The sequence below is a fragment of the Trachypithecus francoisi genome, unplaced genomic scaffold (genome assembly GCF_009764315.1).
Source record: "Trachypithecus francoisi isolate TF-2019V2 unplaced genomic scaffold, Tfra_2.0 Contig00292, whole genome shotgun sequence".
NCBI classification, from domain to species: Eukaryota; Metazoa; Chordata; class Mammalia; order Primates; family Cercopithecidae; genus Trachypithecus; species Trachypithecus francoisi.
Window position 1 is genome coordinate 6981 of NW_022680548.1, and position 71448 is coordinate 78428.

Here is a 71448-nt window from a genome sequence, read left to right on the forward strand (position 1 = left end):
TGTCTATTCCGCCTAAAGAGGAACGAAGGTCTAATACACTGCACGGCAGGACGTGGTGAACCCTGAAAACACGAAACCAAGTGCAAGGAGCCAGGCACAAAAGACCATTTCATTAATATGAAATGTCCACAGTAGGCAAATCCATCGGGACAGAAAGGAGATGAGCGGTTGCCAAGGGCTGAGGAGAGGGGATGGGGAGCTACTGCTGATGAGACGGGGTTTCTGTTTGGGATAAAAATGGTCTCAGATTAGTGGCCATGGCTGCACAACCTTGTGATGTGTTGTATACTTTAAAATGGCAAATTTGATGCTATACAAATTCTGTCTCAATTTTTTTTTCTTTTTTTTTTCTTTTTTTTTGAGATGGAGTCTTGCTCTGTCGCCCAGGCTGGAGTGCAGTGGCCAGATCTCAGCTCACTGCAAGCTCCGCCTCCCAGTTTTACATCATTCTCCTGCCTCAGCCTCCCTAGTAGCTGGGACTACAGGCACCCGTCACGTCGCCTGGCTAGGTTTTTGTATTTTTTTAGTAGAGACAGGATTTCACTGTGTTAGCCAGGATGGTCTCGATCTCCTGACCTCATGATCCGCTCATCTCAGCATCCCAAAGTGCTGGGATTACAGGCTTGAGCCACCGCGCCCAGCCTTTTTTTTTTTTTTTTTTTTTTTTTTTTTTTGAGACGGAGTCTCACTCTGTCACCAGGCTGGAGTGTAGTGGCGCGATCTCGGCTCACTGCAACCTTTGCCTCCCGGGTTCAAGAGATTCTCCTGCCTCAGCCTCCTGAGTAGCTGGGACTACAGGTGCCTGCCACCATGCCCAACTAATTTTTGTATTTTTAGTAGCGACGGGGTTTCACCATGTTGGCCGGGATGGTCTCGATCTCTTGACCTCGTGATCCACCCGCCTCAGCCTCCCAAAGTGCTGGGATTACAGGTATGAGCCACCGCGTCCAGCCTCAATTTTTTTTTTTTTTTTTTTTGAGACGGAGTCTCGCTCTGTCGCCCAGGCTGGAGTGCAGTGGCGCGATCTCGGCTCACTGCAAGCTCCGCCTCCTGGACTCCCGCCATTCTCCTGCCTCAGCCTCCCGAGTAGCTGGGACTACAGGCGCCCGCCATCTCGCCCTGCTAGTTTTTTGTATTTTTAGTAGAGACGGGGTTTCACCGTGTAGACCAGGATGGTCTTGATCTCCTGACCTCGTGATCCACCCTTCTCCGCCTCCCAAAGTGCTGGGATTACAGGCTTGAGCCACCGCGCCCGGCCGCCTCAATTTTTTTAATAGGAGTAGTTGTCCACCATCAGAGCGGGAGGATGAGGAGGGTGCTGTAGGGAAAGTGCCGGGCACAAAGTGGGACTCACTCTTCTCAACATGTCATCTTAAATCTGGCTCATCTGTCCTTCCACGCAGTGCCTAGAGGATGCCCAGCTCCAGGGACAGGGAAGAGCTTTTGGGATAAGGAGAACTTCCAAGGGGAGGGCTTTTCCCTGGGCTACGCCTGTCTCTGGCATCCAAACCTGGAGGCACAAGTCCTGAGTCACAGGGCGGCCAGGTGCCCTGATGCCCAAGGCCCACCTGGTGGCACCTGCAGTTCTGGGTCTCAGTGTGACGTCACCTGTCCTACTCTCAAACCACAGTGGGCCCTCTGTGTCATGTGCCCTATACCTGTGGATTCAACCAACAGCGTCTGTAAAATACTCAGAAAAGAAAGTGGAGAGTTGCATCTATACTGAACCTCAGCAGCCACTTTATCTTGTCATTATTCCCTAAACAATACAGTATAACACCCATCTACATGGCATCTATATTGTATTTGGTATTATAAGTAATCTAGAGATGACTCTAATTGTACAGGAGGATGTGCATAGGTTATATGCAAATGCGGGGCCATCTTATGTCAGATACTCGGACATCCGTGGATTTTGGTATCTGTGGGGGATCCTGGAACCAGTCCCCCATGGATACCAAGGGACGACTGTAAACGCTCACCCAGAAAGGCTTCTCCGTGGAGAAAGGGCCCAGTTCAGGATGCCCAGGGACATGCTCCCTGGGGCGCTGTCTGTTTATCTGTCCATTCACCCATCAGCCCATCTCCAGCGCTCTCCCAATTACAGCCCTAGCAAGTGGAGACAAGAAGGCCCAGCTCACATTTCCAGCTCCGAGGCCTTGGGAAGTTGCCGCCAGGATCGGGGGAGGGATCAACCTCCTCCAGGACCCAGAGAGCATCCCAGCAGCCTCAGGGTCAGGAAAGGAGCCTGAGAAGCCTGCAGCAGGGTGGGTTGGGGCCATGTGGATTGCTTGAGCCTAATGAGGGGAAGAGGAGAAGGCACTGCAGAGAGAGGGGTCTCACGCTGTCTTGCAGCTCTCCCGTGCTGAAGCTGAATGCGGATCAGCTGGCCCTGGTCTACAGCATGCTGGGGCTCTGCCTGTGTGCCATCCTCTGCTGCTTCCTGGCGGCAGTAGCCTGCTTCCTCAAGAAAAGGGGGGATTCCCTGCTCCTGCCAGCCCCCCACAAGGCCCTGTCAAAGTACAGCGAAGTCGTCCCAGGGTGAGTGCGTGAAACTGGGGTCCTCACCCTTCTCGATGCTTGAGTGACAAGCTTCAGGCCATCCCTCAGTCCTGTCACTGCCCCTGCTTCTAAATGTAGGGGCCCGGGGCTCATCCCTGTTATTCGCTGTAGCTTGATAAAATCAGTTTAAGATCCGGCCACTGCACTCCAGCCCGGGCGACAGAGCAAGACTCCGTCTCAAAAAAAAAAAAAAAAAAAAAAAAAAGACATCCTGGCAGGCAGATACCCAGGAGAGTGGCACCCGGGAAGGGTGGGTGTGGAGTGCCAGCCCTCAGGTTTGCCTGGGCCCAGGGTTCTCAGGATGCGGGGCCTTCAGGGCTAAGCCCAGGAGGAGGTGTCCCCTTCGGGGGTGTGGCAGGCTTGGTGCTGTACAGAAATGAGAGTCACAACCCAGGGTAGGGACCCACGGGAAGGTGGCAGGATGGCGGGGCTCAGGAGCCTTCCTGGGCAGCACTGACAGCCCAAAATACCAGGCAGGATGCGGGGCCCCGGAAACTCTCATCCATGGCTGGTGGGAATGTGACAGGGCACAGCCACTTTGTAAGTCAGATGGGCTGTGGCTCACAAAGCTCAGTGGCCTTGTACCACATGTCCCCAAAGTGTCACAGATATTGACCACACTGATTTGAAAATTGATGTGCAAATAAAACCCGCATGCCACATTCACTGCTTGATTGATTGTCACTCACCCCCGGAGGCTGCCCAGATGATCTTCAACATGGGAACTGGGGAGGAAGGGGGTTCCACTCTTCAGACAGAGACAACTCAGTGAGGAAAAGGAGCGAACCCCTGATGCCCGCAGGAACATGGGTGGATCTTAGATGTGTATTGCTGAGGGAACGAAGCCAGACCCAACAGGCTACCACCACAGGATTCCAATTCATCAGCCATTCTGGAAAAGGGCAAACCGTAGAGACAAGAGAACAGGTCAGGATGGCCAGGGGCTGACAGAGCCGGGAGACTGCAAAGGGGACATGTTGGGGATGAGGATGAAGGAGCCGCTCCAGGAGGGGCTGCAGTGGTGGATGGGAGGCTCTGCACATTAGTTAAGAACCGTGGAACTGCATGTCCTGAAGACTGGACTTCAATGTGTGCAAAGTGAGAAAAAGGGGAAGAAAAAAATCAACCAGAGTGAAAATAATCACTGATCCCCCTGCACCCCTGTGATATTTGCATTGCAAGGAATGTGGGTTTTACTGAAAAAACTCCTAAAAACTCAGGTGTCCTGAGGAACTCACAGATCATCTGAACCCAGAATTGTGTTCGTTGTCAGGGTTTGTAGACAAACTGAAACTGACAGCATCCACACAAAACAAAATCCCCTTTTCCCTCTTTTCTAGGCAGCAGGAATTATGTGACATCCTTGTGGCCTATTCTGCATACAACCCTGTGAGTATTCCCGGGCAGCGATATTCCTGGGCCACATGCCCATATTCACAGGCATGGGTGTCTCTCGGGGTGTCGACACTTCTTGAAAATTCAGTGTTCATGACCCACCAGCACGTAGTAGGCAGGACTCAAGCTCACTGCTGGCGTGGACACCCAAGCAAGGGCCGGCGCAGGGGGTCAAACTGAGATGGAAAGGGGTTGAGGCCCAGAATCCTGGTGTCACCTGCACCCGACCACCACATCTCAGACGAAGAAATGACCTTCCCCTCCTGGTGTTGCCCCGAAGCCAAGAGCTTGGCAGGGTCACATGCAGATGATCCTCACAGGAGACAGGTTTGACAAGTGGCTGAGGTGCCTGATAGGCCAGGCTCTTGTCATGAAATGAGTTTGCATCCTGAGGAAGCCTCTTCTTCACCAGAAACCTGGAAAGGATCCAATTTCCCCTTTGCCTGAACCCCATAGAAGCCCAGCAGACAGAGAGGCGATCACCCAGGTGGTTGCTCCTGCTCAGCTCCCACTTTCCAGACCATTCCAGGCAGGAAGAGCCACTAAGCTGACTCCATGGGCTGCCCACATTTGTTGTGTACCAGCAGGCAGCCCCTGGGCCATCACAGGACCCTTTGTGTGGTGGTCAGCACCCTGCCACCTGCCCTCATGGTGGGTGTAGTCCACAGGTGCTACTCCAGGCCTACGACAGTGACCTCCTCGGCCTGGCCCAGGATAGGGGGCATGAGCAATCCTTGTCTGTGCCCTTTTGGGCCATGTGAGCTTGGGCGCTCACTGCAGGAATCCCTCCAGGCTCCTTGTCAACTGAGTCATGTGTGACCTGTTCAGTCCTCATTCTGAGTGCCAGGGGAGAGGTGCAGTCTCTGCACCCCAAATCCCGGGGGCCTGTGGCAGGTGTCCCCGAGGACCTCAGCCATCTCTGGTGACGTGAGTCCTCCCAGGTGGCCTCAGCCCTCCCAGGTGACATCCTTCCATGGTGACTCTGGCTTTTGCAGGAGGTGGGCTACCACAGGCACTTGAGCCACATCACTGCCATCCTCCTCCTGTATCTGCTGGAGGAAGATGGTGTCTGGGTGTTGGACAGCTGCTGGACAGTCAGAGGCACTCCCTGCAGGGTAGGTGGATAGCTGCCCCCAGGCCTCTCACAGCAAGGCCAGGGGACGGTCACCCTGGCTGGTGATCCCAACTTCCAGGCAAGGTGCTTTCCTTGCATCCCAGCTTGTTTGGAGCCTCCAGGACATCCCTACTGAGGGTCCCACAGGAGCCTGGGTCTGGACAGGGACCCTCTCACTGCAAGTCAGACGCCTTTCATCCCCAACAGCAGAGGGACCGATACCTCCCCCAGCCACCCTCTGTCGCCCAAAGCCAGCCCCGACTTTGTGCAGGCACCACTCACCTCCCTGAGGGTCCTCCTGCCTCCCAGCTGGCTGCGCTCCCAGCCACCCTCCCTGCACATGAATGGGCCGACGAAGCCCAGATAGCAATGTCTGCCCATCCCATGTCCCCTAGCCTGACCCTGCATCCAGCACCCCAGCACCCACCCCCTTCTCCCTGCTGGCACCCACCTGCCTCAGCCCTACCTCATGGTGTCAGAGGCAGGCCTGTCCTCCTGGCACCTCGACCCAGGAAGCCACTGGGCTGCGCTTCCAGCCAGGGCCCTCCTCCTCAGGGCTGAGGCTGTGTGCTGGGGTCACTGGATGGTAGACAGGGAGGCCTTGGGACCCGGGGTCCCCTGCCACTACCCAGCAATTCCAGCTGACGCCTCCACATCTTGGGCGTGGGCTCTGATGGGGTGAGGGGTCGGGGGCTTCTCAGTATTCTACAGCCCAAATATTGCCTGGCTCTGGAGGCACCTATCACACCAGGAGCAGGTGCTGCAAAGTCCTTCCCGGAGATCATGAGATGCCTGGTGAGTGAACCACACCTTGGGTCCCATGGGCCAGGGGAGACTCGAGCCCCTCATGGGGCTGGCAAGAGGCCAAGTCCCAGCCACAGCCTGACCTGGGATGGGGATTCTCCATGAATTCGAAGTTGGGTGTCCTTTTCCTGCCCCAGAGGATCCAGAGGCGCTGGGAGCAGGCAGGGCTGAGCTCTGGCTAAGCAGGGCTAAAGGAAATGCGTCCACCGGGCGTCGTGCATGGATGTGTTGGGAGACCCTTGGGTTTTGCCCCTTGAGGAAGGGTCTGCAGAGGGGCCTGGAAGGGAGGATTGCAGGGCAACTCAAGGGGCCCTGAGCACCTCTGCCCATCCCTTCAGGGCGAGGAAGGGCTGTGCGGTGATGGTTTCATGCTGCAGTGGCTCCTCCGGTGTTTCACTGATGGGGTAAGGAGGCACAGGGAGACCCCAGCCCATGAACATGGTGCCCAGCTGCCGCCGCCCAGGGGTCCAGCTCCACCAGGAGGACTCGGCTCACCCCCAGCCCGTAGGAGGCACAGGCAGGTCCCTGATGACACACAAACCAGGCCCTGCTTGAGAGGGGGCATCCCATGGCAGAGGCCAGGGCTTAGGCCCAGCCTTATGGGCAGACTGGACCAGGACCCGACTTGGGAGGACCCAAGGAAGCCCAAAGTCCTCAGGAAGCCCCTCCTTCCAGAAGCCACATCACTGCTGAGGTGTGTCCCCCATGAGGAGCTGCAGGACCTGGTCTGACCCAGCTTTATAGGGGGGTCTCATCCCATGGAGAGGGGTCCTCAGCACTCCAGGGGACTGAAACCCCAGGGGCCCTACTCAGGCCTCTGATCCCAGCCCAGAAAGACAGGTCCCCCCACACTTGCTGTCCTTACAAAATCCTTCGGGCTCACCCTGCAACTGTGGGATGTGCCGTCTTGAAGGGCAAGCGGGTACTGAGGGCCATGGCGCATGCATCATTCAAAATACACGGGTAAGTCCCGTGTGCCTGAGGGTGCCTTGGGGAGCATGAGGCACAGACCCCGGCTGGCCTGAGGGACGTGTCCTTACACTGTTCCTGTGACTCTCTGCTCTGTCTCAAGGAGGGGTCTGGCCTGGTGGGCTGGGCAAGGCATGATGACACTGAGTCCACCCTGCACATGACCCAGATGAAAGTCAGGAGTGTGGTGAGCACTTCCCTGCCCGGCCTCCCCTAGCTGTGGCCTCCTGGGCACAGCCGGACCCTGGGGTGGCCAAAAAGGACCTGGCACCACCCAGTGGAAGGTGGGCCTGGTGGAAACAGGGAGCCAACACCGATCCCCTGCAGGGAACCCTCCCAGCCTGATGCCCGCCCTGTCCCTAGAGCGCCTCATGAAGCTTTCCTGGAGCACCGTCTGGGAGTTTCAGGAGCGACTGTCTCAGAGCTGGGCCCTGGAGGACAACGCGGTCCTCAGGAACCTTCAAACCTCCATGAAGGAACTCACAAGGAAACACTGAGACCTGCCACCCCCAGGTGGGCTCCAGTACCAGGTCCCCTCCCGAGTCACCCTCTGGGACAGTCAGTGGTGGGGAGTGCTCTGGCCCCACCAGCCCTCCTACCTGGTCTTCCTCCTGCATCTCTTCCCCCTCTACTCTTTTTATTTGTTTGTTTTTCTGAGACAGAGTCTCGCTCTGTCACCAGGCTGGAGTGCAGTGAGTCGATCTTGGCTCACTGGAACCTCCGCCTCCCAGGTTCAAGCAATTCTCCTGCCTCAGCCTCCCGAGTAGCTGAGACTTCAGGTACACGCCACCACACCCAGCTAATTTTTGTATTTTTAGTAGAGATGGGGTTTCACCATGTTGGCCAGGCTGGTCTCGATCGCTTGACTTTGTGATCCGCCCGCCTCGGCCTCCCAAAGTGCTGGGATTACAGGTGTGAGCCACCGCACCAGCCTTCTTCCTCTACTCTAAGGAAGTAAAATGGGTCTGCCAGCCTGCAGGGCAGGCACTGAGTGCATGTGTCCTGGCCATGAGGTGCAGATAGGCGGGGGCTGTGGGCAGGACTCCCCAACTTCCCTCCCCCACTTTCCACATTGTCCCCATTGCCCTCTCAAAGGGCCCTGAAGGGCACTGGGGCAGTCAGATCCAGGTGTGGGAGCCCCAGCCCCCACCTCCAAGCAGCAGGAACCCCTCATTCTTGAGTGCCCCTCCAAGGGTGTCAGGACAACAAACCAGGTGGACAAGAGAATCAGTGTCCTGACCCAGAGAGGATTTGGGAAGAGGGCACGGGGGGAAGCCCTGACCGAGAGACACAACCAAGAGTTCAGCTGGGTGTGGGATCGGTCCAGCCCTGGCATGAGGTGGACGGCCTGGAGGAGAGAGGGAAACCCATACCCATTCACTTCTCACCCGCTGTGGAGACAGACCCCATGCGAGGTGGCAAGGGGGTGGGTGATAGTGAAGGTCCCTTTCACCTGAGTTCTGACTCAGGGCTGCTGAACAGCCCTGAGATGAGGGCGTGAGGCAGGAAGCCCCGAGCCAGCCTGTACCCTGGGGACCATTTCAGGAGCGACCTGAGGTTCCCTGAAAGCTCCCCCACCCCAGGCTGCACACAGCCCTCACCCTGGGATCAGCAGCCTGCAGGGGCATCCTCAGTGTCCGGCCAGGGGGTCGGTCACACGGGGACCCAGAGGACTCCAGAGGCCCAGGCCTGTGGGGCCCAGCCCTGGAGAGGCCCGATGGGCTCGGTGAAGATGCCGACCATGTCTGTTTTTTCCAGCAGAACTCAAGTGAGCGTCCTCGAGGGCGTCCCCTGGCATTGGGCCCCTATCTGAGGGGGACAGACTGGCTTTCCCCACCCCACCAGCTCAGCTCCAGGGACTCATGCCATCAGTCCCTCTGGGACAAAAGCCTTGTCCTTGGGAGGCCGAGAAGGGCGGATCACGAGGTCAGGAGATGGAGACCATCCTGGCTAACATGGTGAAACCCCGCCTCTACAAAAAAAATACAAAAAACTAGCCGGGCGACGTGGCGGGCGCCTGTAGTCCCAGCTACTCGGGAGGCTGAGGCAGGAGAATGGCGTAAACCCAGGAGGCAGAGCTTGCAGTGAGCTGAGATCCGGCCACTGCACTCCAGCCTGGGCGACAGAGCGAGACTCTGTCTCAAAAAAAACAAAACAAAACAAAAACAAAAAGCCTTGTCCTCCCCCAGCTTGGCCTGACTAGGCTGTCCTCAAGGCTGAGGCCGAGGCCCAGCAGCACAAGGAGGCTTCACCAGAACCCAGGGCAGCAAACCACTCTGTGAGGGGCCCAGAGGCTCAAGATGAGGCCAGCCTGTCACCCAGTGAGGTCAGGCCTTGTATATGAAAATGCCTGTGCTGGAAGTCCATGCCACAGTGCCCGACAGACCTGGATGTTGGGAGCCCATGGTTCCTCAACTACAATTTTGAACAGGGCTACTGTGCCTGTCACTTCCAACATCTTAACCTGGGCAGCTCTGGAACCACAGGCCAGGCCTGGTCCGGCAAGCCCACTGGGCCCTGACACCAGGCCCTGCCTGGGTCTATGACAGAGAGGACGCAGGTCGAGAGACCCCCCAGCAGCAAGGTGGCACCTGCCTGCAACCCCCCTCGGTAGAAGAACTTGGAATGGAAGGAGCCCAGACAGTACCCGCCCAGCTGCCTTACAGCCCCAGATGGCTCCTGGACCTTGGTTTTTATTGCTATTTTATTGTTTGGCCTTTGGGCCTTGGGAAATCCAATGTAGTGGGGAACTTGGTCCCATCAAGGCCTCTGGAGGGAAGGCTGAACATGGGGGTCCTGCAGCCCCAGCCAGCCAGCCTCAGGCCAGGGGGCCACACGGGGACCCTAGGACTCCAGAGGCCCAGGCCTGTGGAGCTCAGCCCTGGAGAGGCCCTTGGGGCCTCTGACTCCACCTGTGGGTCAGAGCCCATCCCCCAGGTCCTGAGTCCCAGGCCAAGGGGCCTGGCTTCAACTCGAGTCCTAGGAAGACAGCGGCACCGCGGGCCCCCAGGTGACCACGTAGGGGACCAGGGCACTGTAAGCCCTGATGCTGTAAGAATTCACATCAGGGAACCTAGGCAAGCCAGACCAGAGACGCTGAGTCCATGCAGTGATGAGGATGTGGGGGGCTGGCTCAAGGGGGTCAACAGTTGTGAACACTGCAGCCTCTTCCTGGCCTCATCGCTGCAGTGCAGGCAGGCTGCACCTCGGAGCCTGGCCCAACAGCGCCCCGAGTGCCCCAGCCTGCTATGCCGACATGGTTACCTGGAGGCTTCAAGGCCCTGCCTGCCACACCATCTCCCTCCTGGAAGCCTTGTCCTGCAGCCTAGCCCCTGCCACAGCCACAGCAGGCACCACTGCCAAGCGCCTTCCAGCCGGGCTTCCCAGAGGGCAGGGGCACCCTGCAATCATCGCCTCAGCAGCTCAGACTGAAACAGCTCAGTTTCATCCACATTCCCACCAAAGAGAATCCCTGCAGAGGATGCTCTTGATCCTGAGGTGGGGAAAACAGCATGCCAGGTGGATGGAGTCAGCTCCTTTCCCCAGCCACCACGATTGCTGGATGGGCCCACGGACAAAGTAGCTATCAGACAGGCATGGGAGGGAAGAGGTTCAGCACCCTGCTTGTGCCCTGACCAGGCCGACACCACTGCCGAGTGCCCCATCTGCTGATATGAGACTTGGTGTCGATCCCTGGGCTGGCACTGTTTCCCAGGAGGACCGGTTGGCCACCTGTGGGCAGGCTGCCCACACTGTGGAGAGGGCTGAGATCAGCCTTCACTGCAGGGAGCCCCTAATTGGACACAGACTCGCCGGCCCTGCCTGTTGCCATCACAGCAGCCCACAGGGCATTGCTTGCGACCAGGGTACCCCATTCACAGTGAGGGACACGCAGCCGTGGCCCCTGACCTGGGAACTAACTTCTCACTATGTCAGCCGCCACCCTTGGAAGCAACTGGGCTTACGATCGCGGGTTATGCTTAAGTGGTGAGGTTGTCTTACGAGATGAATTTTATGCTTTCTACTGGAAACCAGTGTATGGTGCTGACTCTCCCACAACCAGGTGTAGTTGTGAGAGTGAAGGTGTCAAAGTGGACGATGTTGAGTATTGCACCCAAATGTCTCCAAGTTTTCCTAGGCCTGTTCTGGAGAAATGGAGCTTTGCTGGTTGGAAGGTCTGAGGACCCAGGCAGAGTGAAGCTTCCCCCAGGGGACATAACAATGGCTCTATTTAACATGAGGAGACAGGACTAAGTCTGAAACCCGGAGTGTTCTCTGGTGTTCTTGTTGGTGTTTCCATGTAAAGAAAGTCAAATAACTTGCCATAAAGGTTGGCCACAGAAGCATCTGAAAAAGGAGGGGGCAGAACTATTCAGAACTCAGAGGCTTCAGAATTGAAGATGAGGCTGAGCAGGAGACTCCTGACCCGCTGAGGGCAGGGGAAGTATGTGGGGGCTGCTGGGAGAGGACGTCATCGAGGTCCACCATGGCCTCGTGACCTGTCACAGAACCATGCACTTGAACAGCTGTGCACATCTTCTCTCCACTGATGACAGTATTTCTATCCATTTGCTACTCTCCATGCAGGGAGCTTGCTACAAAATGCACATAACCACAGCCTGGGTCTTGCAATCCACGCCTGGCAAGGATTCCGCCTGTCAGGGGCTTCAGGTCTGAAGGTCCATGGCTGTCCGAAATCCTGGATGTCACATTCCTGCCCAAAAAAGGAGGGAAGAGGCTCAAGCAGCAGCAGGCCACTCTCAGAAAGGGACGAAACGTTGAGTGCGCTGCCTCCCTGACACCCAGACAAGTCTTGAGGCACAAAGCCAGGCTGCAGCTCTGGCCACTGACTCCGACTAGGGACGCCCCCATGCAGGCCGGTGTGCCCTGGCTGCTCTTCTCCCTCCTGCCACCCTCTCCTCGGCTGCTTGTGTCAATAAAAGGAAAACCCGCCAGTTTTCAGAGACAATGTAGCTTTATTATGACAGAAAAGAGACTACAAAGCATTAGGGGAGGAGGAGGAGTCACACAGCTCCTCAAAATGGGAGGGGAAAGGAAAGAGTAAACATCTTGGTAAATAAAGTCTCCAACCACAGCACAGTCAATTGGATTTTTTTTCTTAATTTTTATTTTCAAACTTACAGTAAACAAAACAATCACTTAAATTGTCAAAAGAACAGCAATTTTACACAATGAAAAGCATACACACCAAGCCAAAATACAATAGCACTCGGGTCTATATGTTGCAGTGGCGCTGGCGCCGGAGGGAACGCCCAGGGAGGTTGCAGTGCTCACCAGGGAGCCCAGGTCCACGGAGGACCCCGGGGCCGGAGGGAGGCCGCCCACATTCCCAGCACATCCCCTGTCTCAAAGCACTCCCTTCAGGCATCTGAACAGGGAAAGGCCATGTGGCTTCCTGGGAAGCACTGAAAGGCCAGCCAGCATCTCCGAAACGCAGGCCATTTTTAACACTGCTGTGAATGTGTTGGGGTCACCGAGGGGGCCCCTTAGTGGTCAGATGCACTTTGTCAGAATTTACACCTACATGGGGCGATTACTAGGCAACGGGAGAACAGGTTTCCTGAATTTCATGGCCAGATGGGGAGCTAAAAGGAGAGATTCCTGAACCCAACATGTAAATATTTTGTTCCGACAAAGTAAATTCACAAGAGCACATCAAACACAAGACCTAATGCAAGGGGCAGTGCCGGGGCCGCTGCCTGCCTCCGGTGAGCAGCTCTTCAGCAGCAGGCATGGGGTAATTGCTTAGAACGGCAATGCCACAGTGGAATAAGGGGGATTAACTTGGATACAAAAGTTTAGAATAATGCCCACCAAGAATGCATGTGACTCCACCTCTCTTCCCAGTTCTAATGTTCTCAAAACAGCAGACACCCGTGAATGCAAGTGGAAAGAGGAGGGGGACCAGGGGTTGCCAGTGGGGAGGGGAGGCAGGGCCTGGCCAAACCCGGGCAGCTGCCAGAAAGGCCCAAGGCCCACACACTGCCTTCTGCATTTCCGCAAGACACCCCAGTAAACTAGGGCGTCCCAAGGTGGCAAGCCTTCAGGGAGGCACTGCCCAGCTCAGAATCCTGTGGGCCAACTTCAGTCAACTCTCCTGTTAGATTTGTTCCTGATTAAAAGACTGCTCACAGGCCAGGCGCAGTGGCTCATGCTTGTAATCCCAGCACTTTGGGAGGCTGAGGTGGGTGGACTGCCTGAGGTCAGGACTAGCCTGGCCAACATGGTGAAACCCCATCTCTACTAAAAATACAAATATGAGCCTGGTGTGGCGGCGTATGCCTGTAGTCCCAGCTACTTGGGAGGCTGAAGCACGAGAATTGCTTGAACCCAGGAGGCGGAGGTTGCAGTGAGCCGAGACCGCGCCACTGCACTCCAGCCTGGCAACAAGAGCAAAATTCCATCTCAAAAAAAAAAAAAAGACTGCTCATCCTCAAAAGAGATCTTCAAAGCACTGTCATCAAAACAGCAAAACTTGGTCACAAGGGGCCATTTCTGAAAATCTCAGCCCATCTCTGTTTCTCTAATTCATTTTATAAAGCATGCTTCCACATGAATTAACTTAAATGCAGAAAGACAACAGAAAATGAACTGAGCACGTGGGCAAGAAACCGCATCCCTAAGGTTTCTGCCGCCGCCCATGACGGTTCTGCGGGCTGTGATCGCAAGTCCTGTGTTCTGGTGTTTTCTACATTGAGCAGTGAGTAACTACTCAGCTGTCATTGTCACCGCCCTGTCCCCAGCCAAGCCAGCTAAGGAGCTGGGTCTGATCCCCACCAGCTTCTCCATGGCCTGTGAGCTAAGAATACGTTTCATGTTCTTATATAGTTAAAAAAAAAAAAAAAAATCTAAGTTTCTTGACACGGAACATTATACGCAATTCAGATTTCTGTGTCTAAAAGTTGTACTGGACATAGCCACACTTCTGTACTATTTATGGGAGAGACCATCTAGCCCACAGAGCCGACAGTGTTTACTCCCTGGCTGTCTATAAAAACATCCGCCCACCCCTGAGACAGATGATCCTGTTCCTGCAGGACTGAAGAAGCCTCAGTTCAGATGCAGCTGGGGCTCCTGGGACAAGCCAGCCGGAGACACAGTTGCTTCATAAACTATGTGTAAGTACTTTTCCTCCCCCTTGCCCCTAGTTTATCATTTCTCAGTGGACAAATGGACAAACCATCTCTGTTTGAATTTGAATACACAGATACATGCAAAATATCTTACAAGGAACAATGCACATCCTTCTACTTTCTCTTTCAGCTCTGCTGACAAGCTTCATCATGATGTCACTGTACCGCCACCACGCCCGAAAGTACACCAAACGTGAAGCAGAGGCAGACGAGACAAGATGCAGGCTCCACCAGAGGCCACTCCAGCTTTGCGACCAACACACTTGGCTGCCAGGCAGTGGTAGCCAGGCAATGGGACAGAAGGCAAAGAAAATATGAGGGAGGGAACCTATCAGACACCGGCAGAGGCTGCATTTACTCCAGACTGAGATGACAGAGACACAGTATGAGCTGCAGCACGACTCTCCTCCACTGTACCCACTGCCAGCCACCAGCAGACACCAAGGCACCCAGAGGAGCCAGGCACACAGGGCGGGCAGCAACATAAACAGCACCGATTAAAAAGCAAGACTCGCTCTCAAGACTAAAGGAGAAGTTATCTAAATTTCAGTATAAACTCAGTAATTCATTCACGTTACTAGTATTACATTTATGAAATTCACCTTTGTGGAAAAAGGAGAGGGAGAGGGATAAGAAAATGCCTGTCTCTAGAAAACTGCGAGATGCTTCCACGCGCAGCTTGATGCTAAGTTACCTGCGGAACAGACACGCTTGAAAACGCGACGTAGTGTCCTTACTTCCGAAGCTCTGGAGGCTGCTTCACAGCCGCTGAGAAAATGGAGGTGAAGAATTCCATACTCTCCATATTTTAACACTAAAACATGAACAGAAAGGCATCTGCAAGGCCCTCTGTCCCACATACTACACCGCTGTGTCTTCAGCTTACTGCTTTAATGGACCCATAATCTTACAGCTGGCAGGGGCCTTTCCACACCGAGTGCTGGGGAATGCCAGGCGGCGGCCACTCCGTGCTGTGAGGCCCCGGTTGCACCCCCATATCATGAGGATACAGGAGATGTTCTAGTGACGGGTGTACGCTGCTCCTCCCACCCAGAGCACACCCCTCATCTCATCCATCTTCAATGCAGCTCCGGGAGCCTCCCCGTCCGTGTGGTCCATCCCGACCCGATGGGTCCCAGGTGCAGAGGGGCCACATCTGCATGGGAGGTGGTGTCACCAGGCTGGGGAGGCGGCAGGAGGCGGGAGAGGCAGGGAGGATCACTTTGTGAGGCTTGCGTTGCCTTTGTTTTTCTGACCAGCTACAGATAAGGCTACTCGTATTCCAGGAACTGTTTGTGATAGAACAGCAAGTACCTGTGGAGGCAGAGACAGGGAGGAGCTCACATCTAACTCCTAAGACAGGGAGCCGGAACCACCCACCCTTCACGAGAGTCCGTGTGCTCGGCGCTCCGCACAGGTGTGCCAGGCCCAAGGTCATGGTTTTGGCTTTTCAGTTCACAAAGAGGAAAGAGCACTTCGCTGGCTAGTGGCACTGGCCCTGCCCATCTCCGCAGCCTGACCACCACCCCCACCCGCCATGAGATCACCCACTGCCTCACCTGACCTCCCACAGCCTCTCCCCGACTTGTGACAGCCCCACCCTTGTGCAGAGCCCACTATTTTCAGATGGGTCCAGTCCAGATCTACCTCATCGCCCTGAAGGCTGTCCTTAATCCCAGATTCTTCCAAATAAAACCTCTCAAGAGGGCTTCCATGTTGCTCAGAATGTGAAGTGCAAAGCCCTCAGGGAGTTCATGGCAGCTGGGGTCCCCCTGACCCCTGGAGGGTCAACAGGTTTCTATGCCATGAAGGAACGAAACTGGAGAGAGGAGGTGATAAAGAACTGATGTGGGCCAAGCCCGCTGGCTCATGCCTGTAATCCCCACACTTTGGGAGGCCGAGGCAGGAGGATTGCCTGAGGTCAGGGGTTTGAAACCAGTTTGGTCAACATGGAGAAACCCCGTCTCTACTAAAATACAAAATTAGGCAGGCATGGTGGCGGGCACCTATAATCCCAGATACTTGGGAGGCTGAGGCAGGAGACTGACTTGAACCCAGGAGGCAGAGGTTGCAGTGAGCTGAGATCTCACCATTGCATTCCAGCCTGGGCCACAAAAGCGAAACCCCGTCTCAAAAAAAAAAAAAAGAAGAACTGATGTGTTCAGTTCACGCGGTTAAAAAACAACTGCTTTGATGTTCTCTGTGCTAAGGAAATGCCTCCAGAGAGAGTCTTTGCTCAGGCACCTCTTCTGCCACCATCAAGGCTGGCATCCTATCCAGAACAGGCCTCATTACTTCGGTAAATGAAGGTCAACACCTTCGAGTGGTCCTAGGCTCAGACGTGGGCTGGTCTTAGCTATACCAGAGGGGAGAGCACCGTGGCCACCGCAGGGCCTTCCTCCCACCCGACAGGACGCACCCTTCACTGTCCAGCACATCCTTGATGCTGGCCTTGGTGATGATGGCATCGTCACACTTGAACCACTGGTCTTTGTGCTGCCGGATGAAGCTGGTGTAGTGGCCGCTCTCCAAGGTCCCTTGATGGTTAACAACAGCAAACAGGGAATACCTAGTGCAGGAGAAAAGGAGAGGGAGGGCGCAGGTGGCTCAACGCTGCCATTCGAGGTCATCACCATCAGAAACCAGGCAGTCCAGGGAAGGATTGGGAGGCCTGTCGGCCTGGCTGTCAACCCCCAGGGCCTCCGGCTGATGCACAGGAGGCTGCAGGAACTAAGGGAGCCTGGTCCTGGTCACACTCCCTGGCTCTAGCCTGGGTCCAGGCGCTTCCTGAAACCGCATCTAGTGGGAGTGGTGACTGCAGTCAGCAGTGGGGATCCTGGAACACCCCAGCCTTTCATTCTTTCTACCACCCCAAGGCAAGAAGAATGGACACCGAGCTTTTCAGATGGAACCTCCCTCCTGCCAGAGACCAGGAGTGGGACTGGGCTCCTCCAACAGGAGGGAGCATTCGTGGCACCGCGTGGAGCGGCCTTTTCCAGTGAAGCTGCGGGCAGCCAAGCGGGAAGCAGGTCAGTGGTGGGGGACCTGCGGGGTGCCCTACAGGGCAGACAGGAACCCACCCCAGCTCTTGGCTCAAGGCCTCGGACACCCACACCGCTGAGCACCACTTACTTGTTGTCATTGTTGAGACTGTCCGTGGGCTGCTGGTACTGTCCATTCATCCTGCTCTCTTTGCTGTAACAGACAACGGCAGTATTCAGCATGGTTAAAATCATCAGGCCCAGAGATACAAGCCTCTCATGAAACTGACACTTATCCAGGCTTGACCATGCAGACGCTGCACTGGGGTGCGCTTTATGCTTCAGGCAGAAATCTCCCCAGGTTTCGTGAGGACACTGACGCTCGAGCTGTGGAGGCCCCTGCCTCAGAGCACACCTGGGCCCTGGGGCCACCTGGTGTGGCCCCTGGTTCTTCCAAGGTAGGTCCTGAATAGGGCTGGTGATGGGAGCTGGATCTGGAGGAATCTGAGTTTGGTTTGTGACAAAGTAGATGGTGAAGGCGCTCTTCCTCCACATGTAAAGGGTTAGCTTGAACGGGTAAGCTGAATCCATTGCACAACCTAGGCAGGTGCCTCCTCAAAAGGGACAAAGATTGCTGCTCAGTGTTTCATGACCAGCACCTCTCCTGGTGAGACGGGGGAGAGGCGGTGCTGGGAACAGGAAGCCATGCGCATTGTTTACTGCATTTTCCCACGGCTGTGTTTGGCAGGAAACACCAAGATCTTTGAGACCCTGACCTTAGAACAGTACTGTCACCTCCCTCAGTACGTGACCATCGTGGTCAGGCTGATGGCGTGGAGCTCTGACTCTGGTGGTCTTGTTTTATTCAGGTCAGCTGTGTGCCACAGCGGCGGGACAGGCCAGTAACTACCAAAAGGCAACATGCTTTCCATGGTGCTGGGACTGGGGCTGTGGCCGCCAAAAAATAACACCCTGCAAATAACAATACCCAGGTCTCAACCCTCAGAACCTGAGACTGGGACCTCATTTGTAAAACCAGTCTTTGCAGAGACTCGAAATAAAGATGTTAAGATCCTCCTGGATGATCTGCCTGGGCCTTAAAGCCAGTGACCACTGTCATGACAGAGAAGCAGAGGGAACTGGACACAGACTCAGGGGAGCCGGCCATGTGACCCAGAAATGAGGGGAGTGGTGCAGCCACAGAAGGAACATGTGGAACCACTGGCAGCTGGAGGCACTGAGGAATGGAATCCCCCAGACCCTTGCAGGACCAGGGGGCCCTGACAACACCTTGATTTCAGATTTCCGACTTCTAGAACTGTGAGGACATTTAATGTTAAGCCATCAAGTTTTTGGTCATTTGTCACAGAGCCACAGGAAACTCCTATTTGTCTCATGCGTTGGTAACAGCTCAATGCCAAGTGCCCCATAATAGGCAGATGTGGAAAGGAAAATGAAAGCTACAACTGCAAAACCGGCTATGTCTGTCTGTACTTCAACATCTGTTCCATGAATTGAAGTGCTGCCTTCTCGCTGTGATCCTACCTCGAGGACTTTGCCGGTTCGAAAGTGGATTGAGAATTGTTAAGAGAAACATTCAAAACAAAAACAGGATATCTGATGAAAAACCACTCATTAACATGTGCCATATCTTAAGATCAGGATAAATAGATTTGGGGAAGGTAGGGTTTATATTAATATCAAGTCATCTTTTTTTTTTTTTTTTTTTGAGATAGAGTCTCATTCTGTCACCAGGCTGGAGTGCAGTGGCACGATCTTGGCTCACTGCAACCTTCACCTCCCGGGTTTAAGCATTTCTCCTGCCTCGGCCTCCCAAGTAGCTGGGACTACAGGCGCCTGCCACCACATCCAGCTAATTTTTGTATTTTTAGTGGAGACGGGGTTTCACCATGTTGGCCATGATGGTCTCAATCTCTTGACCTCGTGATCTGTCCTCCTCGGCCTCCCGAAGTGCTGGGATTACTGGCGGGAGCCACCGCACTGGCCAACAGTCATCTTATCATAGAAGATCCGAGCTGCATTTCTGTCCTAATAAGATCACAGCCCCTCCGGACACAGAACGGGCTACACCCCCACCTACCTGGAGGCCATGAAAGGGGTCATATCCAGCTCCAGGGGGAAGGACACATACGTGGTGATCTTCCGCCGCAGCTTGGCTGAGTGTTCAAATCGCTGCAGAAATAGGAAGGGGGCAGAGGGAAGAGGAAAGAAGACCAGAAATGTCACTGGAAGCTTCAGGGGCTTCTTCCAACGACAGGTGTCTGTGTATCTTGTATTTTATTGAATTGCCTTGTAGCTACATCTAGAATTACAGATTCAAAAACATAATGGTAATCCACCCAAGTCCTCATGTACAGGGTTCAAGTTCAAGTCTTCAAATGATGCGACTGTTCAGTGGTAACACCAAGGGTACAAGAAGTAATCTCACAGCAAACCCAGCAAAGCACAGAAAATAAAACAAAGATCCATGGCTCGTGGCAGCAAAAATGAGCGAATTGTTCCTTTCACCAGACAGAAGGCATTCCTTTGCCTAGATCAGGAGTCACCCATTCCAGCCAGCAAGCTAGGAATGGGTGCTTTCCATGTTTAAAGGGTGGTAAAACGAAACAAAGAACATGCAACAGAGAACCGTAGGATCGCACGCAGCCTGTGGAGCCCGACATCTTCACTATCCGGGCCTTCAGAGAAAGCGCTTGACAACTCCTGGACCAGATCTGAATGCTGAGGGCCTTTGTCTTAAAAGAAAACAGAAAACCAGAGGAGGGGGCAGCTGGAGGAATGGCAGAAGTAAAAAAAACTTCACAACCACTCTGCTTCCCAAGAAAAGTAACTCACATCCTACTTTCACTGTGAAGCCACTGATTTTGTTTACCGCAGCACAGACAGGAGGACAATTCACTCACATCCTCCCTTCCTCGGTGTTCTTCCTGCTTGCTGCAGTTATGAAAAATGCAACTGCACAGCAAACCAAAAGGCTGAGGGCTGTACTGTGGACAAAAAACTAAGCCTGCCGTTAAGAGTTGGCTTTCTGGAAAACTTACTTTGAGATGAAAACAGGCTACGATGGGCAGTTTCTTCATAGTGAGCTGCTTCGTGGATTCCTGGTAGCTATGGCAACCGCTGCATTTGATCTTGGCGCTGCTGCCCAAGTGCTCTGGTCTGGTGAATCTACAGGCGTTTAAAGAAGACAGAAACAGTAAGGGAGATGTGAGAGACAGAAAAATGGGAGAAAAGAGGAATTTTATCTCTTTCAATGGGTTCATTTCCCTACCAAAAACATACACATACAACTAAAAATGAAACAATGAAAAAAAGAGAAAATGGTGTCCACCTTCGCTGCCTGTCTCTTTAAAGAACATTTATCTTAAATATTGTATTTCCAGGATAGGCCTGGGGAAATGGTAATAATTTTCTAACTACCACATGACCTAGCAGTTGAATTTAAGCCAGAAAAATTAAAACTAATGTTCACACAAAAACTGTCCACAAACGTGTACGAGAGTGTTACTCGTAAGAGTCACAAAACTGGAAACACCTCGCTTCTTCCCATGGGTAAATAATTAAAGAAACTGTGGAACACTGTACCATGAAACATGAGTCAGCAGCAAAAAAGGAAAGAACTACTGATCCCAAGCTGCACCCTGGATGCATTCCCAGAGAATTAGGATGCACAAGAAAAGCCAATCTCAAAGGGTTCCCTGTTACATGATTCGGCTGACATGCCAGCCTGAGAAATGTGGCAAGACTCTGTCTCTACAAAAAAAGAAAAAAGGCCCGGCATGGTGTGGCTCACACCTCTAATCCCAGAACTTCAGGAGGCCAAGGCAGGCGGATCACCTAAGGTCAGGAGTTTGGGACCACCCTGGCCAACGTGGCGAAATCCCGTCTCTACTAAAAATATAAAAGCCAGACATGGTAGCGGGCACCTGTAGTCTCAGCTACTTGGGAGGCTGAGGCAGGAGAATTGCTTGAACCTGGGAGGTGGAGCTTGCAGTGAGCTGAAATCATACCACTGCACTCTAGCCGGCACTCTAGACACAGCGAGACTCCATCTCAAAATAAATAAAAATCAATCAATCAATCAATCACAAAATCAGCTAGGCATGGTGGCACACATCTGTAGTCCCAACTACTCAGGAGGCCGAGGCAGGAGACCAAGGTTGAGCCCAGGAGATCGAGGTTGCAGTGAGCTATGATGACACCAATGCACTCCAGCCTGCACAACAGAGCAAGACCCTATCTCAAAAAATAAAACATGCAACTTTGGTCCTGCTGACTATGCAGCCAGACAGAAACCAAAGGCTCGTACCTCTTCTAAGGGACACTTCCACTCAACAAGGACTCTTCTGCATTACGTTTAATTGATGCAAATAAAGACTATAAAACAATAGACAGTGTAGGAAGGTTTTCTGCTGTCTTTACAATTGTATGCTACAGCTACTTAAATACACTTTTTTAAAAAAATCACTCACAGTTGTGGTGGCTCACGCCTGTGAGCACTTTGGGAGGCCAAGACGGGCGGATCACCTGAGATCACGAGTTCGAGACTAGCCTGGCCAACAGGGTAAAACCCCCGGCTCTACTAAAAATACAAAAATTAGCCAGGCGTGGTGGTGCACGCCTGTAGTCCCAGCTACTCAGGAGAATCACCTTAACCTGGAAGGCAGAGGCTGCAGTGAGCAGAAATCACACCACTGCATTCCAGCCTGGGCGACAGAGCATGACTCTGTCTCCAAAAAAAAAAACAAAAAAATCACTTTGTAAATACTACTACCTATCCCAAATGAAGCAGTACATGCACAATTTCAAAAACGGCCCTAAGAGTACAGAACATCACAACTAAGTTTCAATCATGTGCAGAGAAGGCTGTGGACCATGGGGAGAGGGCCAGGCGCGTCTCAGCTCACATTCCCGAGTAGGTGATTAGAACAACGGCTAAGGGAGCATCCAGTTTGGCTCTGGGTTCATTTACACGCGGAGGTTGGAATAGCTGACACCGACACCTGGTGCTATGCAAAGCTGGGGGACAGAAATATCGAGTCATCTGGTCAAAACAAAGGACAAACTAGCACCAGAGACTGCAGCCAATCCAGGCAATGCTGCATCTCTGCCCAGGCTCTGTCCTGGGCATGTGAAAGAGCCCTGCTTTGGTCCTGATGGAGCACAGCCTTCCCGCCAGAAGACTCGCCCTGGCCGTGTGGATGCAGGCCTCTCACCGTCGCAGGCAGTCAGTGAGCGTGGTGGTTCCCGACACGTGGCTTTCCCCATTTACCACGTTGCCCTCACTCCCTGGGCTCAGGGGCCAGAACGGGGTGGAAGAGCCGGGGAGATCCAAGCTGATGTCCCAGAAGGGGTCGATGGTGGTGGAGACTCCACTGGAAGCAGAGGGAAAACAATGGCTGTGAGGACTGGCACCAACCCAGCTCGAGGCAGCCTGGGGTGGGGGCCATTCCCATATCCCTTCCTCGCTGTGCCCTTTGTCGCAGTGACCCTCAGGTGGGATGGGGCAGGAGCGAGAGCAGCCGTGCTCACACCCAACGTGTCCTAGTTCCCAAGGTGGCCCTGGGGAGGGGCGTGTGTGAACTCGGAAGGCGAGGGGCGCTCCTCAAGCAAGCGCTTCCCAGTCTGGAGACCATCACAGTCACTGAGGGACTTGGGAGGAGGATAAACTCATGGGCCCCGTCAGAGGCTCTGGATTGAATCCACAGGTCTATCTCAACTGCATCTAGAACTTGGGGCCTGTGACCCTAGGTGACACTGGAGACCTCCGCACACTTCACAGAGTGTGGCTATTCAATGCTGCATTTCACAAGGCCAGTTCCTTGCTAGAAATTTATTTAACAATACAAAAAATGAGAACTCGCAGACTGGGAAATTTACTCTCGACATTTACACAGGATTTAAATCTTGAGACAATCTCCTGCTAATGGAATTCAGTAGTTAAGGGACAGCAAGAAGGTCCAAATTGCTCAGAGCAAACTCGGTTTCTCATGCTCAGAGCCAAGGCCCCTAACAGTCTACGCTCCTTACAGAAAACAGCCCCCATGACACAGGCAGCACTGGCCTTTCCCGATATTTGCTGGTCTTATACAGTTTAGAAGTGACGATCCAGTCCGGGTTCTGAAATAATTTCGGTGCATCATGTCCACGGTTTTTAAAACTTCAACTGGAGTAAAGAACAGAGCCAGGCACAGAGGCCCACGCCTGTAGTCCCAGTTACTTGGGAGGCTGAGGAGGAAGGATTGCTTGAGCCCATGGGTTCAAGGCCAGCCTGGGCAAAATTAAAAAGACCCCATGCCTTTAAAAAAAAAAAAAAAAAAAACAAAACAGCAGCATGCACTGAGATTGGGTGAGAGGGTCCCTCTGAGCTAACAAAGCAGTGGATTCTCCCTGCACTCAACACTTGGGGCTCTAAGCAGAGACCACACTTGAGAAGAATCAGGGCCACTAGATCAGAGAAAATGGAACCAGAAACCATAAAATAATGAAAACCAACATACTTTGAAGCACGTATGCAAACAATCCATCATGCATGAGCCACGCCTTCTTGAAGAGGGCTATTTTACTTGGTCCCTGGTCAAGGACTGTAAGATGAGAAATGGGGGAGGCTTCCAAGAACACACTGCTGGCTGTGGACAACAGCCAAGACCTCAACAGGAAGGGCTCGCATCCCAAGGGGACACCTCCGCAAGAGGAAGCACCCCCACCCCACAGCCTTCACTCTCAGGGCAGCTGTTAATCATTTTTCTTGCAGCCTCCTTAAAGACCTCTCAGAGCGCACACAACTCTGGAGACTGGGAGGATGTCAGCACGGCCCCAGAGGGTTTGACACTGCCGAGCACGCAGCCTCTCACTTACTGGCAAACTTGGCAGGTGACGTCTGACTGCAGCCCACCCGTGAAGATCTGGTCTATGATGCAGTTGCAGTGGTTGGGGTTGTTGGCCTTCTTCCCGTTGTCATCACCTGGGGACAGACCACGGCTCAGGGATTAGCGTCTGCGTGCCCCAAAGATGGGGAGTCTCTAAGGAAAGAGCAGTTCACCCTGCAGAGGCCTGGGGAAGCCAGGGCCGGTGCTTTAAAAGGCCACGTGAGGACACGCCTCATTTTAGCAGAGGGTCTCCTCGTTATTTTAATGTGATGAGAAATTACAGCACTTGGATTTTCAATGCTCCTTTTTCTCATTCCCTAAGAGCCCCACAGCTTCAATCTCTCCAAGAAAATCCACCTAATGCCCAATGACTGAGCAGGGTAACTGATTCCCGTTTTCATATGAAGAATGATTGAATCAATATTGTTCTGGTGAGACAGCTGAACATATGGTGGGCCAGGTACACCTGGGGAAGCCCCATACAACCCCCCTCCCTGACTAGGTATCATGGTGCCCCGAGTTCAGAAAGTGACACCGCAGGACACTCTCAGGCTGTCCTCATCAGCTGGAGCCCCCGGGGGACACCGTGTCTTCCAGTCAGTTGCATCTGGAAGTGCCACTCCCATCCTCTCTATTCAATACACGCTTCATTCATATTCATGTGTACGGATCTGCAAAGAAGAAACTTAAGTAGTAGAACTTAATTCATATGTGGAATACATATTCTTTTTTTTTTTTTTTTTTTGAGGCGGAGTCTCGCTCTGTCGCCCGGACTGGAGTGCAGTGGCCAGATCTCAGCTCACTGCAAGCTCCGCCTCCTGGGTTTACACCATTCTCCTGCCTCAGCCTCCCGAGTAGCTGGGATTACAGGCGCCCGCCACCTCGCCCAGCTAGTTTTTGTATTTTTAGTAGAGACGGGGTTTCACCGTGTTAGCCGGGATGGTCTCAATCTCCTGACCTCGTGATCCGCCCGTCTCGGCCTCCCAAAGTGCTGGGATTACAGGCTTGAGCCACCGCGCCCGGCCTCATATGTGGAATACATATTCTAAATAACTTCACTAGACAGTGGGGACAGGGCACAAGGCCACCTGTATATATGTCACAGTTCAAAGACATTGAATCATGACAGAGGAATAGAAAGTGGCCATTGAGTCTTCTGAGAGGGATCTCAAATTCATGGGACAAAATGTTAGGGGACAAGAATATCCATACAGGAAGACACAAAGAATGATGAACAGAATGGCCAGGTGCAGTGGCTCACGCCTGTAATTCCAGCACTTTGGGAGGCCAAGGCGAGCGGATCAGGAGGTCAGGAGATCAAGACCATCCTGGCTAACACAGTGAAACCCCATCTTTACTAAAAATACAAAAAACTAGCTGGGTGTGGTGGCACATGCCTGTAGTCCCAGCTACTCAGGAAGCTGAGGCAGGAGAATCACTTGAACCCAGGAGGCAGAGGTTGCAGTGAGCTGACCAACCTGGCAAGACGGCAAGACAGCAAGACTCTGACTCAAAAACAAAATAAAACAAGTCGATAAACAGAAAGATGCCGTGGAGGTCACAAGGATAAACAACTGCACGTAACCAAGGGCACGTGGCCAGGCCACCTTGCTAAATGGCTCTGGCAACCACGTTTCTTAACAGAAGAACCTGACATCAGACATTTCCAAGGGAATTCTGTCAGAAGCACGTCAGTGGTTTTGTCACATTTTTGGTCATATGAATATTTTAACAGTGATGCATTTTTGAACAAGTGATTTTTAGAACATCTTTCTGCTGCTTGCAGAAGGCTCTTTGTTATTCTGACTAGGTGCTTGAGAGAACAGCGTAGTCGACTTCCACAGTGCTCTTTCCTCTCATGAATCATACTAGGAAACAAAACTCTACCTAAGCTACTACACACTGAGTACTTTCATTTGATTTCTAGGGCAAGGATTAAAAGGATCACACAGTTTTTCAGAGGGAAAAAAAAGCACCAAAAGAGAACAGAACAGTCACATTTGACCAAAACCAGCCATTTTAGCTCAACTGTGGGTTGTTTCTGGGCTGTGATCTCAGAACCCACAGGGTGTGCGTAAGCGCCTAGCCCTGGCTGCACAGCCCTGAGACTGATGAGAAGTGATGGGAAGGCCAGCCCACCAGGCTGTTCAACTCAGTGAACTGTCAGAACAGGACTCTGTTCTCTAAAAGACTCCAAGTTAAAATTAACTGGTAGGATATCGCCTACAACTAGCTGTGCCAGCCCAGAGGCCACAGGTAACTCACAAGCAGCCAGGTACCCTGTTAGCTGAGCGCATGGCTTCTCAGAGCATGGCATCTGAACCAGCGGCATCAGCATCGGCTGGCAACCGAGTAGGAGTGAAGTAGCCCTTGCCCCCCAGAGACCTACTGAATCAGAACCGCCAGCACGGGCTTTAGGAAGACCTGCAAGTGACCAGCCCACTGTGTGAGAATCACCCCTCAGTCTCTCTGCCTGTAGAGACAGACTTCAGCTGCAAGTTTCTCACACTGGGATCTCCACCGTGAGGAATGCAGAGGAGCCGATCTTGGCTGAAGTCATTCAGTCCTAGCCTCCCACCTCCAGCCCTAAGAGCTGCCCCCGCCAACTATCAACAGCACACACCTCTGAGAACCTAGTGAGGGCACCACCCTGGGGCCAGGCTATGGGACGATGTTGTGGGAGATGGCCCAGGTCCAATAAGACCCCAAGAGAAGCTTTGCTCGTCCTGTGTCCCAGCTCTCTGGCTATTTCAGAGCAACCACCAGTCCTTTTGGAGAGTCCCCATGGGGAAGGAGATGGTTGGCTGATTGTGTCTGGGGGATGTCCAGAAGCCTCAGGCCTGATAACCCACAGGATCCCAGAAATGCCAAGGCAGGCAGGGTCCTCAAAGCACAGGCCCAAGAGGGCTCTGAGAACTTGCTGTTCACTGTGATGGGTCACTGAGGACCTGCCATACTGCTGGAACTACTTCCTCGCCTCTTAAAAATAAACCAGGAGGAGCCTCTCTGAGGTCATTAGTTATGGTGACCTCAGAAACAAATGACAACAAAGGCTACAAAACAATGGAACGTGTCACCTGTGCCCCTTTTTGCACGAGCACACACACTCGCTTTGCTTCCTTCCCCTTCGAGGAAAACATCCTGCGTTGGTGGAGGGTGCAGAGCCCAGCGCCCACCTTTGCAGTGTCGGTGGAGCACGTCCAGGGCCGCGATGAGGAACTCGTGGGCATCCTGCTGCTCGTAGCCTGCCAGGTGCCTCGCGTGGGTCCACACCAGGTGCAGCAACTTATACGGGATGTGAGGGGACCGGTGTCCGGAGTAAAACTGCCAGAGGGCAGGGAAAGGAAACCTTGTCAGGAATAAATGTAGACTCTGAACACAGAGTACACACAATCAAAACCTTAATCAGATGCCTACCATTGGCTGTGGCTCATTTGACACAAATGGTTCAATTTTACTTTTCTACTTTTTGCAGTCTATTTTTATCTGGGCTCATTGGACTTTTTGAGTCCTCATATGAATTTTTACCTTTCCACCATCTAGTTTTCCACATATAAGCCTAGAAGATGAATTATGACTTGCTACTATGAGATCACATGCAAATAAAAGTGACTTGATTTGCCCAATACTAGTTTCCTCAAAACACCAGCCAAACCACTCCGGTCCATGGACACCAGCACCGCCACAAAGGGAAGCACATCACTGTGATGATGCAGAATTCACCAGCATCAGCCACAGGACTCTCTGGCTCTGAGGCTAATGGCAATGAGCTCAGGGATTGCCAACCAATCGATCCTTTCCACCAGCTCCATTCAGGACCCAGACCCAGCAGCACACCTTCTATCCCATGGCTTCCTCACCAGGTCAGACCCACAGAAGAGTCTTGCCTGTGCAAATACAGAATTCATGGCAGTTTTATTCCTCATCAAAAAAACCCAAAACCATAGACCACCCAAATGTGTCTGAACTGGGAAACAGACAACCAGAGCCCATATACATAATGGAACTCAACGCAGCCATCGAAAGCACACGTCATGGATGCGCACAAGACACAGGTGAATCCACCCAGTATTATGTTAAGTAGGGACAGCCAGATTCTGAAAGGCTACTTCCTGCATGCATCCATCTGTATGACGTGCTGGTAAAGGACACTCAAGGGACCGAAGACAGATCGGCGGCTGCCAGGGTCTGGGGACCAGAGGTTGACTTCAGAGGGGCATGAGGGAGTTTGGGGAGGTGACGGTTCTTCATCTTGAGTAGCAGCAGTTACAAAACTATGCATTCATCAAAACCCATCTATCTATAAACTAAAAGGTGGATGTGACTGTAATTTACACCTTAACAGTCTAAAAACAATCTAACACAAGTGAGCTTATCACTAAAGTCAGTGACACAACCGCCCACCAACTTCCCAGCTGCACCCTCCTTTCTCCCATTTGGGCCGTGCCCCCAGCAGTTATGGCACATTGCAGGTACTTTGAGGAAATGGCTTAGGTGCGACCAGAGGCTGGCAATCTGTTTTTGAAAGGCCCAGGCAGTAAATAATTTCAGCTTTTCAGGTTGGATAGCCTCTGTCCAAACGCTCAACTCTGCAGCTGTTCCACAAAAGTGACCAATGACCAGACATACATGAGTGAGCCGGCGTGGCTGGGTCTCTCAGAGGTTATCAACAGAGACAGGCCAGGGCTATTGGCTGGCTGCTGTGCAAGGCACCTGAGGAACAGGCACCAGCCTGGTTATTAGTTGAGGTAACTGAGCTGCTTCAGCTCTAAGAAGCATGTCTGAGTCACGGAACTGGTGGCAGCTGAGGTGACAGCCGTGATACGCCTTGCCCTGAGCACTGCCATGCTCTGACGCCAGGGACAGACATGGAAAGGAATGCTACACATGTAGCCCACAAGAACTGCCAACGTGTAGCACGTAGCTCATGAGGACAGAGGCTGACTGGGCATGCTTAGAGAGGCCTGGCAGTGGAGGAGACCCACATACCAGGACGCAGGAGGGTGGCACATGCATGCCTTTCTGAGCCAGGAAGGTAGACCATGGAGGAAGAGGAATGGGGAGAATCACCCGCCTTTAGAGACAAATGTCACCCGCCAGGGATCTCTCTGCCACACACCTCTGAGAGAGCTCCTCCTTGTTCTGAGTCAGCAGTGCATCCCCCCAAATCATGCCAGGTCTTCCCTTTTTGGAAAACTGTGTTTTCCATAATAGACATGTATATTAAACAGTAACTTACTACAAAAGGTTCTAAATGTATCTTCCTTTATCGCGGTCCAAAAGGTTCTAAATGTATCTTCCTTATCGCGGTCCACCCTATTGAATTTTTTTTTTTTTTTTTTTTTTTTTTTTTGAGACGGAGTCTCACTCTGTCGCCTGGGCTGGAGTGCAGTGGCCGGATCTCAGCTCACTGCAAGCTCCGCCTCCCGGGTTTACGCCATTCTCCTGCCTCAGCCTCTCGAGTAGCTGGGACTACTGGCGCCCGCCACCTCGCCCGGCTAGTTTTTTTTGTATTTTTTAGTAGAGACGGGGTTTCACAGTGTTAAACAGGATGGTCTCGATCTCCTGACCACGTGATCCGCCCGTCTCGGCCTCCCAAAGTGCTGGGATTACAGGCTTGAGCCACCGCGCCCGGCCATGGAATTTTTTTTTTTTTTTTAAAGTGGAAACAAAGTAACAGAAATGCTCCCCTGCATTAGTCAATGGTGCTCACCTCCTGAAACAGTGAGGACATCTCACAGACCAGACAGGAACTGGGGCTCTGCATCTCACAGCGGTGCCTGTCAGACAGGAAGAAGTCCCGCAGAAGTGGCGTGTGGGTCAGCGCCTGCACGATGCAGTTCATGAAGCACGTGTTCCCAAGGTTGATGAGCCCGCGCAGACCTGGACACAAGTCGCCGGAGAGCCGGGGTTACCTGTGTGCTGAGCCACAGGTGCCGCTGGATCCCAGCAGCTTCCTCTACCTCTAAGAGTATTTTCTTTTATTCATTCATTCAAGAAGCAGGAAAACGATGAGGTATCGCATTTTGCTAATTTTTATGCCACTTTTACATGAACGGTATTGAAGAATGTCCACCACCATCGCCCCCTCCCACTTCAGCCATTGTATGCTTTGACAGAATGACACAAATACAGTTTCTATGGCAACAGGCCAGGTCACAGTGGAGCCTAACAAACAAAACAGCTTTTTAAAAATGTTCTAGGACACTTGGACACAGGAAGGGGAACATCACACACCGGGGCCTGTTGTGGGGTGGGGTGAGGGACAGCATTAGGAGATATACCTAATGTAAATGACAAGTTAATGGGTGCAACACACCAACATGGCACATGTATACATATGGAACAAATCTGCACGTTGTGCACATGTACCCTAGAACTTAAAGTATAATAATAATTTTTTTAAAAAAAATGTTCTAGGGCCAGGTGCAGGGGCTCATACTTGTAATCCCAGCACTCTGGGAAGCCAAAGCATGAGGATCACTGGAGCCCAGGAGTTCAACACCAGTCTGGGAAACATGGTGAAACGTCTCTACGCAAAACACAAAAATTAACCAAGCATGGTGGTGTACACCTGCAATCCCAGCTATTTAGGAGGCTGAGGTGGAAGGATCGCTTGGGCCCAGGATCACTGCTCGGAAGTTGCAGTGAACTGTGCTCCAGCCTGAGCGACAGAGCAAGACTCTGTCTCCAAAAAAAAAAAAAAAAAAAGTTCTAAAGGGTATTTCCTCCATTTGTAGAAAATTCAGCAAATACTTACACTCACACACATTTCTCTCCCTGAAGATTACTGTGCCCAGCCTCACCCTGGCCAGAATCAACTTGAGTCCCTTTACCCACACAGACACCGAAGGCTATGAGGGCAGGGCCATTGCCACACATCACTCTGTGCCCCAAGCCCACTGCAGGTCCCTGCAGAGAACAGGTGCTCAAGAGCTGGTCGCTGAGCACATCGATGAATGACAGTTATGCAGGGCTTCAACAGAATCATGTGGATTTACGAAACTCACAATTCTGTATTTACTTTTAAAGCCCGGAAAGAAATCTAGCTGAGAGTGACAATGCCCTCCACCCACCTATGGTGCAGTTCGAGGTGATCTTTCTCCTTTTTGGGTTGTGCTTCAGCAGTTCAAGCTCCCGTTTGGTTGGTTCCCAAGTTGAAAACTTCTCTCCAGCGCCTAAAGCAAGCAGATAAAGGACAGTTCCAAGTGCTATTAGCTACGTTTTCACATCAAGTGTGCTTACATATAAAAGCTGTGGCGCTGTGCTGTCTGTCAGGGTGCATTTCAGTGGGCGACATCCACAGCACCATGGCTTTCTCAAACTCCACTGTGCTGACAGGGGCTACACACAACACTTAAAGGAGCTTCTCACAGAGGGCATGAGCATGTGAGCTACGTTTCCTGCAAGAAGAAAAGCAGCACCTCCAGTCAAAACTACCCCAAAGCCAATGCCGACACAGTTGTTTTTCAAATGTCTTCCATCCTTCAGCACACAGATGGCAGCATCAGCACCAACGGGAACTTACATGAAGGATTCTCCTGCAAACAAGTGAAATTGAAGGCGAGAGCACGCACTTTTCAGCAAACTGAAATAGCATAAACACAGCGTAGAGTTACCAAACTAAAATAGATGCAAGTTAAAAATGTGTGTGCCACAAAATATTCAAAGAGAGTGGTGTAAATGCTAACTGGCATCGTATTCCATTCAACGCACACCCTATGCACTCAGAGGTACTTGTTCCATGCCAACCAACATTTATGAATACTTCAAAATACTTTAAAAGACACGTCATGTTGGATAGATGGAATTATAAAATGATTCTAGAAGAATTCCATTTTAATCCTGGACATACATTTCTTAGGCCTGTGCTTTAAATGCTCTGCACAAAACAATACACCCACACTTAGTCACAATGTTGTTAAATTTCTGAGAGTGTTCCCTGAGAAGAGGGAGCACAAGTCAAAGACTGCTCTCCAGAAAAGACTTGTTAAACACAAGTAACTCTGCTCACTGAGAGAGCCCCTGCTGCCATTCTTCCCTTCTCAAAACACTGGCGTGTGTTCAATGGAGAGTAATCAAGGCAAGAATGTATAACAGGTGTCAGGTTCATACGTTTCCTTTGCCAACAGCGATGGCTTTGCTACCAGAGAGATCAGATGCTCACCTGTCAACTGGGGCAAACCACACCTGCCACTATGTCGCTATCACTGTCAACCACTATGAGCATCTGCCAGAATTAAAAACCAAAAAAACAAACAAACAAACTCAGGAAAGCCAAGACAAAATAAATGATAAAGCAAATGACTGCATGTTTGCACCTCTCCCACTGTGCAGCCAATAACCAGAGCATGTGGCCACAGAGAGGCAACAGCAAGTGCGAAACCCACACTGGTGCAAGAGCCACGAGGGCAGCTCACAGGATTGCAAGGATCTGACTGTGCAGTGGGGCTGCTGGCAGACTCTGTTTCCATCTGGTGGGTTTACGCTGTTAACGTGGATTTAACATCACCCAAACAGTCCAGAATTTCAAACCAGATTCTACCACAACTTGATCAGAAAATAGTCTGCTCTCCTGGGAGGAAGGAGGTATGTTTACACATAACATTACTGCAAAGAGATCGCTTGCTAGAATTCAACAGAGCTGAGGGCAAACCACTCAGGGACATCCAGATACGGAGTCGCCTGTCCCCGAGAGGTGTGTCCTCACCACACTGGTTCAGCCCCACATCTGCAGATGCGCCCTGGGAGAGCTTAAGTACTTCTGGGGTTGTCCCCCTGACGCAGCTGCAGGCCCTGGGGGACCTGCAAGGAAACACCTTGGAAGCGGTCCCAGGCAAACAGGCAGCTATGCATGCCTCGACGCTAGCCCCCTCCCCTGCCGTGCACAGCTTCAGCTGACTCCACTGTGGGCCTTAGGGGAAGGTGGGGGGCCTCGTCCCACCAGCCCACCACTTCCCACCTAGCTACTTCTCTTTCTCCTACTGGGTCTGCCCTTGATGGACATGAGGGAACTGCAGGATCAAGCAGGCAAATTGAGGTGGAACCAAACCTTGCATTTTCCAAGCCTTCCTCTGCTCCTCCTTGGCGATTATTTCCATGTCTTTGTCGTAGATGTAGTCCTGGCACAGGAAGCAGTAGATGCCTCCGTACATCAGATCAATGGCTGAGGAGAGAAAGGAGGGAGGAGAAACCGATTGAATTAAAAACCACAGGGTAAGGCTGCAAGGCAGAGTTAAACACAGTGAGGTTCTGTAGACAATGACTGTTCATAGCACCTTCCTATGCACAAGCAGGGAAGCGAGTCCAGTGCGGTCTCCTATCCTGAGCAGGTGAGGGGCATGCACTGTGTTTGGCAGCTCACGCCCAGGGCTGAGGTGTCTAAAAAACAGAGGCGACCCACACATACTTTTCAAAGCAGCCAATACTCCAGGATCAGGACCTCTGCCACCTTCTCTGCGTGGTATTAAAACTGGTACAACTGCATTGGATATTTTCAGTCCTGGCCACCTGACACGGAGTGACTATGCTTCCCTCCATCTAGAATTCCTGACACCATCACCATAAAGAATGTGACAGCAACTTGCTGTGACTTTTGTGATTGGTGGCATTTGCTACTCTTACCTTAAGGACACGGGGGAAATAGTTTCTTATCAGATGACCTTCACTGACATCTTGACCCAGAGTTACCTGAAGGTGGGTCTTCCACCACAGCTTCTCAACTGCATCTTCTATAAAATGGGACTAATAGGCTGGGAGCTGTGGCTCATGCCTGTTATCCCAGCACTCTGGGAAGCCGATGTGGGCAGATCATTTGAGGCCAGGAGTTCAAGACCAGCCTGGTCAACATGGTGAAGCACCATCTCTACTAAAGTACAAAAATTAGCCAGGCATGGTGGCACACCCCTGTAACCCCAGCTACTCGGGAGGCTGAGGCATGAGAATAGCTGAAAGCCAGAAAGGGGAGGTTGTATTGCGCCAAGATCTTGCCACTGCACTCCAGCCTGGGCAACAGAGTGAGACTCTGTCTCAAAAAATAAAAATAAAAAAATTATAGTAATACTAGTATATTCTTTTTACAAACAAGAAGAGATACAATATGTATGTATAAATTTCAATTTTCTAAAACAGTCACAAGAAACTGTTCACAGTCGTTTCCTTCAAGAAGTATACCTTTTCGTGTCGTTTGAACTTTCTAATCGTGTGCATGTCCAGTTTTTAATTGTCAACATAAACCTTTATTTTATGGAAATATCCACTTTTGCTTTCTTTGTTAAAAGCAATAATTTGTAAAAAGTCAAAAAAATAAAATAAAATAGGACTAATAGCTTGGGCTCTTATTTTATTAATTATTTTATTATAAAAGTAAGTAAGATAAAGTCCTCTGAGTGCCTGAAAAAAGGCACTCTCTCCATTGAACAATTTAAAAACAACCGGGGTTGGCCGGGCGCGGTGGCTCACGCCTGTAATCCCAGCACTTTGGGAGGCCAAGGCGGGTGGATCACGAGGTCAGGAGATGGAGACCATCCTGGCTAACATGGTGAAACCCTGTCTCTACTAAAAGTACAAAAAATTAGCCGGGTGTGGTGGCACGTGCCCGTACTCTCATCTACTCGGGAGGCTGAGAAGTTCTCCTTCTGGGAGAGAAACCCGGCGTGGGGGCTCACACCTGTAATCCCAGCGCTTTGGGAAGCGGAGGTGAGTGGATCACTTGAGCTCAGGAGTTGAAGACCAGACTAGGCAACATGGTGAACCCCCATCTCTACAAAAATTAGCTGGGTGTAGTGGTGCATGTCTATGGTCCCAGCTACTCAGGAGGCTTAGGTGGAAGTATGACTTGACCGAAGTGAGCCAAGATTGCACCACTGCACTCCAGCCTGGGCGAGAGTAGCAGACTCTGTCTCCCAAAAAAAAAAAAAAAAAAAAAAGAGGGACGAGTGGGACTTAAATCCACGCAATGTCAGACACCTGGGAGGCAGCAAAGCACAGAGGAAAGAGCATGGATTGAGAGTAACTGGCACCAACCAAACCCTCACTCTGCCACCTGCCAACTGTGTACCTTTCATCAATTACTCCATGCCTCTGAGCCTCAGCTTCCTCTGCAGTAAGATGCTGATAGCAACCGCACTAGTGCTTCCCAGGGCTGTGTGATGATTAGGTTAGTACATAATTTAAGTGCATCCCCAGATAAACATGGAAGTCTTGGAACATCACAGTTTTATTCTATTTCATGTCTTAAGCTACTATGACTTAGACTGTGGTAGCTCTTTGAAGTCTTCCAAAGCAGATCTGTTGAAACTCAAAATAGCAGTTTAAGATTCCCAAGGCTACCTTCTGCCCTACTCAAAAAATTCACAAAATGCCAACAACGATGTTAAAGTCCTGGTGGGAGCTGTCGCAGAGCTCGGCCATCAACCCTTTGCCACTTTCTATTCATCAGAAGTACAGCCCCAGCACATGGACGTCACAGAGAAATCCTGACAGAGACAAGTTTACAATAAGGGTGATGAGAACTTACAGTAAGGCCAAGACATTCCGTGAAAAACAGCCCACACATATAGCTGACAACAAAAACTCTACCGTGGGAAGACAGATCACCACCAGTGCCTACTATGTAAATCCTTCTAGATTTAGGCCTTCTTTAAGGCCTTCACACTGCAACACTCCCACTGCCTAAAACCAACTGACATCCACAAGGCGTCAGGACCATTCGAGGGGAGAGGATATCTCTTTAACAAATGCTGCTGGGACAGCTGTATATTCACATACAAATCCTTACCTCATACCGTATATAAAAATTAACTCGAATGGACCACACAGACCTAAATAGGAGAACCAAAAGTATAAAACTCGTAGAAGAAAACATAGGGGCAAGTCTTCACGACCTCGGATTTGGTGAGCGATTCTTAGATCTGACACCAAAACCACCAGCAACGAAAAAAATAAACTGGGCTGGGCGGCGGCAGCTCACACCTGGAATTCCAGCACTTTGGGAGGCGGAGGCGGGAGGATCACTTGAGCCCAGAGTTCAAGATCACCTTGGAAACACGGTGAGACCCCGTCTCTACACAAAATACAAAAAATTAGCCAGGCATGGTGGTGCATACCTGTGGTCCCAGCCACTCAGGAGGATAAGGTGGGAGGACAACTTCAGCTTGGGAGGTTGAGGCTGTAGTGAGCTGTGACTGTGCCACTACAGTCCAGCCTGGGTGACAGAGTGAGATACTGTCTCAAAAAAAGAAAGAAAAGAAAAAAGAAACTGGACTTCATCAGAATTAAAAACATCTGATCCTATGCTTCAAAGGACACTATCAAGAAACTAAAAAGAACCTACAGAATGGGAGAAAACATTTGCAAATCATACATCTGCGCAGAGTCCAGCATCCAGAATATACCCACACACTGCAACACACGCATACACTGTGTAATGTGCATGTGTACATATAAAGAACAACAACAACCAAACAATCCGATTAAAAAAAGGCAATGGATGTGAACTGGTATTTCTCTAAACATACAAATGGCCCAAAAGGCACATAAAAAAATATTAAACATTATTGGTCATTAAGAAAATGAAAACCAAAGCCACAATGAGATACCATTTCACACTCACTATGATGGGTATTAAAAAATAAATGTTGGCAAGGATGTGAACAAACTGGAAAGCTTGTCCATCACTGGTGGGAATGAAAATGGTGTAACCACAAAAGAAAGATGGTGTTTCACGTAAGTTAAGCAGAGAGATTTGATGACCCTGTCAGCTCACTTCTAGGTGTACATCCAAGAGAAATGAAAACATGTCCCCCTAGAATTACACACGATATCCACAGTGGCACTATTCCTAAGCGCCAACAAGGTGGGAACAACCCAAACGTCCATCAGCAGATGAACAGATGAAAAATGTGGTCTACCATACACAATGGAGCGTGACTGAGCCATAGAAAGGAATGAAATACTAATCCATAACGCAACTCAGATGAATCACAAATGCATGCTAGCAGAAAGAAGCCAGACACAAAGGGCCACATGTTATATGATTCCACACATATGAAATATCCAGGACAGGCAAATCCACAGAGACGGAAAGCAGTCGAGTCACCAAGGGACAGGAGAGAGCGACAGGCGGTGATCTGCTAATGGTGCAAAAAAGTTTTGAACTAGAGAAGTGGAGGACACACAACATCGTAGATGTGCTAAATGTCACCAAGTTGTAGACTTAAAAATGGTTAATTGGGCCAGGCGTGGTGGCTCAAGCCTGTAATCCCAGCACTTTGGGAGGCTGAGGCAGATGGATCACCTGAGGTCAGGAGTTCAAGACCAGCCTGGCCAACATGGTGAAACCCCGTCTCTACAAAAATACAAAAATTAGCTGGGCATGTTGGTGTGCATCTGTAATCCCAGCTACTTGGGTGGCTGAGGCAGGGGAACTGTCTGAACCAGGGAGGCAGAGATTGTAGTGAGCTGAGACCACGCCATTGCACAGTGTGATACTGAGGTGACAGCTTCCAGATGTCCGTAAGAAAACAACTGGATCATAAACACATCACAGAAGACAGAGGTATATTTTGCCTTAAAATCATCTCACTTCTTTTTTATTTTTTTTGAGTCTTGCTCTCTTATCCAGGTTCGAGCGCAGTGGCTTGATCACAGCTCACCACAGCCTTGACCTCCTAGGCTCAAGTGATCCTCCCACCTCAGCCTCCTGAGTGAGTAGCTGGGACCACAGGCACACACCAGCATGCCCTGCTAATTTTTATATTTTTTTGTACAGACAGCATTTTACCATGTTGCTCAGGCTAGTCTTGAGCTCCTGAGTTCAGGTAATTTGCCCACCTCAGCCTTCCAAAGTGCTGGGATTACAGGTGCAAGCCATACCGCTGCTCCCTCGTTTCACTTCTTTAAAACACAATAGAAAAAAAATTACTAGGAACAAAATCAGACACACTGTGGCCAGGCATGGTGGCTCAGGCCTGTAATCCCAGCACTTTGGGAGGCTACAGCCGAAGGATTGCTTGGGCCCAGGAGTTCAAGACTAGCCTAGGCAACACAGTGAGACCCTGCCTCTACAATTTTTTTTTTTGAGACACATTCTTGCTGTCGCACAGGATGGAGTACAATGGCGCGATCTCAGCTCACTGCAACCTGCGCCTCCTGGGTTCAAGCAAGTCTCCTGCCTCAGCCTCCCAAGTAGCTGGCACTATAGGCACGTGCCACTGCACCCACCTAATTTTTTTTTTGTTATTTTTAGTAGAGACGGGGTTTCACCATGTTGGCCGGGATGGTCTCAATCTTCTGACCTCATAATCTGCCTGCCTTGGCCTCCCAAAGTGCTGGGATTACAGGCGTGAGCCACCGCACCCAACCAACAAAAAATTTTTAAACACAGGAAGTCACTCGGCCTCCCAAAGTGCTGGGATTCCAGGTGTGGCAGTGTGTGCCTGTGGTCCCAATGAGAGGCTGAGGTAGAAGGATCTCTTGAGCCCAGGAAGTCAAGGCCGCAGGGAGCCAGGACTGCACCACTGCACTCCAGACAAAGCGAGACTCTGTCTTCAAAAAAGAAAAAGAGGCCGGGCGCGGTGGCTCAAGCCTGTAATCCCAGCACTTTGGGAGGCCGAGACGGGCGGATCACGAGGTCAGGAGATCGAGACCATCCTGGCTAACATGGTGAAACCCCCGTTTCTACTAAAAAACACAAAAAATTAGCCGGGCGAGGTGGCGGGCGCCTGTAGTCCCAGCTACTCGGGAGGCTGAGGCAAGAGAATGGAGTGAACATGGGAGGCGGAGCTTGCAGTGAGCTGAGATCCGGCCACTGCACTCCAGCCTGGGCGACAGAGCGAGACTCCGTCTCAACAAAAAAAAAAAAAAAAAAAAGAAAAAAGAAATCAGACACACTTTCTGTGTCAGCCTCAGTTAAATCCGTGAGTCTTATCCTTTACTATAAGTACTCCTTGTAGAGAGCTGTACAGGACGTGGGTGCAGTAACTTTATGGACTCACACGTTGTTTCCAATAGGTCTTTCTAGGCTAACGCTTTTAAGAGAGCATCAAATTACAGAACTTCGGGGTGGAAAGGCCTAAAAACATCTTTACCTGGAATTGCTAAGCTCACATGAACTATTAGCTAAAACAGGTCTCTGGCTTGGACCCCTTGAAAATGCTATTCTGAAGGATATCCTGGCAACTCCATCAGCATTCCAAGGAAAACACTACTGTGTAGAAGAAAAAGCATTTAATGCACAAAGTCAGAAAAAAAAGCCAGCCAGGTACAGTGACTCATTCCTGTAATCCTTGCACTTTGGGAGACCGAGGCAGGAGGATCATGTGAGGTCAGGAGTTTTGAGACCAACCTGGCCAACATAGTGAAACCCCGTCTCTACTAAAATTACAAAAATTAGCCAGGCGTGGTAGCAGGCACCTGTAATCCATTACTTGGGAGGCTGAGGCAGGAGAACTGCTTGAGCCCAGGAGGCAGACGCTGCAGTGAGCCAAGATCACACCACTGCACTCCACCCTGGGTGACAGAGCAAGACTCCATCTCAAAAAAAAAAAAAGGAAGAAAAAGTCAAGAGCAAAACCGAGTTTATGTAACTTCTAGAATGTAGAATGAGTTTGATTTTGTAAGGCTGTGAAGGGTAAATTAATCTTGAGGCCACACACAGTGCTAAGGGAGCCTTTTCAAGAACTGTGTAACTGGAAACAATGAAACCCATTGCTGAAGGCCATAAAATCACCTATGCACATCCAATCCCTCGCTGACCTCAGTGACCTCACACTGCATGGAGCTCTTTCTTTATAAATGTTTGCCTAAGGTGATTCCTAACTATGTGTTTCAAAGGGTCTGATGTTTCATTCGCAGGGGCAGTGTAACTTTTCACAGGAAGTCAGCTGGACACAGACAGCAGGCCATTCACTCAGAACCCTCTGATGCTAAGGCAAACTGGGGGCGCGATTCAGCTGAGCTCGGCTTGTCCCTTTCACTTCTCTTGCCAAGTGTCACCAGTGAGGGGCACGCGTTATTTGAGATAAATGACAAAGTGGACTTTTGGAAGAGTGGAACTGCAAATTAAAAATCGAACAGTAGCAATTAAGGGGCCACAACTATCTCCCCATCCCAGAAGCTCGCCTCACCCAGGTTGTGCCGCTTTGACTTCGCATGCTCGTGAATATGCTTCTTTGTGAAACAGCCGAAGAAGACGCAGTAGAGGCAGGAATGCAGCCTGTTGAGGTGGACGCCACAGACATGGCAGATGCAGGACTTGGCCTGAAATTCAGAGAAGAGGAAGGGTGAGCACTGTGTGACAGGACGGGGTGCTCTGAGGAAACAGTCAGGCAAAGCACTCCCCCAAGACAGCTACTGGAGGAAAGGACAGGGAATTCCATCTCTAAGGCTTATCACTTTAGAGGATCAGTTTAATCCTTTCAATTCTCCCAAACAGGGAGTTGAAAACTAGCTCCCCATAAGGAAAGTCAGCCCACAACCACAACTGCCAAAACCCTGTAAGCTACAGGGATGTTCACACACCTCCTCCTCCTGATCCTGACGGGCTCCTCAAGCCCAGCTCCCATCCCCACTGCAGGCCAGCAACTCACTCCTAGTCACCCTTAACCCAGACGGCATTTCAGGTTTGCGAATCCAGGTTCCAGGACCACAGCAAATTTAGAAGCAGTAAGAAAAAGGGAGGGAGACATGAATCAAAGCAAAGTACAGAAGAAAGAAAAAGGAACAGGGCACTACCAAGAAACAGACCTCAGAAACCTGAAATGTTAATCACGGCAATGATGAGCACAGTGCTAAACAACCCTTACACCCCCAACCACCCAGGAGCACCACTGACTCACAATACTAACGGGATGTGTGAACGGGGACAGCCACCACTGGCAATATTTGCATGATTCGAGCACAGAAATGAATAAGGACTTATTTATACTGAGTTTTAAAAGAATCCCTAAGTCCAGATTGATAAAACATATACACCTACTACGTACCCCTCAGATTTTTTAAAAAAGAAATGAATACTAGACAAACACAAAGTCTTCTTCACAGAATTCCATCTAATAAATATCGTAGAAAGACAAAAATACAAGATCTTCATTTTATATTTATCATAGTAATAACTGATTCAGGCAAGAATCATCAGTGGATGCTAGAACCATTGGGTAAAAAACATTGTGTCAGCCGGGCGCGGTGGCTCAAGCCTGTAATCCCAGTACTTTGCGGGGCCAAGACGGGCAGATCACGAGGTCAGATCGAGACCATCCTGGCTAACACGGTGAAATCTCGTCTCTACTAAAAAAAAAAAAAAAAAAAAAAAACCTAGCCGGGCATGGTGGCGGGCGCCTGTAGTCCCAGCTACTCAGGAGGCTGAGGCAGGAGAATGGCGTAAACCCGGGAAGCAGAGCTTGCAGCGAGCTGAGATCTGGCCACCGCACTCCAGCCTGGGCGACAGAGCGAGACTCCATCTCAAAAAAAAAAAAAAAAAAATTGTGTCATTCACAACTGCCAAAATAGTAGAAATGGCCCATATATTCATCAACAGATGAGTGGATGAACAAACTGTAGCATATACACAATGGAATATTAATTACTCCACCACAGAAAGGAGTAAAGTACTGACACACACTACAGTGCAGACTAGCCTTGAAAACATCATGCTAAGTGAAGGAAGCCAGAAACAAAGGATCACATATCCTATGAGTCTGTTTATATGAAATACTCAGGATAGGTAAGTCCACCAATACAACTCAGATGGGACGTTGCCAGGGGCTGGGGACAGGTAGAACAAGGAACAAATTAAAACGTTTTCAATTTTGATAGAGGTAGGGCAGTGACTGCACAGTAGTGTGAACCACAAAATGTTGCTGAACAATTCCTTTAAAACGGTTAATTGTATTATGTGACTGTCACCTGGATAAAAAAATACATTAAGGTACATATACAACTGTCCCTCAGTATCTAGGAACTCATTCCAGGATCCCCTCAGGTACCAAAATCCATGGATACTCAAGTCCCTGATATAAAATGTACTTGCAAATAACCTATGCACATCCTCCCATAAACTTTCAATCATCTCTAGATTACTTATAATACCTAATACAAAGTAGGTGCTATGCTAGCAGTGGTTACAGTGTATTGTTTCAGGAATAACGAGATGAGAAAAAGTCTGTACATGTTCATTACTGATGCACCTATCCCTTTCTTCCCCCAAATATCTTTGATTTGTGGTTGAACCCACAGAGATGGAACTCAGGCCGCTTGTGTATGTATGTATGCATGCATGTACACATGTGTAGTTGTGTATTGAGGCAATAGATACCTACAGTTTCAGAGTATCACTCCAGAGACTACTTCAGTCAATTAAACAGGAAAAGATTACCTCTACAACAGAGAACTCTGGCCAACGCCACCCTAACCAAACTTATCCCTGCCGCAGAGCAGGCAGGTGCAGAGGACAACGTGGCAGCGCCTGTGGGGTGCTCAGACCAACATCACCCATCTGGAATCTGCTCCTGAGAAGTAGGGAGGTGTTTCCAAATTGAAAGACTTCTGCAAAATGACTGACCTGACTTCTTCAAAAATATTCATGTAATGAAAGAAAAATAGGCTAGGAATTTCTAGATGACCCAAATCTAAAGACACATGAAAACAAATGCAATCCATGATCCTGGATTGAATCCGATATGCAAACTTTTAAAGTCATAAAGGATGTTGGAACAATTCAGGGATTTAAAGTTGGACAATATATGTTAGATAACACTATTTGAAAAGTTAAACTCTGAGTGTGATAACTGTATTGTGCTTATGTAGGAGACTATCCCAGTTCTTAGGAGGTAAACTATCATGATGTCTACAATCAGCCCTCAGGTGATTCAGAAAAAGATACAGAAATAAAACCAGTTAGCAAGAAGCTAACAACGAATCCATATAAATATACACAATATTCATTTTAGCATTCTTGCTATTGGTTGTAGGTTTCTTATTTTCAAAATAAATGGACAGAAGACAACTATTTAACTGAACATATGTACCCTACAGACTAACCATTCAACTCATGGGTTTATATAAAACCAAAGACACGTACAAGGACTTCTGTAGCATTATTACTTGCAACACCCCAATACTGAAAATAAACAAAAATGTTCATTACTAGTAAAAAGAATAAATTACAGTACAGTTAATTCAGTAGACAGCAATGAAAAGGAACCTATGATATACTCAACAGCATGGATGAATCTCAGAAATATAACACTCAACAAAACAGCTAAATACAATAAGCCCCTGCTGTGCTACACACTTCATTATATTCTATCTCTACTACACAACCTAGGATGCTCTTCTGCACGGGTTTACCAATAACCAGGGAAGACCCAGTTTACAGGCCTTATGGAGCCAACAACAGCTAAGAGACAGCTTCTCTAACATTATTCAAGCAGCCAACCAACAAGACAATTGGCACTAAATACAACAAACAGCTGTCTCTGACATACCGATAAAACCTTAATGTCTGGTATAGTCACGCACCACATAGCAATGTTTCAGTGAATGACAGGTTGCATGTACAGTTGTGGTCCCGGAAGATTATAGTATCATATTTTTACTGTAACCTTATCTATGTTTAGCTATAGATACACAAATGCTTACAATTGTGTTTCAATTGCCTACAATGTTCAGTACAGTACATGCTGTACAGGTTTGCAGCCTAGGAGCAACAGGCTCCATCACACAGCCTGGGTGTGCAGCAGGCTGTACCATCCAGCTTTGTGTTAAGTCACTCTATGACGTTCATACAAAGACAAAATTGCCTAACAATGCGTTTCTCAGAATGTATTTAAACAATGCCCAAACTGTATTATTATTTTTCCCCAATCTACACTGTGGAACAGCACTTCCATTGATAATACTGTATCAGATTTAAATGTAACAGAGGCAGACGCATGACTGAGGTAGCACACGTCTTCCAATGTCTGGAGGAGGCCAGGAATAGCCTCTGGAGCGGCTACCCTGCAAACACTTTATTTTGGACTTCTAGTCTCAGAATTTGAGATGAAATTTCTGTGGTTCTTAGTTACTTGGTTTGTGGTGGTTTGTTACAGCAGGCCCGGGTCACTCACGTGGGATTCACATTCATTTTTATTCTACCTCCCTTCACAGCACGGTAAAGTATAAAACACAGTCAGGCGCATTGGCTCATGCCAGGAATACAGCATTTTGGGAGGCTGAGGTGGGCGGACAGCTTGAGGCCAGGAGTTCAAAACCAGCCTGGGCCAAATGGTGAAACCTCATCTCTACAAAAAATGCAAAAATTAGCTGGGCGTGGTGGCGCACACCTGTAGTCCCACCTACTCAGGATGCTTTGAGCCCGGGAGGTCAAGGCTGCAGCAAGCTAAGAGCACACCACTGCCCTTTAGCCTGAGCAACAGAACCAGATCCTGTCTCAAAAAAAAAAAAAAAAAAAAAAAACGTTGAAAATGCATTCCCCAGCCAGGCGTGGTGGTTCATGCCTGTAATCCCAGCACTTTGGGAGGCCAAGGCAGGCGGATCACCAGGTCAGGAGATCGAGACCATCCTGGCTAACACAGTGAAACCCTGTATCTACTAAAAATATACAAAAAAAATTAGCCGGGCATGGTAGTGGGTGCCTGTGGTCCCAGCTACTCGGGAGGCTGAGGCAGGAGAATGGCATGAACCAGGGAGGCGGAGCTTGCTGTGAGCCTAGATCGCGCCACTGCACTCCAGCCTGGGTGACTGACCCAGACTCCATCTCAAAAAAAAAAAAAAAAAAAAAAAATTCATTCCCCAGGCAACCTTGCGGCTCATGTTCCAAACATATCTTGGGACACATTTGCAGATGGTGGGGCTGGTGAGTAAACCAAGGAGAGAGGCCCAGTGGGGGCATCCACATGCTAAAATGGACCCCGGAGGGTGGCACTGTTTAAGCAGCCCAGCACACCACTTCCTGGTGTGGTGGCTCCTGCAGAGGCAGGATTCCCCAGGCTGGCGAGTTCTCCCAGAAACTCAACCTAGAATCTACTACTCCCATAGCCCTTGCAATGATTTCTGAATTAAATCCCTTTCTCCTATAAATTAATTCAACTAGATTCAGTAGACTGTAAGTAAATCCCGAAACATCACTAGGATTTGTATATGACAGGAATTAGGAGAGGAATCAGCAATTTAATTGTTGCTCATCTTACGCAGTGCAGAAACACCCTGCCAAATTCATTAATTCGGTCCCAATATTAAGAATATTCCTCTGAATATCCTATTCTCTTATCTCCTTACTCACACTACCTCCCACCCCGACCAAGAAGGATGGGGAGGAGCAAGAGGGGTCAGAGCCCTTGTAGTTAACCAGATGTGGGCTTACACCCTATGGGATGACTCAACAGTACATTGAATTTTGAGTCCAATTTTTAAAAGTGTGCAAACATGACACACTACCTTAAGAAGCAGTACACTTTTCATACATTACCCATGACTTCCTACTGGTCTAAAACCTGAGCATCTTAGGAAGGTTTTCTTGTGCTTTCTCTTCAGCAACTTTTTCAAGGACTCAAACATTGACATAAGTGAAGGAACAGGTATAAAAAAAAAATTTTTTTTTTTTTGAGACGGGGTCTTGCTCTGTTACCAGGCTGGAGTGCAGTGGCGCAATCTCGGCTCACTGCAAGCTCCACCTCCTGGGTTCAAGTGATTTCCCTGCCTCAGCCTCCCGAGTATCTGGGACTACAGGCGTGTGCCACCATACCCGGCTAATTTTGTTGTATTTTAGTAGAGACAGGGTTTCACCATGTTGGCCAGGATGATCTTGAACTACTGACCTCAGGTGATCTGCCCGCCTCGGCTTCCCAAAGTGTTGGGATTACAGGTGTGAGCCACCACGCCTGGCCTAAATATTCTATCCTTTATATGAAAAAAATATGGCACTAAAAAGCTAAAGACTTCACCAAAATTAGATAATCTTCTCAAATTAAGTTCCCCAACCTCAGAAACCTCAGCATACAGACCTAGGCCCCTCAATCTCAGAGCCAAAATCAATCTAAGGGTACAGCGACTACAGACCTTTCACCCTATAAAAGGGGTAATTTCATTCAGCAAGGGCAAGACCTCAGACTGACCTCATTTCAAGGCTGGGACCCAGCAGTTACTGGTGATGTCCTTGGACGGGTCAGGAGACTTACTTGCCAGGCCTACCTAAAAACTGTATCCCAAGGACCAAAACCAGAATGAAATTATGTATGAAATATAAAATATTGCAGCAGTCCTCCCTTACCTACAGTTTCACTTGCTTTGGTTTCAGTTACCCACAGTCAACCTCAGTCTGAAAATAGTAACATGGAAATGCCAGAAATAAACAATTCAGAAGCTTTAAACTGCCCGCCGTTCTGAGAAGCAGGATGAAACTGAGTGACATCTCGCTCTGTCCCATGACCATCCCTTTGTCCAGCTTCTCTATGCCGTCTAAGCCACCTGCCCGTTAGTCACTTGGTAGCTGTCTTGCTGATCACATCAACTGTTGCAGTCGTTTGTGTTCAAGCCACTTTTACTTAGCTTAATATGGCCCCAAAGCTCAAGAGCACTGATGCTGCAATTTGGATATGCCAAGAAAAGTCATAAAGGGCTTCTTTTACGTGAAAAGGTGAAAATTCTTAATAAGGAAAGAAAACAATATTAAAGGATGAGTTTGCTAAGATCTACAGTAAGAACAAATCTATCCATGAAATTATGAAGCAAAAAAGTTTGCACATAATACATAAGGGGTTCAGCATTATCTGTGGTTTCAGGCATCTATCAGGCGTCTTGGAATGTATCCCTCAAGGATGGGGGTGAGTACTCGATTGTCATAAATGGGAAATGAGGAAGCCCAAGAGATGCTGGGAGCTGCCTAAGGCACACATGGGCAGAAGTAAGCCAGGGCAAAATCCTCCTGGTACTGACCAGCTTAGGCTAGCCTTCCTTTAAATTGAGCTCACCTCAGCCAGGGCGCAGTGGCTCACGCCTGTAATCCCAGCACTTTGGGAGGCCGAGATGGGTGGATCATGAGGTCAGGAGATCGAGACCATCCTGGTTAACACAGTGAAACCCCGTCTCTACTAGGCAGGAGAATGGCGTGAACCCGGGAGGCGGAACTTGCAGTGAGCCAAGATCACGCCACTGCACCCCAGTCTGGGCGACAGAGCAAGACTCCATCTCAAAAAAAAAAAAAAGGAATGAACTTTCAGCCACTCAATGGATACTGCTAGACAAAAGACGCCAGTATGAAAAGGTTGCAGACTGTATGAACCCAATGATATAACATTCTGGAAAGGAAAACACCTCCGAGACAGAGAAGAGATCAGTGGTTGTGGAGAGTTAGTAGGTGAAGCACAGGGATTTCTTGGGGTAGTGCAACTATTCTGTACAGTACTGTAGTTGTGGATGCCTCTGTCAAAATCCACTGAGCTTTAAAGCACAAATAGCAAATCTTAATGTAAATGATTTTTAAAATCATTGATGAGGCCCTACAGAATGCAGGCTGAGGCAGAAGAAACAGATTATATTGCACACATAGGACACAATTCCACCAAGAGGGGTGGGGAGGGAAGCACCTACATAACGTGGAAGTGAGGGGAGAGTGTACAACTAAAAGCAAAAGGAACTGTAACTGAGCACAGTACTCCAAGGGGTCGTATCCCAAGGGAGTACAGGACAACAATTCTGAAACCTCTGTTCATGTATACCAAAGCAGAAGAGGTAAGTAAACAGATTGTGGACAGTGGGAGCCAGGATTTTCTCTGTTGGACAGAAAAGTTACAGATAAGCTGGAGGGGAAGGCTAGAATAATCCCTATAGATATGGATTAGAGCTGGAGATACCAACATGAACTCATGTAGAGCCTCATGTGGATGCTGATGGATATATATCAAAATAATTACAGACCTGTATATACACACATTTGTATATACACACCTGTTTCCCAGCTCTGTCCCTTGAGGGGGCCAAGAAGCCAGGATATCCCAGTAATAATGAGCACACCAGTGCTCACATCTTGGTTTCTAATTCCATTCTCCCAAAAAAGGAACTAGGGATCCTTGGAAAATGCTAGAGTCTAAGGCTGGGGCAGAAAACACATAAGATGATCCCAGAACATGGTGTCCTTCCAGAAAGTAAGGAAGTGCTCAAAAACAAACAAAAAATAATGTGGCTATGTGAAAGGGACACGGGAGCCAGCTGAAAGAGCTCTCAGTGGATACAGCCAGATGATGGGAGCAACAAAACAAACCACACAGCACTGGATGATAACCCAAAGCATACATTCAATAGCCACAAGTCCATGTTGATATACACAAGTGAGTAAACACACGAGTGAGGATGAGCAAATCTTCCATACAGAAATGTTACAGATAATTTAAATAGCTACTCCACCCGCAAGGAGGAGGAACAGAACTCCCCATCCCAGTAGAGTACCTATGCAGAGTAACTCCCTTCCAAAATAAACAGTACATAGAGGAGGGAAAGAGTCACTCCGCAGTGGAGAAACCTGGCCCCTGGCAAACATGACCTCGGACACTCAGTCAAGCCCAGCAACCCAATACATCTTGACAGCATCATCCTTAATGTACAGGAATGAGAAGAGCACTTCACCTCCGTGGTCTTCCTTCCCAAAACCCATAACCACAGCTGAATCTTGAGAAAAACATCAGAAAACCAAAACTGAGGGACATTCTACAAACTACATGACCAGGACTCCTCAAAACTCTCAAGGTCACCAAAAAGGACAGCCTGAGAAACTGTCACTGCCTAAAAGAGCCCAAGGGAACATTAAGACTCAAAGTAATGTGCGATTCTGAGACAGAATAAGGCCATCAAATAAAAACCAATGAGTTCCGAATAAAGTACGCAGTGTAGTGAATGAACTAAATACACAAACACAAATGAGTAGAAGTAAAAGCGGGGAAATCTGAACAAGACGGTGGATTTTATCAAAGACAGACTGTACCAATGTCAATATCCTGGTGGTAATTGTACTCCATTTCTGCAAGAAGTCACCCTTAGGAGAATGGGGAAAGATACACACGATTACTCTATTTTCTTACACCAGTATGTCAATCTATAATGACCTCAAAATTAAAACCTTAAACAGAAAAATGTTTACATTTTAGATCTTTTACTTAGACCCCAGTTAGTATGAACGGTGTAATGCTTTGTTGTGATGATTTGAAAGAGCCAGTTCACTATAAAGTAAAAAGTACACACCTCAAATAAACGAAGTTTAAAAGTCTACTTTTAAAATAGCACATACCATCCCAGCACTGTGGAAGGCCAAGGTGAACCTCCTAAGACCAGGAGTTCAAGACCAGCCTGGGCAACATAGGGAGACCCAGTCTTTATTTTTTTAAATAAATAAATAAATAATAAAATACAATGGCACATATCAGGAAAATGAGCTAAACTATTAAAAACAAGTAATGAGAGCTGTCTACAATGTGCTCACCACCATCCCAGCACCTGGCTGAGCCAGTAAAGACTAACTGAGGCATTGTTGGATGGCTGGGAGGGATGGCTCATGCCTGTAATCCCAGCACTTTGGGAGGTCAAAGCGAGAGGATCGCTTAGCTCAAAAGTTCAAGACCAGCCTGGGCAACATGGCAAAACTCATTGCTACTAAAAATACAAAAATTATCCTGTAGTCCCAGCTACTTGGGAGGCTGAGGCAGGAGGATCACTGGAGCCCAGTAAGTCGAGGCTGCATTGAGCCATGATCATACCACTGCACTCTAGCCTGAAAGACAGACCATGTCTCAAAAAAAGGTAAATACATAAAAAATAAAAAAATAAAAAAATGTGTTTTGAGAACAGTGCTATAAAATTTTAGATTCAAAGAGAGAAATGATTTTAAATACATTACCTGTTCTCTCGCCAGGCATGGTGGCTCATGCCTGTAATCCCAGCACTTTGGGAGGCCGAGACAGGCGGATCACGAGGTCAGGAGATAGAGATCATCCTGGCTAACACGTTGAAACCCCGTCTCTATTAAAAATACAAAAAATTAGCCAGGCGTATTGGCGGGCGCCTGTAGTCCCAGCTACTCAGGAGGCTGAGGCAGGAGAATTGCATGAACCCGGGAGGCGGAGCTTGCAGTGAGCTGAGATCACGCCACTGCACTCCAGCCTGGGCGACAGAGCCAGACACCGTCTCAAACAACAACAACAACAACACACTTACCTGTTCTCCAAAGTGTCTACATTCAAAATATAATGTAGAATGTTAAATCACAATCACTTCCTGCCAGTTCCTATCTTTACAGACAAACCCTGAAATGGTAAGAATTTTGTTATATTTAACACACACCAAAAACACAAAGGAGAGGCCACTGTGGTTGTGCCAGTCCTAAATCATGGAAATATATATATATCTCTTCTTTTTTTTTTGGAGACAGAGTCTTGCTCTGTCGCCCAGGTTGGAGTGTAGTGGCATGATATCAGCTCACTGGAACCTCCGCCTCCCGGGTTCAAGCGATTCTCCTGCCTCAGCCTCGCGAGTAGCTAAGATTACAGGCACGTGCCACCACGCCCAGCTAATTTTTTGTATTTTTAGTAGAAACAGGTTTTCACCTTGTTAGCCAGGATGGTCTCGATCTCCTGACCTCATGATCCGCCTGCCTCGGCCTCCCAAAGTGCTGGGATTACAGGCATGAGCCACCACGCCCAGCAGAAATATTTTTATAGTCATCAATACAAAGAGTTTTACTGCAATTCTGGCCAGGCGCAGTGGCTCATGCCTGTAATCCCAGCACTTTGGGAGACCAAGATGGACAGATCACCTGAGGTCAGGAGTTTGAGACCAGCCTGACCAACATAGAGAAACCCCATCTCTACTAAAAATACAAAATTAGCTCGGCGTGGTGGCGTATGCCTGTAATCCCAGCTACTTGGGAGGCTGAGGCAGGAGAATCACTTGAACCCAGGAGGCAGAGGCTGCGGGGAGCCAAGATCGCACCATTGCACTACAGCCTGGGAAAAAACAGCAAAATTCCGTTTCAAAAAAAAAGAGTTTTACTCCAATTCAAGCTTCTTTTGGACAGAAACTTATCAAGCCTGGTCATGTGTTTGTCATGTTCTGCCTATTAAAAGAAAAATCAAAGTTTGGGTACAAAATCCATAACCCACCTGTCCTTAGATAACAAAACTCGTAATTCCTATTCATTCAGGGATTCATTCCTGTAGTTAAACTGTACCTAAGATGTCAATCTCAAAAAGCACCTTTGTTTGTTTACAAAGATTATAATTCAAGTTGAAGTTTGTTTTGAGATAGGTTTTGTTGCCTAGGCTGGAGTACAGTGGCACAATCATCAGCTTAAAGTACTTTTACAGTCAAATTCACATCATTAAAACCAAAAATATGGCTGGGTTTAGTGGCTCTGGCCTGTAATCCCAACACTTTGGGAGACAGGAGGATGGCTTGAGTCCATGAGTTCAAGACCAGCCTGTGCAATATAGTGAGACACTGTCTCTACAAAAAGTAAAAAAACATTAGCCGGGCATGGTGACACACGCCTGTAGTCCCAGCTACTCAGGAGAGGCTGGAGTCCAGGAGCCTGAGGCTGCAGTGATCACTGATCAGACCATTGCACTCCAGCCTGGGTCACAGAGCAAGGCTCTGCCTCTACAAAAAAATAATTTTTAATAAAATAAAATTTAAAAAACAAAAATGTCCTAAGCTTACAGATCTGATGGGAATCCTATGCAGGTTGTCCAACTGTTAACCACCAGGTTTGTTAAACTATTTCTCAAACCAATTCTTGCTTAACTGGGCCACTAGAGAGTGCTAGAAACGCAGTACACCGCACATGAAGTGATACAGGTAAGTCAGAGGTAAAAGCATGGAGGGCTTAACGGCTCCTTGCGGGCACACTGCCAATTGGCACTGCAGCAGCCCCCACCTGAATTTTGAAAACTTTTTTCACTATCCGTCTACAGCTCAACTTCTAACTGGTAAATAACATACATGTGGCTCAACAGTTTTGAAACTAAGCAACTGACATCTGAAATTAAAAAATTAATCAGAACCATAAGTAAAAATTAATCAGAGCCGTAAGTAACGCAAAAAAAAAAAAGTAATTCTTTCCTTTAGAAAATTAGGCAAAGTTAGTTAATGACGGTTTAAACTTGACTCCTTCAACTTTGTTAAAAAATACCAGAGAGGGGAAGAAAGGGAGAGGGAGGGATGGAAGGGAAAAAGAAGAGGGAGAGGAAGAATGGGGCATTCCCCACTTCATCCAAAGTACAAACGAATCCGGGGCGCATCACGTCCCAATCCAGACACTACCAACCCCAGAGTGGCAACAGGACATTCACCTGTAGAAGGCCGGCTTCAACCAGGCCATCTTTTTTTTTTTTTTTCAGACGGGGTCTTGCTCTGTCACCCAAGCTGGAGTGCAGCGGCCGGATCACCACTCACTCTAACTCGCCTCCCGTGTTCAAGTGATTCTCCTGCCTCAGCCTCTCGAGTAGCTGGGATTACAGGCGCCCGCCACCACACCCGGCTAATTTTTGTATTTCTAGTAGAGACAAGGTTTCACCATGTTGGCCACGCTGGTCTCGAACTCCTGACCTCATGATCTGCCTGCCTCAGTTTCCCCAAGTGCTGGGATTACAGGTGTGAGCCACCGCGCCACGTCAGGCCATCTTTTCTTCAAGACACACAATTCTACTAGGAAGACTCTAACTCCGATCCTAACAGAAACGTTTTATCTCTGATTTTAGTTCATCTAGACAGAGTGCTTCCCGATATCCTTATAGATAAAAAAAATTTTGAGGCCGGGCGCGGTGGCTCACGCCTGTAATCCCAACACTTTGGGAGGCCGAGGCGGGTGGATCACCTGAGGTCAGGAGTTCGAGACCAGCCCGGCCAACATGGTGAAACTCCGTCTCTACTAAAAATACAAAAATTAGCCGGGCGTGGTGGCAAGCAGCCTTTAATCCCAGCTACTCTGGAGGCTGAGGCAGGAGAATCGCTTCAATCCCGGAGGCGGAGGTTGCAGTGAGCCGAGATCGCGCCACTGCACTCCAGTCTGGGGGACAAGCGCGAGACTTCGTCTCAAAAAAAAAAAAATTTGTTTTTGAGTTGCTGCTTAACATACCCTACAATCTCAGCAGGCCTGTTGGTATTCCCCCCCCCCCAAAAAAATGCCACTCAAGGTAGAAACTGCCCTCACAACTCCCAATCTCGGACTGTAATCTACAAAAGCGCGTGAAACTGTAAAAATAAAGTTTACTCACAGAATTATCATGTTACGTTCTGATTTCCAAATCCTTAGCAGGCCTAACCGCTGGACGCCAAGACCGTGCTCCCGAAGGGGACTCCTTCCTGGCTAAGGCTTCCCACAACACACGGCGCGCTTCCAAGTCCACGCCTCGGCCGCAACGCAAACCCGGGCCGCGGCTCCGCACCCACAGGCTCGCTCCAGCCCCAGCACCTGCCGCCCTCCACCTCCAGTTCCCCGCGGGCCCCAATGTAGCCGCGAAGCTGCTGTCCCGCGTCCCCCAACCCGCCCCCTGCCCCAGCTCCCGTCCAAGGTCGCTCCCGGCGGCGGATGATCGCTGCAGACCAACGCCCAGACCCCGACGGCACCCTCCACCCTTTACTCATTTTTTTGAAATATTTCTTTCTCTGCACCCCCATCCAGCCCCGAACCCTCCGGAACCAGGAGAGTTCCCCGCAGGGACCTCTCGGAAGAACGACCGGGGCCGCCCACTGATGTCCCAGGCTCCCCAGGCAGCCGGGACGGAGAACACCGCCCCAAGCACTCGCCCCTCCTGGGCCAAGAAGGATAAGGGAGGGGGAGGGCGGAGGTGGGGGAGGGCGGAGGGGGGGAGGGGAGAGAGAGGGGGGGAGGGGAGACAGAGGGGGGAGGGGAGACAGAGGGGGGAGGGGAGAGAGAGGAGGGGGAGGGGAGAGAGAGGGGGGGAGGGGAGAGAGAGGAGGGGGAGGGTAAGGAAAGACGGAGGAAGGGGAGAGAGGCGAAAGATGGGAGGAGGAAGATGAGGAGGTGGGGGAAGGGAGGGAGTTGAAAGAGGGAAGAAGGTGGGGACGGAAAGAGGGGGAAGGGGTAAAGAGAAGAGAGAGCAAAAAGAGCGGGGAAGAGGAGAAAGGACAGGGAAAGGCAAAGGGGAAAGGGAAGGGGGAAAGAAAAGGGTCCCTCCCCCGGCCGGCCTCAGGAGAGGCAGGAGGCCGCGAGCCCGCCCCGGCGTGGGCTGCCGGCGCACCTTGCGCTTGCGGGCCTCAGCCGTGCCGCTCCACACGAAGCACTGGTAGATGGCCCGCAGGTTCTGCTTCCAGTTGTCCACCTTGAAGCTGCCCAGGTGTGAGCAGCCCGGCGGCGCTACCGCCAGCTCTGCGTCCATGGCCTCGCCCTCGGGCTCTGGTCGGGACACCATGGGGGGCAAGGCCCGGCCGCGCGCGGGGGGCGGCGGCGAGGGGGGCGAGGACGACGCCAGCGCGGCGTGGGGGCTGGTCGGCGGCGGGCCTGGCCGGCCAAGGCACGGGCGCCGAGAACAAAGCGCGGAGGCCAGACAAAGATGGGGCTGCGCGATCGCCGAGGGGAGGCTGCGGGGCAGGCACCGCCCCCGAGATGCGGCTGCTGCTGGCCGCCCGCGCTGCGCTCTTCCGGTTGGTGGAGGGCGTCGCGGGGCGGGGCGCCGCGGCCGGAGATTACGTCACCCCCCCACCCCCGCCGGCACCGCACTGCGCAGTCTCCGGCCCGCGCCAGGCCCTTCCCCCGTCTCGGGCGCCCGTAGGCTCTGAGTAGACCGGAGCCCAAGGAAGCGTGGGGCGAGGGGATGCCAACGAGGGCCCGCCTCTTCCCTTCCTCTGTTGGTCGCCCGCCACCCCCCAGCATCTTCGGCCATTTTCATAGGCTCTCAATACAGTCCGTCTGGCGACTAGACGTTCCCTGTCTCTTCTAGCGGACTGGGGAGGCGGGGGCGTGCTGCGATTGGGCGGCTTGAGGCGTCTATCCTAGCACTGAACCGGTTTGCGCTGGCCTGAGCTCTGCCGCAAAGAGGCGGGGCCGCGAGCTGGAGCACTGCAGGTCGGGCCTCCATCCAGGGCCTGCGCTTTCCCACCCAAGAGCATCCCCTGTTCAGGCTCTGTCTGCAGGGCCCCCGGTTGCCGTAACCTGGGTCGGGCCCTGCAGTGCTGTGGCTCGGGGCTGGAACTGCCAACTGCCTGCTCGGTGCCGCTCCCTGCCTCAAGCTGCGGCGCCTCATGTCGGCAGCCCGCGGATAGCGAGGGCCAACCCGGAGCCATCCAGTTGAAAGAAGATGCGCGCTACACGCCTGACACTTCGCATTTGCTGGTGGCTACGTTTTTCTAATGAAAAGAAAGTTAAATATAGTAATATATCTTAACCCAATAGGGTCAAAATATTTCAACATGTACGCAGTATTGCAAAAACCGTTAGTGGAATATTTTACAGTTTTTGCAAGTCTTCGAAATCTGGTATTTACACAACAGCACATCCAATTCCTATTAGCTGCTACCGCACTGGGCTGCACAGGTCTCATCGGTATACAAATAACTGACCCAAGGCAAACTGAAAAGACCCTTAAAGACGAATGCAAACAATGTTCTGGGAGAGCCAGGGCCCCAAGGATCTGGGGGAACTTGGATGAGGTGTGAGGCGTGGTGCTGCTCCCTGGATTCCTCCCGCTGCTAACTGCTTTGCTCATTCATCCACGGATTGCAAGAAACAGCAATTGCCGTCCAGAGCCATCACAAGCTAAAAAATAAAGATCGTGATCTCACAATCTACAGGGTTTAATGGGCTGACGACTGGAATAAAGTTTTTGTGGCCAAGATAAATTGCCTAGCACAGGTTTTTTGCCTCATGGACTTTGTGCTTGCAGTACCCTCTGCCTAAAATGTTTTCCCCACCCCCTCATCCCCCCGCCCCGCATCCTTATATTCCATGGCTGATCACTCACCTCCTTCCAGCTTTATCACACACCTTTTCCGTGAGGACTTCCACTGCCACCCTAATGAAAATTGCAAGCCCCCCAAAATTCTCCATTCCCTTACCCTGCTTTGTTTTTCTCCAAAGAATTTATCACTATCTGGCGTAAAGAATAATTACTTTTTTTTATTGTTTCTTCCCTCAATAGCATGAAAAATTCCAAGAAGGTAGTGATTTTTTTTTTTTTTTTCTTGAGACAGAGTCTCGCTCTGTTGCCCAAGGCTGGAGTACAGTGGGGCAATCTCAGCTCACTGAAACCTCTGCCTCCCATATTCAAACGATTCTCCTGCCTCAGCCTCCCCAGTAGCTGGCATTACAGGTGCCTGCCACCACACCCGGCTAATTTTTGAATTTTTAGTAGAGAGGGGCTTTCACCATGTTGGTCTGTAACTTTCACTAGAGATGGGATTTTTCCAGGCTGGTCTTGAACTTCTGACCGCAAGTGGTCCACCTGCCTCGGCTTCCCAAAGTGCTGAGATTACAGGCGTGAGCCACGGCGCCCGGCCTCCAAGAGGGTAATGATATTTTTATGTTTTATTTACTACTACAGCCGCAGGTTCCCAGAGCTGTATTGGCTACGTGCAGGTACTCAAAATTACCTGGTGAAGCCCTGTAGTAGTCCCAGCTACTCCAGAGACTACGGCAAGAGGATCGCAGAGCCCAGGAGGTCAAGGCTGCAGTGAGCTGTGATTGTGCCACTACACTCCAGCCTGGGCAACAAAGAAAGACCCCATCTCTAAACAAAACAAAGCCCTGCCGAATTAATTAACCCAAAACACATTTACAGAAAAATCTAACAAGACCATTTCTAGAATAAAACACTTGTTAAGGAAAACTATATTTATGTTAGAGGAAAGAATGTCAGCTTACTAAAAAGTAAAATCATAACTAGTAAGTCAGCAATTACAAAAATATGTGATCCATCTCTGTAAATATTGATGTAAAGAGTTTTCTCATGTTGTTGGGTTTATACAAATACTGGCTTCACAAATGTGCACTTAGCATTCAGGCCCTAATATTTATCTTTTTTAAAATATGGTCATCTAACCACGGAAGAATATCTATACTGTCCACTTGAATCAATTATAATGATTTAAATGCTCCATAATCAGAACAACCTTATTGATTTTAAAAAATTTAAACTACCGAATATAAGCTTGAGAAGCAGCCCCCCGCCAAAGATGTATGGATTAAGTGCTTTTTTTCTAATGGGAAAAAAATTGAAACATTAAGGATGATTAATAGGAGAATCATTGAATAAATGATGGACTAGCCATTCTAGGGAATATTACACAGCTATTAAAAAGAATGAAGTCCAGCTTGGGCGATGTGATGAAACCCTATCTCTACAATGAAATTAAAAAAAAAAAAGCCAGTTGTAGTGGCGCACGCCTATAGTCCCAGCTACCCAGAAGGCTTAGGCGGGAGGATTGCTTGAGCATAGGAGGTCAAGGCTGCAATGAGCTGCAATGATCATGCCACTGATTCCAGCCTGGGCAACAGAGTAAGACATTATCTTAAAAAATTTAAAAAAAAAAATTGAACTAGATCTGTAAGTACTAGTATGAAAAGTCATAAAAAATAAATAAAACAAATTGCAGAAAATTACAGAAAATACACTGACATTTGAAGGAAAATAATGGAAGGCCTGGAAGAAAGAAACACACCCATCAATAACAGTAGCTTCTGGAAAGGGAAAAGTAGATGTGACTTAATCTATAATGTTTGAATGTTGTCTTACAATGAAACATTAATATATTCCTTTGAATTTAAAAATTGCTGAAACTTAAAAAGAAATGACAAAATGTCATGGTACGAGGGAACACAGTGTTCTACAACATGTAGAAAACAGTGGTCCACATGTTCAATATATTCATTTATTCATGTATCCAAAAATCAAGTCAGATTGCTAAATTACAGTCTGGCTCTACCACCTACTATCTGTGTAACCTTGGGCAGATTGCCTAAATTTCTCAGCCTGTTTACTTATCTGTTAAAATTGGGAGAATATCAGCTCTGTGCTTACACTGAAGTGTATGGCAAGGAATAAATGAGATAATCCATGCAAAACTCTTAGCAAGTGCCTGTTGTTTATTAAGGGCTCAAGAAACATTAGCAGTTATTGATCTGATGGTTGCTGGGAATTGAGATGATTACAACAATTTCTTGCTTCAAGAATCCCAGGTGGATGGGAGGGAAGAATTTTATTTTTTTTTATTAAAAAAAAAAAAAAAAAAAAAAAAAAAAAGCCGGGCGCGGTGGCTCAAGCCTGTAATCCCAGCACTCTGGGAGGGCGAGACGGGCGGATCACGAGGTCAGGAGATCCAGAGCATCCTGGCTAATACGGTGAAACTCCGTCTCTACTAAAAAAATACAAAAAACTAGCCGGGAGAGATGGCGGGCGCCTGTACTCCCAAGCTACTCGGGAGGCTGAGGCAGAAGAATGGCGTAAACCCGGGAGGCGGAGCTTGCAGTGACCTGAGATCGGGCCACTGCACTCCAGCCTGGGCGGCAGAGCAAGACTCCGTCTCAAAAAAAAACATTAAAAAAATTTTTTTAAAAAGGCCAGACGTGATGGCTCACGCCTGTAATCCCAGCACTTTGGGAGGCGGAGGCGGGAGGATCACGAGGTCAGGAGACCAAGACCATCCTGGCTAACACGTGAAACCCCATCTCTACTAAAAATACACAAAATTAGCCGGATGTGGTGGCACGCGCCTGTAGTCCCAGCTACTCGGGAGGCTGAAACAGGAAAATCGCTTGAACCCGGGAGGTGGAGGCTGCAGTGAGCCGAGATTGTGCCACTGCACTGCAGCCTGGGCGACAGATCAAGACTCCATCTCAAAAAAATAAATAAATAAATAAAACAATAAACTAAACAAAAAAAACAGCCAGGCACAGTGACCCACACCTGTAATCCCAGCACTTTGGGAGGCCAAAGCGGGTGGATCACTTGAGGCCAGGAGTTCACGATCAGCCTGGCCAACATGGTGATACCCCATCTCTACTAAAAATACAAAAATTAGCCAGGCTTGATGGCGCATGCCTGTAATCCTAGCTACTTGGGAGGCTGAGGCAGGAGGATCGCTTGAATCTGGGAGGTGGAGGTTGCAGTGGGCCAAGATCACGCCACTGCACTCCAGTCTTGGTGACAGAGTGAGACTGTGTCTCAAAAAAAAAAAAAAAAAAGGAATCCCACAATGTAGTGTGCTTAGTAGCAATATTGCCAGCAACATTAGCAGGATGTTATAGGAATATAAAACTGCAGCAATAAAGAAAACTCTAGGTAATATCGTAATACTCCAAGACACCTCTTTACCGTAATCCTCCCCAGACAGGTATGGTGGAGGGGATCTGGAAATGTTTTTTAATGCCTTACCTAGATATGGAAGCCAGTTTTTTAAAAACAGTGACCTGGTCAGGTTTTTGCCTGAAAAGGCATTTCCCACCATCCATGGGACCAACACAGCCTGAAATGTTATTTTCTAAATTTTTGTTTTCAAATTTAAAAGAATTTGAAACACCCATGGAATTATGGTTCCTAGATGGTCAAGTAATAATCCTAGACCAATCCTCCCTCATATAACAACTATGAACTGTGAACATAATGCAAGCACAAATAACTAAAGGCTTTGGAGGGTGAACCAAAGCAGGCAGACCTAGGAGGGTGCAGACACATGGAGGAAGGGACCTGCCCAATGGGAGTAATTTGTTATCGATGGTTTATAGACTGAGGACAGGCCATACTTGGAATCTAGACAGGAAGCCTGAAACTCTGATAGAAAATCCACAGTATTTCTGGACTGAAGAAGCAGAAGACAGAGTACAGAGCAACCAAAGCCACTGAAAAGTGAGAATAGATTCAGAGACAGGAAGCCCCAGAAACTACATCCAGGGGTCCGCTTGACCACCAAACCACTCCTATGGGGTAAATTCCAAGCAGCCAAACTAGAACAAAAAGAAGTGAGCAGAGATGTAAGCTACTAGTCAAGAAATCATTAAAATACCAGTAATTGCCTGCTAAAACAAAAATATTAACTGTCTTTGGAGGTATATAACAAAATTCGTATTTTCAACAACATAACAGTAGTAATGTCCAGGATATAATCCAAAATTATTATTATTATTATTATTTTGAGATGGTGTTTCACTCTTGTTGCCTAGGCTGAAGCACAGTGGCACAATCTTGGCTCACTGCAACCTCCACCTCCCAGGTTCAAGCAATTCTCCTGCCCCAGCCTCCCGAGTAGCTGGGACTTACAGGCATGCTCCACCACATCTGGCTAATTTTGTATTTTTTAGTAGAGATGGGGTTTATCCATGTTGGTCAGGCTGGTCTTGAACTCCCAACCTCAGGTGATCCACCCACCTCAGCCTCCCAAAGTGCTGGTTACAGGCATGAGCCACTGCGCCCAGCCCAAAATTATTTGACATATGAAGAAACAAGAAAATGTGCCCTTTTCTAAGAAATAAAACAGCAAAAATGACCAACCATAAGGTATGTCAGATATTGAAATTAGTGTATGAGGAATTCAAAGCAGCTATGGTAACTGCACAATGAGGTAAAGGAAAGTATGTCTGAAATGAATGAAAAGATGGAAAATAGCCATGAAGGCCAGGTGCAGTGGTTCACACCTGTAATCCCAGCACTTGGGGAGGCTGAGACAGCAGGATAGCTTGAGGCCAGGAGTTCAAGACCAGCCTAGGCAACATAATGAGACCCTGTCTCTACAATAAACAAATTCCAGCCTGGATAACATGATGAAACTCTGTCTCTACCAACAACAACAAAAAAAAATTGAGCTGCGTGTGGTGGCACACACCTGTAATCCCAGCTACTTGGGTGTCTGAGGTGGGAGGATCACTTGAGCCCAGGAGTTGGAGGCTGCAGTGAGCTGTGATTAAACCACTGCGTTCCCGCCTGGGCAACAGAGCCAGACCCTGTCTCAAAAAAAAAAAAAAAAAAAAAAAGAAAGAAATAAAATAGCAGTGAAATGAAAACTGAAAACTATACAAAAGAACCAAACAGAAATCCTGGAACTGAAATATCAACATCTGCAATAAAAAGGTCACCAAATGCGTTTAAAGGCAGAATGGAAATGACATAAGAACAAATTAAAAATAGTTGGTAAGAAAAAAAGACCAAAGTCTCAGAAACTGTAGGGCAATATCAAAGGCCGAGCATATGTGTAATTCAAGTCCTGGAGGGAAAGGTGGAAGAATGAGAGAGAAAAAAATATCTGAAGGGATACTGGCAGAAATTTTCCCTAGTTTGCTGAAAGATGCAAATTTACAGATTCAAAAATGCCATTGAATTCCAAGTAGAATCAATGAGAAGAAAATGCATATAAGCCCATTATAGTTTAACTGCTAAAAACAAATAGTAAAGAGCAAATTTTGACAGAAGCCACAGGAAAATAAGGCATTATTTAAAGGGAACAATGGCTTTTTTCTTATCAAGAAAATAAGAGGGCCGGGCACAGTGATTCAAGCCTGTAATCCCAGCACTTTAGGAGGCTGAGTTGGGTGGATTGCCTGAGGTCAGGAGTTCAAGGCCAGCCTGGTCAACATGGTGAAACCCTGTCTCTACTAAAAAATACAAAAAAAAAATTAGCCAGGCATGGTGGCATGTGCCTGTAATCCCAGCTACTTGGGAGGCTGAGGCAGGAGATAGCTTGAACCCAGGAGGCGGAGGTTGCAGTGAGCTGACATTGCGCCACTGCATTCCATCCAGCCTGGGTGACAGAGCGAGACTCCATCTCAAAACAAAAAGAGGAAGAGTTGCACCAAGATCTCAGAAATCACCACTAAAGAACTTATTCAACTTATTCATGTAACCAAACACCACCTGCTCCCCAAAAACCTATTGAAATAAAAGAACAGTGGGTGCCACATGGCAGTGGAACAGTATTTTGAAAGTGTTGAAAGACAAAAATTGTCAACACCTATTTCTACATGTAATGAAAATATCCATCAGTGACAAAGATAAATAAATTTCATATAAAATAAATTTAAGAGAATTTTTCTCCAGCAAATCCGTACTACAAGAAATGAGGGCTGGGTGCAGTGACTCATGCCTGTAATCCCAGCATCTTGGGAGGCCGAAGTGGGCAGATCACTTGAACTCCGGAGTTTGATACCAGCCTAAGCAACATAGCAAAAACCCTACCCAACAAAAAATACAAAAATTAGCTGGGCATGGTGGCTTGTACCTGTCGTCCCAACTGCTCAAGAGGCTGAGGTGGAAGGATCACTTGAACCTGGGAGATGGAGGTTGCAATGAGCCGAGATTGCGCCACTGCATTCCAGCCTGGGTGACAGAGTGAGACTCTGTCTCAAAAAAAAAAAAAAAAAAAAAGAGAGAAGGAAGTTCTATGGGCCAAAGGGAAAAAGTACCAGATGGAGAGTCAAGGCATGAAATGAAGAGCATCAGAATACATATAATTATTTAAAGCAAAAATCATAATATTGTTTCCAAGGATTTATAATATATGCATAGATACAATGCATATGATAACTACTACACAAGGGACAGGAAGGAGTATAAATGGACTTATAAGGTTCTAAGATTTCCATATTTTATGTGAGGAGGTACAATATTAAATTTAAATAGGTTATGAAAAGACAAAGGTTGATATTATAATGCCTAGAACAGCCACTGAAAAATGATGCAAAGAGGTATAACTGAAATTGTTTTGTTTTGAGACAGGGTCTCACTCTGTCACCTAGGCTGGAGTGCAGTGGCAGGATCTTGGCTCACTACAACCTCTGCCTCCCAGGCTCAAGTGATCCTCCCACCTCAGCCTCCTGAGTAGCTGGAACTACAGGCACGTGTCACCACCCCAGCTAATTTTTTTGTATTTTTTGTAGAGACAGAGTCTCTCCATGTTGCCCAGGCTGGTCTCAAACTCCTGAACTTAGATGATCCACCCACTTTGGCCTCCCAAAGTGCTGGGATTAAAGGCGTGAGCCACCATGCCCGACCAGAAAATAGAATTATAACAATATTCAAATAACCCAAAATAAGGCAGGAAAGGAAGAAAAAGAGGAACAAAATCACAGAGAACAAGCAAAAATCAAATAATAAAATAGCAGATGTAACTACAAACATTATCAATAATTCCACTAGATGTACTAGACTAAATGTCTTGCACTTCCAGCTGCCATGGAGTGTCAGGACAGATTTTGCTTCCTGCTTTAAAGAACAACAATGAAAACGCAGACAAACTATAAGAAACATTGGTTTCCAAACACTGGAAAACAGGAAGTGCAGAACGGTGATTCCAGCCCTGCAGCTCTCCAGCTGCTGCCTGGACAGAGCTTGCAGGCTACAGTACGAGGCCAGGCAGCCCAGTGCAGGACACCTGAGATTCCCCAGCTTTGACGCCAAGAGTCCTGGTTCTGGGAACTCCTCGGTCCTGGTTAAACTGGGAAGGTTGGCCACTTTCCCAGACAGAGACTGACACGTTCCATGAGTTGAGAATGTAGGGAGCTAACAGTGGCTGGGATTCACAGGACAGATGACCAAAGAGAGCTGGACAGAGACAGCATTTCAGAAATCTGCCACTGAACCCCTCAAGGCTTTTTGCTTACAGGCCGTTGTAGGTTGACCTGTCGTGGAGGCTACAAGTTAAGATTTTACTGAAATTACATGAGGCAGGGGAAATAACTGCCAGAAAAAAAGCAGATGGAACAATTCCTGGAGCTCACAGGGCTGGAAACAGTTCACATTCCCAACAGCCAGAGTGGAGACACCTCATAATACATAGGTCATCAGGAAGGGAGCTCAGGAGGGTATTGCCTTAGTAGTGGGGGCAAAGTGGCCCTAGAATAAGGCTGATCTACCTGGTCATTCTTTATAAAGCATAAAAGCTTAACAGGAACAAACTGCTTCCAGTAACTTACCTGTGATCCAGAACAAAGCCTCTCAAACGATCAAGGAATACAAAACCAAAATATTTTTTAAAGAGAAAGAAGGGGGTGGGAAGGAGAAGCATCAAACAAGGTAAAAATGTCAGTGTCTAGCATCCAATCAAAACTTACCAAGCATGCAAAGAAGCAGAAATCCGCAACCTATAAAGAAGAGAAAATTCAGGCCACAGAAAGAGACCTCAAAATGAAATGCAGGACACAGATTTAGCAGGCAAGGGCACTAAAATGGCTGCTGCAAATATATTCAGTCTGTTCAAAAAGCTAGAGGAGAGATTGAACATGTTCAGTAGAAACATGGTAGATATAAAAAAGCAAATGAACAGAGCTGAAGGACAACTTCAAGCAATCTGATTACATGGAATTACGGTCTCTGTAGGAGAGTCAGTATAGCCAAGTAGCCAAGGCATTCCAAAGATACAGGTTTTGCAAAACCTAATCAAGAATCAGTTTCTCAATTTCAATTAATTAAAATTAAATAAAATTAAACATTCAGTTCCTCAGTCATGCTAGTCAGATTTGAAGTGCTCAGTAGCCACATATGGCTAGCAACTAGTGTATTGCACATGGCAGATGTGCATATCTTTTTTTTTTTTTGAGATGGCGTTTCGCTCTTGTTGCCCAGGTTGGAGTGCAGTGGTGTGATCTCGGTTCACGGCAACCTCCGCTTCCCAGGTTCAAGCGATTCTGCCTCAGCCTCCCGAGTAGCTGGGATTACAGGCATGTGTCACCACGCCCGGCTAATTTTGTATTTTTAGTAGAGACGGGCTTTATCCATGTTGGTCAGGCTGGTCTCAAACTCCCAACCTCAGGTGATCCGCCTGCCTGGGCCTCCCGAAGTGCTGGGATTACAGGCATGAGAGTCACTGCGCCCAGCCCCAGACATTTGCATATCTTAAGAGCATGTCGTGTCAGCTTGGCTGGGAGCTACAGGGCTCTGTGGGTGGACAGAAGGGATAGGTCATATGCATGACTAATCCAGAGCCCCAGGCCATGTGGCCACTCCCTGCTTCAAGTTATGGGATCACTGACATAATAACCGTAGCTAGTGGTCAGCTTAGTCCCTCTGGTTCTCAAACCAGAACCCAGGCAGAGCTCAGTTCATAGTTGGGATCAACCATAGCCACACAGGCTGCAAATGGCCTGGGTCCTTCCAGTTGTCAGATGAAGATGTAAAGCAAAGTCACCGATTTTGGCTTTGGATCCCAGGCAGTTCTTTGCAGGGAGGCTGTGGGGCTTTCCATGCAGGTTCTGGGTGTTCCTTCAAAACCTCTCTTCTGGCTGGGTGTGGTGGCTCATGCCTGTAATCCCAGCACTTTGGGAAGCTGAGGAGGGTGGATCACTTGAGGTCAAGAGTTCGAGACCAACCTGGCCAACCTGGTGAAACCCTGTCTCCACAAAAAATTAGCAGGGTGTGGTGGCAGGTGCCTGTAGTCCCAACTACTAGGGAGGCTGAGGTGGGAGAATCCCTTGAACTCAGGAGGCAGAGGCTGCAGTGAGCCAAGATCTCACCACTGCACTCCAGCCTGGGCGACAGAGCGAGACTCTAGCTCAAAATGAAACAAAATATCTCTTCTAGTCCAATTTCTTTTCACGTTACTAAGGGCCTGCCAGGCCAACTCTGGGTCCCGTAGCAACAGATCCTTTCCAGTTGAAAATCCAGACACTGACTGCTTTCCACTACATAGGCCAGCTGCGAAACTCCCTGGACCCCCTTCACCATGCAGTGCAACCTCACCGTATGTGGGTTCATGCAGCTCATTATGAGAATCACCCACACATGGACACCCTGCACAACCTCACCAAGACTGCCACCGCCACAGGAGAGCCTGGCTTGTCTACCAACACAGACACAACTTAAGATTGAGAACTTTGAAGGGTAAACAGGGTACCCGGTGGCATCCAGACTGAAGGAGTGAGGGCCACACTGTGAAGGAAGGTGTGAGGATGACCCTAGGACCACAGCTTGAACTGGATCCTAAAATGCCCTGGGCACAGTGCCACTTACAGCTTCAGAACCATCTTTATCTTGTCCTGTCCACCTGGGAGTCCTCCTTCCCCGTCTTACCGTGACCACCTGCAGGAGTGTCTCTTAGCCACAGTCCTCCTCTGTGATTGTCAACCTATGGAAACTGTCAACTATGGATTTTAGAGAATCTTGTTCTGTAAAATCACGGACTGCCAGAAACTTTGCTGTTTGAAACTATGTTAGTGAGACGGGAACATTCTTTGACACAAAGAAGCAGCCTCAGTTTCCAGCCCAAATGCAGAGCATCAGAAACAGAATTTTTCTCTTTTCTTTTTTTAGAAAGGAGCTTTTTAACTTTGGGAGGCTGAAGTGGGCGGATCACAAGGTCAGGAGATCAAGACCATACTGGCTAACACAGTGAAACCCCGTCTCTACTAAAAATACAAAAAAATTAGCTGGGCGTGGTGGCTTGCGCCTGTAGTCCCAGCTACTCAGGAGTCTGAGGCAGGAGAATGGCGTGAACCCGGGAGGTGGAGCTTGCAGTGAGCTGAGATCGCGCCACTGTACTCCAGCCTGGGCGACAGAGACTCCGTCTCAAAAAAAAAAAAAAAAAAAAAAGAAAGGAGATTTTTTAAGCACAACATCCTACATTTGTTTTAATGTAGTTCCTTAGAAGCTACATTAGTTTCTAAGGCAACAGGACCCTGGGTCGGCTTCTAATGTTAACCCCTTCACAACTTTACACACGTAATCCTGTTTGCTTCGCACCTATCCACAACACTGCTTCATTTATATTGTACCTAACCTCCACCCTCCTCCAGATCCTGTAAGAATCCTGCCCCTGCCTCTTTCTTTGTTTGAAGAGGACACCAGTTTCCTCAGGTAAGTGATCTCTCTTGCTGCAAGGAGGCTAAGAAATCCATTTTTTTGGGACTACAGGTTTGTCCCTGTTAGGTTGTATTACCATCCTGGAAATGGTACATGTATAGCCTAACAAATATACAGGAATGGATTTTTACATCCACAGAGTAGAGAACAAAGAGGGAAACTGCCCCTCTGTCGTCACAGAACTTTACATCATATATTCTAAAAGTTTAAAACTAAAAAATGTGGCCAGGCGTGGTGGCTCACGCCTGTAATCCTAGCACTTTGGGAGACCAAGGCAAGCGGATTGCCTAAGCTCATTAGTTCGAGACCAGCCTGGGCCACACGGTGAAACCCCACCTCTACTAAAAAATACAAAAAAATTAGCCAGGCATGGAGGCATGTGCTTGTAATCCCAGCTACTCGGGAGACTGAGGCTGGAGAACTGCTTGAACCCGGAAGGCGGAGGCTATAGTGAGCCGAGATCGCACCACTGCACTCCAGCCTGGGTGACAGAGTGAGACACTGTCTCCAAAACAAACAAACAAACAAACAAAAAAAAAAAACACCTCAAAAATGTTCCCTAATGTTATTCCTGTGAATAACTTGTGACTCCTGTACAGACCTTCAGTAACAGCCTCCCCTTTGAACTTTTGAACTGATGCAGGAGAGCTCCTTTATTACCAAAATGCACATTTAGATCTGTTTTCAGATGTGCAGCCTTTAAAAAACTTTTCTATGGAATGTTAGAATGAATATTACACTGAAGCCTCAGATAAGCGCCAGCCACCCAACTGAAAGGATGACCAAAAACTGAAAGGATGTCAGTCTTGTCAGAAATTACATCCTCTCAGCCAAACCCACAGCTAGGGTTGCGGCAAGGAGGTCCCCTCAAGGGACTGCCCCAGACCAGACCATCCCTGAATGGGATTCCAAAGGAAGAAACACTGAATGCCAGGGTGACCAGTGCAAAGCATGCATTAGGGCGTTTACATACATAGGGCTGCCACAGTCCTCAGGTGGCCTTCAGGGAAACAGGTGCCCACCGGAGAGGAGCCCATGGAGAGCGGTGGGGGGAAGGTGTCAATTGCTACATGTTTAGCAAGATGTTTGACCTTGAAGTGTTTTGGACAAAAACGTAAGCAAGTTTATCAGTGCCTGGGAATGTTCAGGGCCCCAGCCCAGGTTCCCGCCCACAGGGGAAGCATGGAGCCAGTCAGATCACAGAGTGGTCAAGGTGCTCTCTGTTTCTCAGAAAGAAAGTGGGAGAAACTGGGAGACCCTACACATATAAGCTTCTACCCAAACTCCCCAATTCTACCTTATTTTTGACTATTTTCTAACCTAAACAAAAGTCATAAGAATTATGCAGTGAGCACCCAAAGATACTTCATCTAGATTCTCTAGCAATACGTTTTTAATCCAGTTTTGTTACCACTTTGCCTTATCTCTCCACACATATTTTTAATTTAAATTTTGTGTTTGAGTTACTTACAGACACATTTTGAGTTACTTGCAGACAAACTAGAAGAACTAGCTTCTTCTGCAAAACCACGGTACAATTATCATATACTGGAAACTTAACTTTAGTACAATATATTCCACTATACACATTGCCTTATATACAATGCATTTCATAAGCCTCGTGTAATTTCTTTATTACCTATTTATTTATTTTTAAGACAAGCTCTCACTCTTTCAACAAAGCTGGAGTGCAGTGGTGCAATCATGGCTCACTGCAGCCTTGACCTCCCAGGCTCAAGTGATCCTCTTACCTCAGCCACTTGAGTAGCTTGAACCACAAACCACGGGCACCACACCTGGCTTTTTTTTTTTTTTTTTTCCAAGAGACGAGATCTTGCTGTGTTGCCCATGCTATTCAAAAACGCCAGAACTCAAGTGATCGTCCTGCCTTGGCTTCCCAAAGTGCTGGGATTACAGGCATGAGCCATTGTGCCTGGCCTGAAATTTCTTTACTTTGGGTGCACAGGGCCCTCTCCTCCCTGCAAATCCCAAAGTGATTTCTGGTAGATATCTTGGGTATATTCAGATGTAAAAGACAGTTTGTCATTTTGATGTGTTAAAGAACTTGGGGGGTCAAAGAGTCCCAGACTGCCCTGTGGCATTCTCTTTCTTCCTTCTTGCAATGCAGCAACAAGGTCTTGTTTTAAAATTGTATACCTCTGGCTCTCTCTCTCCCACAAGGGGAGCTGCAGACAGAAGCTGAAGGAGCTGTGAGTCATGCTGTCAGGATGGGGCTCTCCAGGGCCCCAGGGAGGGAGAAAAAAGTGAGGAGATGCATGTTCTCTGCAGTTGCCAAGAACCTGGTCGTCCAGGGTACCGAGAGGCAAACCCTAAGCCACATGCCATTCAAACACAGGAGAGAGGTGGCCCCCAGACCTCATTTCTACTAAAGCACACGTTGCTTAGACATGATATAATCCTTATTGTTTTACTGTCTCTTCCCACATAAATTATCTTGAATTTTGCAGGAAAATGCCATATCAAATAGACTCTTTTTGATTTGTATCAAAGTTTGCAGTAAGAAATAGTAAGAAATATGCTCTTCGGCCCAGCATGGTGGCTCATGCCTGTAATCCCAGCACTTTGGGGGGCTGAGGCGGGTGGATCACCTGAGGTTGGGAGTTCGAGACCAGCCTGGCCAACGTGGTGAAATCCCATCTCCACTAAAAATACAAAAATTAAGCCGGGCAGAGTGGCTCATGCCTGTAATCCCAGCACTTTCAGAGGCCAAAGTGAGCAGATCACAAGGTCAAGAGATCAAGACCATCTTGGCCAATGTGATGAAACCCTGTCTCTACTGAAAACACAAAAATTAGCTAAGCATGGTGGCACACACATGTAGTCCCAGCTACTTGGGAGGCTGAGCCAGGCAAATCACTTGAACCAGGGAGGTGGAGGTTGCAGTGAGCCGAGATCATGCCACTGCACTCCAGCCTGGACCACAGAGCAAGACTCCATCTAAAAAATAAAAATTAACTGGGCGTGGTGGTGGGCACCTATTATCCCAGCTACTCAGGAGGCTGATGCGGGAGAATCACTTGAACCCAGGAGAGGGAGGTTTCAGTGAGCCGGGATTGAGCCACTGTACTCTAGCCTGGGTGACAAGAGTGAAACTTCATCTCAAAAAAAAAAAAAAAAAAAAAGAAATATGCTTTTATTTAAGCAGAAAAGGAAGAAAAGGACACCACTGCTGGGTGCAGTGACTCATGCCTGTAATCCCAATATTACAGGATCCTTGGAGTGTCACTTCACCAGCCAGAAACCTCTGTGGCCAGTGGCACCTTTGTCCAAGTTTTGCTCTGGCCTGTTGGGCTCATTCTGCCCACTCAGCCTGGCAGGCTGTGCTCAGCTGGCGTTACTGGCTTAGATCTCATGCTTGCCAAGGGTGAGCCAGGTGAGGAGTGGCAAGGGGTGTGTGAGCAAGCATGGGGCCTGGCCACTGTGCACAGCCAGGCACAGCAGCTGCGGCTGGGCAGGCAGTTGCAGGCACCTGCACAGGCATCAGCTCCCTCCGAGGCTGTGGCTAGACCAGGCATACCATAAGCAACTTCCACAGCTGACACCAAGGAACACAGTGATGCCTGGAAGCTTGGAGACACCAGGAACCACAGAGCCCTAAAGGGGGTGTCACAACCCTGGCTCAGGGAGCTCCTAGGTCTGGGCTCCCCAAAGGACCACAGCTCTCCTCTCCTTCTCTTTTTCTCCTTGTCACAACGTGGCAAGCAAGGGGTGTGTTTCAGCCCTGTTTGTGTTACAGCTCTCTTAACCCTGCAATTTATCAGGTCCTGAGTTCTTGTCCTGTGTCCAGGAAGAATGAAGTACTCAGACAAGTGAAGGGTTTGAGCAAGACAAAGAGGAGCTTTCTTGAGCAATGGAACAGCTCAGAGGAGAGCCACAGTGAGTAGCTCCTCTCCGTAGCCAGGGTGTCCCAACGAGTGTTCAGCCCTTAATAGAGAGGGTAGCTCCTCTCTGCCAGGCAGGTCGTCCCAATGAGTATTCAGCTCTCAGCAGAGAGGGTGGCTCCTCTGCAGAGAAGGTCATCCTGTCGTCTCCCTGCTCTCAGCAGAGAGGAGACCCTAGAGTGGGTAGCTCCTCTTTGCAGCTGGCAGTTCCAATGTCTCTTCTGCTCTGGCTGAGTCCAGGGTTTTTTTGGGCCTCAGAAGGGAGGAACTGCATGCCAATTGGCCCATGGGCAGCCATGGGTGGGCCCAGAAAAAGCACCACAAGTTCCCACTGCAGTCCACAGGACCGGCAGCCCAGTCCCTAGCTTGAAGTTGGGGCTTCACTGGGGACCCATCGCCTTCTGCCCTGGGGCCTGTATGCCTCCTGCTGCTGTTCATGAAGCCTAGGCTGTTCATGCCAGAGAGTGCCTGCTGGCCAGCACCAAGCTGCCCTCAGCCCACTCTCAGCCTCCTTCTCATGCTCATCAGGGTCCTCAAGTCCAGAGGGGGCTGAGGCGGCAGGGGACTGGTGTGTCAGTGCTGCCCTGAGTGTGCGCACACCTGGCTGGTCTGCGACAGTGCCCAGGCTCAGCCCCAACCTTCCTCCAAATTTGGAGTGGGTGCCAGGAGCAGGGAGAGGCCAGACAGTGGGAGCAGACACTCCAAGCCTATGAGGGGAACGGGGGCCATCATGGCCCCCAAGAGTGCAGAGATGCCTGGGTCCACAGCCACAGCTTGGGCAGCTGCAGCTGCCCCCAGGAGGGTAGGGCTCCTGCCTGCTTCCAGCCCCCAAGAGTACAGGGAGGCCAGAGTCCCCAGCTGTGACTTGGGCTGCTGCAGCTGTGCTTGGGAGTGTGGG

The 71448-nt window shown here is 49.1% G+C and overlaps 1 protein-coding gene across 3 annotated transcripts; it reads right to left on the minus strand.

Annotated features, from left to right (window-relative positions):
* Positions 1–11800: 11800 nt before the first annotated feature.
* Positions 11801–54537, minus strand: USP22 (ubiquitin specific peptidase 22). 3 transcript variants are annotated; one of them, XM_033210391.1, is made up of 13 exons: positions 54115–54530; positions 39997–40129; positions 32922–33035; positions 30946–31047; positions 29583–29752; positions 26947–27193; positions 23859–23964; positions 22217–22375; positions 20042–20168; positions 19081–19172; positions 17131–17193; positions 16418–16567; positions 11801–15312 (listed from the first exon to the last, which is right to left on the minus strand). In XM_033210391.1, exons 1-13 carry the CDS (start codon positions 54283–54285, stop codon positions 15270–15272), a joined length of 1677 nt encoding a protein of 558 aa, XP_033066282.1. In that variant the 5' UTR covers positions 54286–54530; the 3' UTR covers positions 11801–15269. The 3 variants fall into 3 exon arrangements, with proteins under 3 accessions (XP_033066282.1, XP_033066291.1, XP_033066299.1); XM_033210400.1 differs by having other exon boundaries at positions 27046–27193; positions 54115–54527; XM_033210408.1 differs by lacking the exons at positions 11801–15312; positions 16418–16567; positions 17131–17193; positions 19081–19172 and adding an exon at positions 19179–19735 and having other exon boundaries at positions 54115–54537.
* Between the last annotated feature and the right edge of the window lie 16911 nt (positions 54538–71448).

Bases quoted from the DNA above. Each gene is read 5' to 3' on its own strand.
- USP22 (XM_033210391.1), bottom strand. From the start codon at position 54,285: ATGGTGTCCCGACCAGAGCCCGAGGGCGAGGCCATGGACGCAGAGCTG. The intron at 19,173-20,041 runs GTAAGTTTTCCA...CTATTTCTGCAG, and splicing joins TAGCCTGTTTTCATCTCAAA to CGATTTGAACACTCAGCCAA. The intron at 15,313-16,417 runs GTGCGTCCTGTC...CTGCCTCCACAG, and splicing joins GATGTGCTGGACAGTGAAGG to GTACTTGCTGTTCTATCACA.